Here is a 70,898-nt window from a genome sequence, read left to right as displayed (position 1 = left end):
TTTACCTGTGTGGTGCTATTCTTCTGTGAATGACCTATTCACATCCCTTGAAAGTTTCCCTTTGGATTTCCTGCCTTATCATTTTGATTTGTAGAGCCTGCATGTGCTGTGTATACAGCTATTAATCACTTGTGAGTTTTAGACTCTGGAATTATCTTCTCTCAATTGTCACCTAACAGTTTTTCCCATGTGTTATAGCTCCAAGATGTAGAAATGTTTCTTTCTACAGACTATCCTTCTAATCATATTTTTACAGTGTATTATGTCATTATCTCCAGGGTATATAACTATTACACACTACTTTCGGCAACTGACGTTCTACTGTTTAATTTTAGTTCTGCATTGTTTTTTCATAATTGAGATTTTATTTGTTGTTTTGAGGATAAGTGCACAGACCTTTATATTTGTACTCAATTTTCAACATACGTACCCAAACCCTAAAAAGCCAGATAGTTGTGATTCTTTTCTAAACCGTTATTCCAGTGGCTTTCCAGATTAACATTGGGAGGTGGATTTTCCCTAATAGAATATCAAGCACCAAGCTCTTACATGCAAGCTTACACTGAAGCATGGTTCTTACCTGGAAGCTTCTCAGGGAGTTTCTTTATTGTCTGTCTCCTGAGTTCTTCCATGCTCAAAACTATCTGTAACATTGAAATGGGGAGGTTATTATAAATTTATGACTCGGGGATTTTTTCTTAAAAATATATATCTTAGCCTACTTAAAAGGACAAGGTTCAGTTATCAACAAAATATTTTTGAGCATATGAATGAAAAACAATGTGGTTTTGACAAACTTTTCCCAGTTAGCGGAACTAAGTTTCCTGGGGAAGGGGGCTAATTGTGGGTCAGGGGCCAGAACAGTGGGAGCTGCCCCTGCACAGTCCGTTATTGTACCAGGAATCGAGCGCAGTGTGAAAGACTAGGATCACGCCATAAAGGGGGGAGGAGTGAGGTTGACGGGCTTTCACCGACCTAAGATAACAAAATCTGACCATCAAATGAAATAGCAAGTACAATGAACTTAAACACTGTCTGGTTCTAGAGGATGCAGGGATGAAATCAGGCATGCAATTTTTTCTAAAAGTGAAGCTTAATACCTATGAAAGGAAAAAAGAAAAAGGAGAATTGGATAAGAAAACCTTGCAGACTGTGATGCAGATCTGACACATTTTCTGCCAGGCCAAGGGATGGAGGCTGAAGCAAAGGTTACTCATTAAAGGTTCTTGTTCAATGTGCCTGGCTCAGTCACCAGCTGATGGCTGCCTCGGAACACCTGTGTCCCAGACCCAGGTGCTGAGGCAGGCTCCCCTGGGACTGAGAGCTGGAGGCTGTCAGAGAGTTATTCTCAGCCCAGCTGGGCTTGGTGTCTCCTTCCTCAAGGGGCGGGGCAGGGGATCTGAGCAGGTAGTGTCAAACTAATCAAATGCACCAAAACCCGGGTGTTCAATTTATAACGACACTTAAACTAACAACCCTTGTTAATTATCATCGGATGTTGCTAGGATGTATCTTTTTTCTGCAGACTGACAAAGAGAAATAATTACTTATCCAGCCATTGCGGTATGAATTGCATTGTAGCCTAAGAAAACAATTATTGAAATTCAAAAAGATGTCAGCACCCCTATGTTCATTGCAGCCCATTCACGATAGCTAAGATATGGAAGCAACTTAAGTGCCCATCAGTAGATGATTAGATAAGTTGTGGTACTTATATATAAAGGAATATTACTTGACCATAAAACAGAATAAAATCTTTTTTTAAAATTTTTTATTGTTATTCAATTACAGTTGTGTGCCTTTTCTCCCCAGCCCTCCACCCTACCCCAGCCAAACCCCCCTCAGAATAAAATCTTACCATTTGTGAGAACATAAATGGGCCGAGAGTGAAATAAATGAAGTAAGTTAGAGAAAGACAAATACCATATGATTTCACTTATATGTGGAATGTAAATAACAAAATAAACAAACAGAACAGAAGGAGACTCATAGATGCAGAGAACAAACCAATGGTTGCAGATGAGAGGGGGTTTTGAGGGGTGAGAAACAGGTGAAAATATCCAGAAGTACAAATCGGTGGTTACAAAATAGTCACAGTGATGTAAATTCAACACGGAATATTGTCAATAATATTGTAACAACTATGTAAGGTGCTGGGGGCTACTTTACTTTTGGGGGGAACACTTCATAAATTATATAAATGTCCAAGCGCTGGGCTGTACACCTACACCACAATCATATAAAATAATGTAGAATGCCAACTATATTGACAAAAACCCACATCGTGTCGCATACCTTACATATGTACAATTTTAAAATAAAAATATATTTTATGACTGAAAAATAAAAAGAAAACAATTAGTGAGAGAAAGAACATTTTTACTGTAGACACCCAACTAATAAATGAAGACGAATGATAGGAGGAAGTATTCATCATTTTCCATCCCCCCCAGGATATAATTAATCTAGGTAATGATCACTAACAGACGTTACACCATTGATTAAGCCACTAGTGGGGACATTTGTAACAGAGGGATCAAGCCTACATCACCAAAATCCAGTTACAGTTCTTAATCTCACTGTCAGATAAAATGTGCCTCTTGATCAGCAGGAAGACGCAGCTTCACTTATGAAGTATTTTTGCCTATAAAATTCAAACTAAATGTAATAAATGTCGAGATCTTAGGTTCACAAGGACGATGTGTATAAAAGAAAATTAAACAGCACCTTGGGCGCAGTCAGCCAAATTCAGGAAGTGGAAAATTCTAGGGGACACATTACCTACATTTTTAAACAGTAAAAGGCAAGAAAAAGAAGGGATGATAAATAACTACAAATCAGAAATATTTCTGTGAGACAAATCAAGCCTATGCAACCTGTGGGTCTTCTTTGAATTCCGATGCAAAGAAGTCAGCTGAAAAGAGGCATTTCAAAGGCGGGGCAATTTGAACACCAACTGCTGATTGGATAACATAGAGTCATTGTTAAGCCCTGACTGGTGTGGCTCAGTGAGTTGGGCATCACCCTGCAAACAGAAAGGTCGCTGGTTAGATTACCTACGGGTCAGGGCACAGGCCTGGGTTACGGCCAGGTTCCTGGTTGGGGGCATGTCAGAGGCAACAGATCGATGTTTCTCTCCATCTCTTTCTCCCTCTCTCTAAAATAAATATAAATAAATTTTAAAAAACTTTTTAGAAATCATTGCTAAAACAATGAAGTCTAAAAAAACATCACGATTACAAAAGAGGCCGGGCCCGTTTTGGGTAGACACTGTGGCACTGACGGGGAGACTGACAGGGCACATACGTTTTACCTGACAACACTCCAGAGAAAACAGAACAAAACCAGAAACCGCCACGAGCCATGGAGGAAGCAAGGCTGTCAAACACGGAAAACCGTGAAGCTTGGGTGGTGGATACATTTGGGTCCATGAAACTATTTTTTCTCTGTGGGAATGCTTGAATTTTTTCATAATAACACTTTAAAATAAAATACAATTATCCCAAAACGTATCCAAGAGATATGACTATAAGTCATTCAAAACTTAAGGGACTGCTCTAGGCCCCAGTGGCTGCTGCCACGATGGGCAAGTTAAGGAAACCCAAGAAGGTGGTGCTGGTCCTAGCTGGACGCGACTCCAGACGCAAAGTGGTCGTCGTGAAGAACATTGATGATGGCTGGTCTGACTTCCTCTACAGCCATGCTCTGCTGGCTGGAATTGACCACTGTCCCCGCAAAGGGACAGCTGCCACGGGCAAGAAGAAAATCACCGAGAGGTCTAAGATCAAGTCTTTTGTGAAAGTTTATAGCTACAATCACCTCACGCGCACGAGGTACTCTGTGGACATCCCCTTGGACAAAACTGCCGTCAACAAGGACATCTTCAGGGACCCTGCTGTGAAATGCAAGGCCCGAAGGGAGGCCAAGGTCAAGTTTGAAGACAGATACAAGACCAGCGAGAACAAATGGTTCTTCCAGAAGCTGCGGTTTTAGGTCTTTTTTGTTTCAGTCATTAAAAATCCAAAAACTAAAAAAAACTGAAGGGAAGTTATGTTCGTGTGTGTATGTGACTAAAATAGATACACATACAAATAAGTTAAAAATCTGCTGAACTTCCAGTGTCTGGTTCACGAATGACTCAGGTTTCTATGCATCACAGTCCTTTCTGAACTTCAGAGCCTTACAAATCCAAAGGGAGATTTGATCAACATTTACACCCAAGGAGGAACGCCCAGGGTCCCCCCTGTTCCTGCCCATTATCATGGGTTTTGCAGTTGCAATTGTTGGTGATTGATACTGTGTATCTGCAGACCAACCCTGGGCGGGGTCACTTCAATTCTATATGAGCCAGCCAGCAGCATACCAGTCCTTGAGGGCGGGGACCCTTCTGAGCATCCCAGTCCTTGAGGGCGGGGACCCTTCTGAGCGTCTCTGTCCTGAGACAGCCACCACCGAATGCCTCAGGCAGCGGACCTGAAGTGCTGTGGCCTGGACCACTCTGGCCAGCAAGAACCCCTGAGATTTCTGCGGAGTCCCCTCCCTGCACCACCCTCCCCCAGCAAATTGTCTTCATAGTTCTCAGACCATTTTCTTTCTCTACATAATAAAGACAAAAACAATGCCAGCCTTTTATTTCTCTGTGTGTGCCTAGCTTGTCTGTAGGGAAGGTCCAGGCAGGGGAGGGGCTGCTTGGCTTACCTGGGTTGGGGGGCAGGACACAGGTGAAATGCACTTCGCAGGGTTCATCATAAACTAATTTGCCCGCCTTGGAAGCAACAGTTAAACTAGTCTTATAATGACCTCAGACACTTGCACCAAATGGAAAGTGATGAACTAAATTAGGTACATATGTTGATCACTTATTCTGAATGTGACATAAAAGAATGTCACATATTACAAGACTGACAGAAAAACGTAGGTTAAAAAATCGTTCCTCTTGGGAAAATTCAATGGGAGGAAGGAAAGCAGAGAAAGGAAAATCACTAATAAGAGAATGCACATAATAGAGAACCAAGATGGCGGCGCAGGTAGACACACTGAGCTCCTCGCACAACCAGAACTGACAGAAAATCGAACGGCAAGGGGGTCCGACGCCAAGGAAATAAAAAATAAACATTCATCCAGACTGGTGGGAAGGGCGGAGACGGGCACCAGGGTGGAGAGAACTCTCGTGGATGTGGCAGGACTGAGACTGGTGGAGTGTGGGACGACGGCGCAGGCAGTCTGAGCACTGGCGGCCCCTGTGGCCCCACATTGGGGCACAGATAAACCCAGAGGGCCCAACTCAGAATGGCGGAGAGTGGGGCAAGCTTAGCAGTGGGTAGCACCCCGCGGCCCCACATTTGTGCACAGATAAACCGGAAAAACGGCGGGGAGCAAAGCAGACCGCACAACCCAGGGCTCCAGCTCGGGGAAATAAAGCCTCAAACCTCTGATTGAAAACGCCCGTGGGGGTGGGGGCGGCAGCAGGAGAGACTCCCAGCCTCATAGGAGAGGTGGTTGGAGAGACCCACAGGGGCCTAGAGTGTGCACAGGCCCACCCACTGGGGAACCAGCACCAGAGGAGCCCAGCTTGATTGTGGGTATTGCAGTGAAAAATTGAAATCTGGAGGAGAGTGAGGCGGGCGCCATTGCTCCCACTCGGCCCCTCCCCCACATACAGCGTCACATGGCAGCGACCAGCGTTACCCCGCCCCAGTGAACACCTAAGGCCCCGCCCCTTAAAGTAACACACGCCAAGACAAAAAAAAAGGCTCAAATGACAGAAGACTTCAAAGCTCCAGAAAAAATAAATACAACTAAGTGAGGAAGAGATAGCCAACCTATTGGATGCACAGTTCAAAACACTGGTTATTAAGACGCTCACAGAATTGGTTGAATTTGTTCGAAAACTAGATGAAAAAAAGAAGGCTATGCCAAGAGAAAGAAAGGAAAATGTACAGGGAACCAATAGTGATGGGAAGGAAACTGGGACTCAAATCAACAGTGTGGACCAGAAGGAAGAAAGAAACATCCAACCAGAAAAGAATGAAGAAACAAGAACTGGGAAGGAACCTCCAGGACATCTTGAAACATTCCAACATCCGAATTATAGGGGTGCCAGAAGGAGAAGAGGAAGAACAAAAAATTGAAAACTTATTTGAACAAATAATGAAGGAGAACTTCCCTAATATGGCAAAGGAAATAAACTTCCAGGAAGTCCAGGAAGCTCAGAGAGCCCCAAAGAAGCTGGACCCAAGGAGGAACACACCAAGGCACATCATAATCTTGGGTAATGACCCAAGATTAAACGCAAGGACCTACATCCAAGATTACTGTATCCAGCAAAGCTATCATTTAGAATGGAAGGGAAGATCAAGTGCTTCTCAGATAAGGTCAAGTTAAAGAAGTTCGTCATCACCAAACCCTTATTATATGAAATGTTAAAGGGAGTTACCTAAGAAAAAGAAGATCAAAAATAGGAACAGTAAAAATGACAGCAAACTCACAGTTATTAACAACCACACCTAAAACAAAAACAAGAGCAAACTAGGCAAACAACTAGAACAGGAACAGAACCATAGAGATGGAGCTCACATGGAGGGTTGTCAATAGGGGAGTGGGAGGGGGAGAGGGGGGGAAAGGTACAGAGAAGAAGTAGCATAGATGATAGGTGGAAAATAGACAGGGGGAGGGTAAAAATAGTGTGGGAAATGTAGAAGCCAAAGAACTTATAAGTATGACCCATGGACATGAACTATAGGGGGGAATGTGGGAGGGAGGGGGTGGGCAGGATGGAGTGGAGTGTGGGGGGAATGGGACAACTGTAATAGCATAATCAATAAATATATTAAAAAATAAAAAATAATAAAAAAATAAAAAAAGAGAATGCACATAACGACATAAAACAGCATAGGGGTTTTGAGAAAACACTGGAGAATGTGGCGTGAACGCGATGTATTTGCGCACTAGGTATGAAAACAGTAGCACATTTGAAGTCTTTCCTCATTGACACATTCCAGCGTGGACGCATAGAGAAATTACGATTTTAAGTAAGGTAGGGGACGCTATTTATCCACACCCACTGAATCTTCCCGGTACCCCTTTCCTTACGTGACCCGCCTACGTGAGGGCCTGGAATCACCGTCCAGACCCAGAGGTCAGCAGAAACTGTGATCGCGCAAGGATCGCGGCTCTGAAACTCTCCGCTCCCAAAGGACACAGTCCACGCGGGACGGACAGGATGCCATACACGTGGAGTCTGCCTCTAAGTGTGCCTGACTCGCAGAGAGTCTTTGTACAGAGAGGACCAACTATGGCCACGGAACTTTCGCCCCAGGGACCTATGTCCTCTACTCGAACCCATTCCCGCTCCAATCAATCAAGGAACCAGCCCCTCCCACTTTCCAAGGTCCTTCCCAAAGGCTGAGACACTCCCCTTTTTCGCCCCAGGCTCTTAACCGATTTGCAATGCAAATGAGGGTCAGTCAATACGAAAATCGGATTTCCCGAGGCCTTGGAGACCCAAGCAGTATAAAAGGCGCTGTGTGTACCTGCCGGAATCATTCGCCTCTGGTCCTGGGCCCGCTGCGCATCTCCTCCCGCCCAGGTGGCTGAAGCCATAGAAGCGCATCCTCCCGCTCAGAAGGCTGAAGCCATGGAAGCTCATCCGCCTGCCTGGGGCGACCTGCCGTGGCTGTGGGGGTGTCTGGAGCCCAGCACGCCTCCGGGCCTGAACCGAGAGCAGGCCTGGGCCTGGGCCATGGACAACTTCCCCGCGCTGTGCCGCCCCTCCCGCGAAGCCAGCCCCGAGAGCGTGGAACGCAGCCGAGGTGCCCACGGGCAACCGCGCCGCGTGCGCACCTCGCACGTGGATGTTCCCGGAGCCGGGAGGGGCCAGAAACGCTGTCGAGACCCGCGCGCCCACGATCCCAAAGCTGAATCCGCCCAGGACCCGCAGGTACCTCGGGGAGATACCAGCGCCGCAAGCCAGGGACACACAGAAGCTCCCGGCGCCACGCTGAGCCCAAGTCGCCCCCACAAGCGACCGAAAAACCACGCTTGATTTCGGAGGAACCTCGGCAGAAGGCCATCCACCCTGCTTGACGCCCTGCAAGGAGCCCACACAGCCCGGGAGGGGCCCGGAGAACGCCCTGCGGAGCAGCCCTGCTCGCTTCTTCCTCTCCCGAGGGACTCCCGGATTGCTCCCCGACAGCTTCCCTGTGTGAACGCAATCAATAAAAGGCTAAGGCCCTGGGCTTTGGCATCTACTTCTCACTGTCTGTGTTCCCTTCTGGAATAGGTGTGCTGTGTCGAACCCATGGAACCCCTTTCCTGTCCTCCCGCGCGGGCAAGCGATGCTCACCAGGGGCATGGGGATTGCAGAAGGCGGCGGCGGCGGCCCCGGGGCGGGAAGGGGCCAGGGCTGAGGGTGGACTGGAGGACTCTCAGAGAAGTCCTGGGTGTTTTCAGGCCGGGCGGCGGGGAGCGCGGTGAGGGTGGTGGGGCGGTGGGACTGAGGAGGGCAGGACCGCAACGAAGGGAGGTGGGGGTTCTCTGAGTGCGCCCCCCCTGGAGCTTAGCACTGAGAGCAGGCGTCAATAAATGTTCCTTGAATGTTTGAAGGGTCCATGAGGGGGATGGGGGAGGGGCGCCGGCGAGAGTTAAGGGGGCCCGAGGGGAAGACCTTACCCCTGGGCCATCTCCAAACGACAGCGATGGGGTTCGGGGCACCGGCCCCAGATCACACTGTTCCTGGCAGCCACAGAAGGCTCCCCTTTGGGGGCCGCTTGGTGGCAGGATCCACGGGGTGCGGTGCAAGGGGGCGGGGCCTGGATGGGAGAACACCAGCCTGTGAGCCTGGAACACGCGCCCTGTGGGCTCGCATTCATTCCGCACCTGGCATCCTAACCGACAATCCCTGTTCCAACCTGCTGCCTGATCCAAGATGCCCCCTCTCCAGAGCGCACTGAGGGAATTATAGTCATCCTGGATGGGCCACGGGAGGGGACGCTAGGTCACCAATATCCCCAAGTTACCACCTGGTGGACTATCAAAACAGAGCAATCACACAGACTCCTTCCAGGGCACCCTCTGTGCACCTGGGCCACAGCCAGCCTGACACGGGGTCCTCAGGGCAGGGGCACTCTTTGGGGCACCTCCTTCCTCCGGTCCCAGCTACAAGGGGACATGGCTGAGATTTCTCCATCTAGATGGAGTGGACAGGCTCTCCCTTGACCTCCATGCTGTGGGGCCTAAGAGCCCACCTGCCATGTGACACTCAGAAACTGAGTTCAGCTTGGGAATCTCTGTTGCATCTGCTTTACAAAAGTCCTCCTGGAGAACCTCTCCCATCCCTCTTACTGCGTCTTCCTCTGAACAGACAATGTGGTTCAGAAAAGCCTCCGTATTGGCTCCTAATGATGGAAGAAGTTGTATTTCTGTTGTGTCCTCTGTCAAGATTTTGTTGTCTTTTCGATAAAACTGCGCATAAATGCCAATGCGTTTTTGCAGGCAGTGTGAGTGTGTGAGGTGGGGAGGGGAGAGGATGGGACGTCCCTCGGGAAGTGGTGTGAGTTCCAGCTGCCGTGTAGCTGGATGTGGGTCTCGGCAGGAGAAAGCAGAGATCCCCCTCGGTCAGGGGCAGTGAGTGATGGAACCGATTCACTGAGCAAACGACTGCCCCGCCTGCGTGCGGGCCTGCCAGTCAGCCCTTAGAGCTGGCCCATGGGATAACGGGGGGACGAGGGTATATTGGAAAAACACAGTTGAGAGAGGACATCTCCTGGCACGCCTATGACATTTGTTTTCTCCAGCGCCACGCCTGGGGCCCTGCAAGCATCTTCAGGGTGCTCTGCCATCTCCACCAGCACTTGAGGGACACGCCTTTCCGCCATGGCGTACAAATTGAAGCTCCTTTGTTGGTATGACCTGACCTAAGGGAAAGGCCAAGGAAGAGCTTCCTATGGTGCAAGGCGATCCGCTTTGGGAAGCGGTGAGTCCGGGGACATTGGTGGCCCACACGCGCTCCCGCCTGCCACCTGGCCTGGGAGGCCTCGCATTGAAGCCCCGGGACCTGGCATGGAGTCCTGGTTGGAATGTTCGGAGGCTCAGTCTTTCAGAAGGCACTTGATCACGGAAGCCTCATTGTCCTCGAGAGGAAAACACAGTTTAATGATCCTACGGAGCATGTGGATCTCTTTCCCGGAAGCACTCTCCTATCCTACGCTCCCCACTGGCTCAGTGGGAACTCAGAAACGTTCACCGGGGCTTTCCTCTAGAGAGTTTGGGGGACAAGGTTTTCTGCACAGCTACCTTTGAGGTCCTTGAAAGCCTCTGCCGTTCTCCCCAAAACATGCTCCCTAAACCCTTCCACCTACCTCTTTATTTCCTAAGAGACCCCTCCAGCCCTGGGTCCTTCCCTGAGGCAGGTTCCTCCGTGCCACCTGCAGTGAGCGGACGCGGCAGCAGATCAGCGCTGGCCTTTCCACGGCAAACTGCAATGGCATCGCTCGTGCCCACCTGCTGGACCACAAGGATGACTGTCTTGGGATTCCAGTGAACTCCATGTCATGCAGCTGAGGCTCGCAGGCTGGATCCCCGGTCAGGGCACACACCTAGGCTGCAGGTTCCGCCCCCAGTCCGGCAGCACACGGGAGGCCACGGATCCGGGCTTCTCTGTGCCATCAGTGCTTCTCTCTCTCTGCCCCTGACCTTCTCACCGGGGAAAGTCCATCCCTGCCCACACACGTTCCTGTGCCTTCTTCCCACAAATCTACATCCTGTCTTGTGACCCCTTCCCTTACCAGTAGAACAATACCCATTTTGGGTCCAGGCAGGTAAAGAGATGGAGGAAGGCTATTTGACTCCAAAATCCAACTACATTGACTTCACCTGAATTGTAGCGGTCATTTGTGCAATCTGGAAAACATTCTCACTGTCTTCCCTTCCCGAAATTCACCCCATTTGTAGTGTTGAGAACACCGCCCCCTGAAGATCCTGTCTGGGCTCATGCCCAACGCCAAAGGGTGAGCTTGCCCCACACTGCCACTCCAGGTCAGTGGAACTTCCTTCTTCTTGATGCTCTGAGTAGTTTTTGTCCATGAAAGTTTCAAATACAGGTGGGACATTGTCAGGGACATACACTTTTCTTTAAAAAATAACAGGGAACACTGTGAGAGGTGTGGAAGGCTTACAGGTTAAAACAGGCTTTAGGTCCTCCAGCCCCGCGGAGGACTTGTCTGAGTCCAGGTGATCCCCATCGTGTGGGTGATTGGTACTGATCCCCTGTGGCCTGACTAGCCGGCCTGTTCTCACCCCAGGGACATCTCTCCCACTGCATCCACAGCAGCGGCCGGCCACCTGGCCCTAACTTCCCTGGTGGAAATGACTGTCCCTGGGGTTCCAACGTTCCCTGGAAAGGTCCCCCACCACAATGCTGGGCCCCCAAGGGGAGCGCAGTTGTTGAAGCCATGTCCGGCCCACACTCAAACCTAGCCCAGCGCAGCCTTCTGGCTTGAATATCCTCATCCCTCGCCCCGAGTCAGCAGCAAAGGTGGCGTGTTGCCTCAGTGAACCCCTTGGACTCGCCACCGCGGGCTTCCTTGCTCAGAGCTCCAGCCCTCTGCCTCTCGTGTCATCCAATACTTTCATCCTCTTTTATTATTATCATCATTTTTGTGTAGCTTTTGTTTGGATTGTGGTTCCTTTATTGAATTTATTTCCCATCTTTGCCCCTGCTGTTATCTTTCCGCTCGCCCCGTGGGAAAACACCGGTTTGGATGCCAGACACCACAAACATTGGAAGTGTTCTTTCCAGGTACTCAACCAACCATCGTAGGGAAGGAGAGCTGGCTGTGTCCTCGTGCGGCCTTAACTGTGATCTTGCTCTCTCCCCAGAGAGCGGGAGCTCTGCCAGAGCAGGCACCAGTGCTCCTCTGTACGGGGAGCGGCCGGCACGGCACCTCCATTATGGCAGGTGACCCAAACATGCTTGCTGCCCTGAGCAGTGTGGCTCAGTTGGTTGGACTTGGTCCCGCAGAGTGAAAGGTGGCCGGTTCGATTCTGCTCAGGGCACATGTCCACATTGTCGTTCCATGGAGAGTAGGAGAGGCAACGGATCTGTGTTTCTCTCTCATGTCTACGTTTCTCTCCTTCTCCCTCTCTTCCCCTCTCACCCTCAGGCCCTCCAAAAAAACCACAGAAACCCCTACCATCCCCACATACACAGAAAAAACACGCTTGCACATGCTTGGAATTACGTTGTTATTACTTTGTTACGTTGAAGAGAACTTTTTGATCATGGAAACTTTTAGATGGGACGGCTCTGGCACGACTGCCCACAGAATGTCTGGATGTGTGAAGAAGCAGGTCAGAAAGCACCATTTCACTATGGATTGGACACAAGAAGGGAATCGATCCATGAAGAGTAAACACACACAGAAGAAAATTCTACCTTTGTTACTTATTGATGTTCCCTTTGTATCCTGGATCACATCCCTACCATTGCAATGAAGATAATAATAACTGTAATTATTTCTATAATTGCAACTTCTATTCTGTATCTATCTAATTCCTTAGCCTTTGTTATCCAATATAATCCTCAAAGCTACCTTCTAAAATGTTACGTTTCAGCTGTAACCCTCAGGTAAAAATAGGAGGACAGCAGAGGTGAGGTGACTTAGCTGAGTGTCCCTGTGTGGAAATGATGGAGCAGACTTGTGCCCGAAGAGTTTGCATCTGGATCCCTAGACCTGGAATCCGTCCCCAGCGTACGTGCTGCCTGAAATGCGGGAGATACCAGAACTTCGAAACTGACCAGCAGAAACCCAGGGCGTGAGCCTGTCTTCTGTCACTGACCAGCAGTGTGGCTTTCTGCAAAGATCCCCTCTCCTCCCTCTGGCCATCTGGCTAAAATCCGCTGGTATGTTCCAAGCAGAAGGACTCTGAGAGTCCATGACCATAAAGCTGCCTGAAAGTGCCAGGCACAAAGGTGTTTTTTTAAACAGAAGATAACCTTCCCAATAGCAGGTCTGGACTCATCCCTTCAGACTGTGTTTGTTTTTAAAACCTAGAATCTAACTTTTATCCTATTAACCAACAAAAGCAATTCCACCTCGGAAAACTCCAGCCAAGATGATTGGATTTCCCTTAATCTCCTTAGGTCCTGCCTAGTGATGCAATTTACACCCAAAAAAGCCATCTCCACCCAGCCTTAATACAGGCTGGCTGGACGCCTAAGAACCCAGGATGGTAAATGCACAGCCAAAGGGCCGCTGGAAACCTTCCTGCTCTCAGCCGCCCAATCCATGGGGCAGAACCTTCCCCTCTGTGTGCGCCAGGCCTGGGATTCCCTAGGCGAGTCTGTGTCTCCAATCATGCTTCCACCCTTGTGCCTGGAGGAGGAAGGCAGGCCCTGGTCACTCCCGCTCTATCCTAAGCTGGGTCACCTCCTTTGGGACGACCAGGACATTGACCGGGAACTATATTCTGGTCCCTGCAGGTTTCTGCAGGGGCTCTGCCAGCAACAGTGACCCAAGGCACAGAGCCCCTCCAGGCAAATCGGAGAGCTGCCTGGTCCAGAGGGACAGCTGAGACAGAGGAGCTAGAGACGCCCCCAGGAGTTGAGGCTGCCACCCAGACCCCAGCTGACAACCACCTGAAGACTCTCTTCTCCTATCACCTGGCAGTTGGGACAGACAACTGCGACCAGGCTTCTTTGGAACCAGCCCTGCCACCTGACATCCTGGAGCTGCTGGCTGCGGACCTGCCCAAGTTGGCCACAAAGACTGTGGGCTGCCCCCCACTGCCTTTGGTCCTCACAGGTCCTTAGACTTCCTCTGAGACCCCCCCTCCCCCGGACGATCCCTTGTGACAGATGTCCTTCTAATAACACTTCTCAGCACTTTTCTCACCGTGTCCCTTCTTCCTGTAGCTTTTCATAAATCTGATTTCCATGACACACAACCAGGCAACCTGGTGCAAGCCAGCTGGGTGCAATGGGAAGGCCTTGGTGCCAAGGACACTGGGAAATCAGCCACTAGTCCTTTGTAGTGTGGGCTTTCTGCATCCAGCTTCTGGAGCGGGCATGTTACTTTCCCATCCCAACTCCAAACTGGTGACTTTTCAAGGCTCATACTTATTGCTGACAAAGAACAAAAAGTCAACTAGTGAATTGAAAGATTTCATTGGCTTTTTTAAAAGATTCGTGAATCAGGTACCATCCCGTCTAGCAAGTAGAAGGGTGCTCCCAGGGTTTATTCAAAATGAAAGGTTTTTCTGGGCAGAGGGTGGGGCAGAGGAGTTATTAGCCTAAGGAAAGAAGGGATCATTTTGAGACCAGGACGTCGTCTTTGGAGGGGAGGAGGACGAACAGAAGTATTTCTTCTATGCAGATTGCATCTTTGAGGGGAGGAGGCAGATATGAAGACGCTCCATGTGACGGGTTACCTACCTGGGGCTTGCCCGGGAAATTCCAAACTGGCGATTGACATTGCATTTCTCAGAGAGGTTGAAATTGCAGTTAAATCAGGCACCGTATCATGAACTTTCAGCATAAGTGACACCACTTGGGGCCTGTGGTGTCTCTGTAACGTTACCAAATACAGCTGAACTAGAGTAGCCAACATATCTGGGTTAGAAACTGGGCCCTGACATCAACAGTGTCCAGCAAAGAGCAAATGCTCAATAAATGTCCCTGCAATTATCCTAATAATCACCCAACTGCCGTGATTCCTCTGGGTCAAAGCAATTCACTGAGACTGAACTCCTAGGGGTCTCAAAGTTTCGCCTTTCTCCCTCAGGGCCTCTTCCTATAATCCCTTCACATAGTTTCTGGCATCCCAGGCAACCCAGCCTCTCCCTGCTTCCTGTTAGGATTCCATGTGACACCTCTCTGTAGACCTGAATGCTGAGGCTCAAGCACTGTAAAAAGTCTGTCCTGTCGGGGAATGCAAATTGTTGCGGAATGTGGACACTATCTCCTTGACCGCGTGGTTGTTTGCACCAACAGGGATACTTGTGGTTGGCAACACCTTTTGCAGCCACCGCTGGGAGGATGCACATGCCTCTCACTCCTTTGCACCAAGAGGGAATATTCCTGGTCTCTGCATGGCCAGAGACCGTGTTCCGTGTGCACATTTTCTCGGTGGTGACACCACTGCTTTCACGCAGTCGCTCATTTCTCGGTAACAGCCCACCTAATTGCACCTATGGGACAGTTTCTAAGTTGCAGGTTCCCCAGTTGGGGAACTTCAATGTGAGGTCTCAGCCACAGCAGGTCCTGTACATAGCAGGTTCGGGTGTAGGCCCGACTGCGATTTCTTAGTGCAGAAGTCAGGGTTTAATTCTGCCTTGGAGATTTCTGAGTGTGAGCAAATCCGGCTTAGCCATTTCTTAATCGTAGTGAAAACCGGTTTTGCAGTAGCAAATCCGGTGGCTCCAGGAAGCACCCTCTTTGCAGCACCCTGCCCCACCCCGTGAGGTCCTCCGTGGCATCTGTCTGTCCTGGCACAGTCCTTGTCGGTACTGTCGTTGGCGGTGGTCTGCTCCTTATACCCACTTGCAATTCCCTTAGTGGTGCTATCAGTCCAGGCTTAATAACAGATTTCAAATAACTTCACTAGATTTCATTACAAATAGCATAACAAAATAGAATTCAAACATTAAATAAAAATTGTAACAATAACATTGTTAAAAATAAAAATAAATGTTTTATTAAGATATTTTAAAAATTAAAAATTATGGAAATATGATAAAATATTTTCATTTACTTCTTATTTAAAATAATAATTAAATGAATACAAAGAATATATATTATGACAAAATAAAATTTTAAAGTAGAAAATGAGGAAAATAAAATACTTACATTTTAATGTTTAAAATTAATGTAAAAACCACAAAGTTCTAAGGTAACCCATATTATAATTAGAAATTTTGTAAGTAAAAACATTTTAAATAGAAAATTGATAAGAAATATTTAATACTTAGAAGTACATATTATTATAATTTTTAAAACATTGTATAAATTATTAAACTTACCATATAATTATGTAATTATAAAGGTATGAATCATAGTATGATTTACAGTATAAATCATCCTAAAGATAAAAAGGTTTGATTAATAAAAAATAAACATCTGCACCTAAGAAAACAAATAGTAAATAAAATTAGTTAGTATTTAAAGATTTTTAAGGTGAAAATATTTTAACCTTGTCATTAACATTATTAATAACCAATTAAAAAATTGAAAACAGTAAAAAAATGAATACAATAATAATATAAAATTTTAAAACATCATAAAATAGAAAACAAATAAGTACAATTAATAGAATTCATAAATATGGTTACCTTTGTTTAATTAAAATAAAAATACATTAAACTATGTAAGTTAAATTTCATATTAAATAATTATATGTTATAAAATAATATAAAGGTAAAAAAGAAAATTTTAAAGAATCTAAAAAATATAAAATAATTATGCTGCAAAACTATCAAACAATATGTTAACTTCAGTATGCACTAAACAAAAGTACATCTTCAAAAGTTAAATACCCAGCCATGCTTGTGTAGCTCAATGGATTGAGCATGGGCTGTGAACCAAAGTGTTGCTGGTTCGATTCCCAGTCAGGGCAGATGCCTGGGTTGGGGGCCAGATCCCCAGAAGGGGGCGTGAGGGGCAACCACACATTGATGTTTCTCTCCCTCTCTTTCTCCTTCCCTTCCCCTCTCTCTAAAAATAAATAAATAAAGTCTTTACATGTTTTTTAAAGTTAGATATTTTAGAATGTAATTTAAAGTTGTTTCCCTAATAAAATATAAATTACTTAAACATTATCTTTCTATAATTAAATAATGAATCATCTATGTAATATTCATCTTGAAATAATGAAAAAATTCATAGAGCAGATATAATAAAAATAACTGTATGATCAAACAGTATTGGTACAAAAGATTAAATTAAAAGTAAATAAATAAGTAAAATGGAAATAAAATATTGACAATAAATAAGAAAATACATTTATAAAATATATAATAAACTAAATAAGGATGGAAAGAAAGGGAGAAACATTCAACAAAAAATATAAATTAAAATGTGATTAGTCAAAATAAAATATCTTAGGTTAGCCTGATATGTTACATTACATGGTAGTTTAATTATATATTACTATAGCATTAAATAACTCATGGTACGTTTTATGTGTAAAGTATAAAGTTTCAGGCACGGAACACCGGTCCTTCCACTCACGCAGATGTTTGACAAGGCAGCTCACTGTGCTCGTCTTTGGAAGTGCACTTGTTTGTCCCTGCAGGGATGCTGGTCTTTGGCGACTGCACATCCCTTTGGCTGTCTGCCACGGCTCTCCAGTGCCAGCGCGGCTGATTTCCCCGGTTTCTCTCCAGCACTGTGGCCATGGGCGCAGACCCCTAGGGGGCAGTGGCTGCGCGCTGACTTCACGGAGACCTGTGGTTCCCTCGCAGTGCCTGCACGGCAGGCTGTTCTCTGCGCTCTGCAGGGTCAGTTTGCTCAAAGGTCTCACTATATCGTTCTGTCTGTTCTGTGTATCGTTCTCACAGAATGATTGTTCCCTGCTCTGTGCTCATTTCTTCGTATTTCATTTGTGTATGCCGATTTTCTTGACTTTGTTAGTGGTGGGTAACACTGTTTTGAATTAGTCATTTTTTCCATATCTGTCCTGCATCAACCTCAACTTACATTCAGCAGTAATTTTGCAGTGTAACAGCTTGTTTGAAAGTGACCTGTATATTCGAGGAATATGCATCATTTAATTTAACACCGTCAACTTTTGTCTTACTTGTATCTATTTTAGTTACAAGTAATTTAATGGGTAGCAGTGGATTAGACATGAAACAGCTAGCTATCATCTCAATTATTTTTTTCTTTTGGCTGACAAATTCTGCAAGATGGAGAATGCAGAAGCTTACTGAACGAGCAATCCCAACGAGCAAAAACTGGGCTGGGTTACATTTAACATTGACAACTGTGAAAACAAGCCTGTTTTGATTAAACCAAGAAACTTAAACTCATTTTTATTTATCAAAGATCATTCCAGATCATGTGAACTTGAAACTATTTGAATTAGTGTCCATATTTCTGAGGTTTAGCCCATACTTGTTATATAAGGGCTTCTTTTTCTTTAAGCCAATATATAGAGCTCTTTTAAAATATCATATACATAATATACATACACACATATACATAAACTTACAGACAGACACAGAGATACTGTAGCTTTCATTTAAAGACTTTAGTCAGTGTCAGTTACAGTGTTACAAAACTCAGAAGAATAGCTGAAGCCTAAGTGGGTTTCTGGGAGGTGGAATAACTAACGTTCCCTGCTCGGATGGCTAAAGCTTTGCGCTAAAGATATTTAAAATTCTACACCACAAGGATTCCTTTACAGGAGCCATTTTTGGAGTTGTCTTTTTGAAGTCTCATATCCATCAAATAATGCGTTCTGTTTTCTCCCAAAGCTTCTGGGATCCTCTGTTTTTACCGACAGCCCTAGGCAGACTGTATCATGTAAGTGAACATTTCCCCAGAGTGGCCTCTAGGAGTCCAAACTACCCAAAACTTCACCCAGGTCCCCAAAACACATGAGACCCTGGTCCAAGTTTTGGCCCAGGTGGAAACCGCCCCCCTCCCCTTCACCTTTGGATTTCTTAAGGCATCGAAACTCAGACAGACCCTGTTTTTCAAAGGATCCTAGGGTGGTCAAACAAAAGATTGATTTACTATGAAACTTCAACAAAAATGCCTCAATAAATTAGAGCACTCAGCGCAAACAGAGTGGAGCTCCCAGGTGAGCTTCACCCTCCAACGCGAAGGCCCGGGTGGGGAGGCGCAGCTGGGACAGCAGTGGGCTCGGGGGCACCACCACGGCCACTCACCAGCCTCCCGGGCAGCAGGACTCCTCTCCGCATGGCCCTGGGAGAATACATAGAGCTCCTCCGTGACCCAAGGACGACGGAAAAACCAGCAGGAAGCACAGACGAGGGAAAAAAGGAAGCGCCTTGCCCTTTACAATGATAGGTGATCACAACTGGGGTCCAGAAGTCAGAGGACTGGTTAAAAGGGACGGCCTCAGACCACATCGGGAAGATGCCTGAACTTCCTTCCCGATATTCCAAATCATTTACACGAAATAAGTGTGGGTGGTGGTGTGAATATCCGCTAGGGAGATTTCCAACCCTGGGCTACATTTTATTTTCGTTTAACTCCTGAGACCCCGATCTTTCGGCATTAGCGCCCCTCAAGTCCCAGGTCCGCAGTTTCTAGGTGGCTGCACCCCCGAACGCGCCAAGACGGGTTTAGCTTGGGCCACCACACCGCTGTTTGCACCCCGCTGGACCCTGGCTGCGTGAGATGCGCCGCGTGTTCCGCCTTTTCTCGGTCCCCGCGGCGCGGCTGCTTTGTTACTCGAGGTTTGGAGCACTGCCCGCCTCGCTCGTCGTTTCTCTGCTAGTTTCACGTTGTAGCCGCGGGGGTGGCGGCCAGCCAGGTGCTCTCCGTGGCCCTGCCGGCTCCCCAGCCCAGCAGGCTGGGGTAAGCTGGGGTTGGCGGGGGAGCCCCAGGCAGGAGCCGGACCCAGTGATCAGGCTGCGCTCTAGCATTGCCTCTCATTTCACTCTCCGGGCGCCCGGGCTCGCGGGGAGCGAGGCGAGCTCAGCACCCACCTGCTGAGTAGTGAGAGTGATTTCTCCGTGCTGGGGTCCCGGGTTAGGCAGCAACAGGCGCTGGTTTCCGCGTTACAGCAAGACCCTAGGAGAGAACCCTTGCAAGGCGCTGGCTCTTTCTTCTCCTACACCTAGTTTCTCTCCAATGGTTTGCTCTTCAGGGGCCTAGTCAGGCCCTTGAGGCTCAGGTGCTTACCTGAGCGCAGGAATGGGTGAGCGTCCTGGGGTTTCTAAGGGGAGGGGAGGAGTTCACAGGGCAGGTAGAGGATCGCCCTGCCATAGAGACAGGCCGTTCAGAGAGAAAGGTGGCCCCAGAACTATCCCCACCCAGGCCCTTTCATGCTCCAGGTAGCTGAGAGAAAGAGGTCAAAGTTTTTCTTGAATCTGCGGGGCCTTGATTGCCTTCAGCTCAACACAGTCCAAGGAGGCACGTGTGGGGGAGGCTACTTCTGACCTCCTTCACCTCCAGGAGAGAAGACAAGTGTGATCCAATCCAATCATTAACAGAATCACAGCTCCAACCTCTGTGCTGCTTTCAGGAGGTAAAGAAAAAGGAAAAGCCATTAAGGGTTCAAAGGAAAGGAGGCCACAAAGACATACTCACATCTAATTAATTCTAAGAGGAATCTCGTTCCCTCAGGTTCACAGCTTTGAAGTAGGTCTGTATCTCACCATTACCATTGCTGCATGATTCCAACACCAGCCTTCTTCTCCTGGCGGTATGGGAAATCCTGACGCAACTTAACACGGGCTGGCTTCCTAGATCCAAGGAATTATGGTTCCAAACGTCTGTTGAGCAAAGCTGGGCAGCATAGCTGTCCTTGTACTTTGGGCTTAACTTCTCTCCATACTATGCAGAGTAACTGTAGAGGGAGCAAGTCAGTTAGGTGACAGGGTAGAAGATGCGTCTGAGCATCCTGACCATGAACAAATGAATTCAAACAAAAATGTTGAAATTAGTAAAATGAATATAAAGGGTTCCAAAATAAAGATCAGGCAAACGTGAGTTTCATACCTACTCTGTAAATGTCAGGTTCTGAGCCGATTTGTTGTTAGAGATACAAATGTCTTGCCTTCCCAGCCAGCCTGAACACAGCCTCTGGGGGTGGGGTGCTGAATCTGCCCTGGAGTCACCTGCAAGTACGTCCTTAGCCAAGGGGAGGGAAGGGAAGCTCAGGGCTCCACCCTCTTTCCCTAACACCAGACAGGGAAATACTGCAGAGATGATGAAAGATCTGGAATTACCAGTACTCTTTATGATAAAGTTGAATTACAGTCCAGACAAAAAGGAGTGAATGTCTTTCTCTGAAAATACACATACTGACTTTACTACGTAGTCAGCAGCATACACGTGGGCCGGCTGCCCCAGCAAGCCAGGGTGCAGGGAGGCTCATTTCTCAGGTTTCTCTCCAGCAAAGTCTCTCCTGACACACAGCCCTGGAGGCGATGGCTGTGTGCTGCTTTCACAGCATCTGAGTGTAGTTTCTTTGCCTCCCTGCTTGCCTCGCTGCTTTCTGCCATGTGCACAGTTACTTCCCTCTACTGTTTGCTGATGGGTCTTGCTACATTGTTCTGACCCACTGATGGCTCTGCCCTCTGTGCCCCTTTATTCCTGTTTCGTGGGATATGTGGATTTTCTCCATGTTGACACTGAAGCACTTAGTGCAGATTAACAGCGTTTTCCATCACGACTCTTTGGACCACTGCGCCTCTAACTGCTGTGCCCCAGTTGCAGGGATGTGTCTCGCAGCCATTTGGTAGTAGTTGCAGATATATAGATCCGACTTAATGGATTGTCCCTACTCTATGCTCCAATGTTCGTATTTCACAGGGTGTAAGGGTTTCGGGCTCTGACGAGGTTAGTGTGGATGAGCTCCATTTCGGGTTGGGCGTCTTTGGGCCACTGCACCACTGTTGGCTGTGCCGGCCTTCGCCCTGCTGCAGCGTGTATGATGTCCCCGGCTTTCCTCCAGCAAGGTCCCTGATGGCACAGAGCCCTAGGGGAGCGCGCCAGCCAGCCGGTTAACACAGGGACAGCAATGATTCCATGTCCTCCCTCCACAGCTAGCTGCTCGCCCCTGGCTGCAGGGTTTGTGGTCTGTGCGTTTTGCCCACAGTTCCTCCTAGGGAGTTCTGACCTACAGATAGTTCTCGCTCTATGCTCCTTTCGTCGTCTTTTTGGGTCTATGAAATCCTTTAGTTGACATTGTTAAGTTAAGTCCTGTCTCAGATATGCTTTTCTTTTGGTCCCAGTTGGTGTGGCTCAGTGAGTTGAGCGCCAGCCTGTGAACCAAAGAGTCACGGGTTGGATTCCCAGTCAGGGCACAGGCCTGCTTTCAGGGCCAGGTTTCCCAGTTGGGAGCACAGAAGCAGCAACAGCACACTGATGTTCCTCTCCCTCTCTTTTCCCTCCCTCCCCCCTCTAAAAATAACGCCCCCCAAAACTAAAACTAAAACAAACCCAAATGCGGTTTTTGGGAGCACAGCAAAGCTGTGGGCAGTGTCCTCAACAGCCCCATTACAGCCTGTAAGATCTCTGCGAGTTCTCTCCAGCAGTGTCGCTAGGGGCTGGGAACCGGAGAGGGGTGTAGGTGGGTGCTTATCACAGCTCTTCCCTGCCTGCAGGGATACTGCTCTGTACGATTTGCAAAGATCCTCCTAGGTAGTCCTGAACTATAGCTTGTGCCCTGCTCTAAGCTACGTTCTTGGCCTCTTTGGGTCTACAGAATCCTTCAAGATGACGTTGGTAGTGCGGGTTAAGTCCATTTTCTAATACAATTTTTTGGACCACAGGAACGCTGTGGGTTGGCTGCCCCAGCAGGCCCTCTTCCAGAGCTGCTGATTTCTCAGGTTTCTCTCCAGCAAAGTCTCTACTGGCACACAGCCCTAGAGGGCCCCAGCTGGGTGCCGTTTTCAGGGACCCAGGGGTTTCCATTCCACACTGGATGGGTTCTTTCTCTCCCTGCCTTCCTGGCTGCTCTCTGCCACCTGCACAGTTGGTTCCCTGTGGTTTCGCTATGGGATCTGCTATGACGTTCCCACCCACAGATTGTACCGTGCACGGTGCCCCCTTTTCCGTATTTCATTTGGTGTACGACGACGGTATTTTGGAGTGTGACGTTGCTAACGCAGATTAAGTCCCTCTTCAGTTTGGGCTTGTTGGGGCCCAGCCAGGCTCGGGGCTTTGCCTTCCCTAGACCGGTTGCACCCTGTCGGATTTCTCCGATTTCCCTCCGGGAGTGTGTCTGTGCGCATAGAGACCCAGTGGTGTTTGTGTGGGATTATTTTAGGGACCACTTGGTTTCCTCACCCCTGAACCCTTAAATGATGTGCCCCTGCTGCAAGGAGAGTTCTCCCTATGTATTGCCAATAGTTCTTGCCACAGACTTCTCACGGGTAGGCTGTGTCTGGCACTGAGCTCCTTTCTGTGAATTTGTTCCGTGATCGGATTTTTGGACAGTGCCGTCAGCGCAGATGCACTCTGTGTGCCTAACGGTGTCTGGAGCCCTGCACCCTCGTTGGCCCAGCTGTAGTTTGCCCTGTGTGAGCGAGTGTGCTTTCTCCGGTTTCTTCTCCAGCAGTGTTCCTTGCGTAGAGCCCCTGTGGAGTTGGTTGTGCGGTGATTTTCGGCACAACTTGATTTCCAGCGCCCACCCCCCACGGCCCCGCACCGCTACTTGCTGGCCCCCTGCTGCAGGGAGAGTTCTCTGTAGGATTTGCTAATAGTGGCTGCCACATACTTCTGAGCAGTGGGTTGTTCCGTGTACTTTGCCCCTTTTTTCGTATTTCATTCGGGTTGCGGATTTTTTGACGGTGGCTTTGTTGGTGTGGTAGAACTCCGGCTTCAAATTCGCGTTTTCGCACCCCTGCAACGCTGTTTTCTCTGCGGGGGCTCGCCCTGTGGCGGTGGGTGTGATTTCTCCGGGTTGCTCTCTAGCAACGTCTCTCTGGGAGCAGAAGGCTAGAGGGGGTGCCTGGGCGCTGATTTCAGGGAGACCCGTGGGGTCGTCTCCTCCCTGCGGGGTTCACTGGTCGGCCCCACACCCCCACCCCGCCACAGGTTGGCTTCTCTCTTTGCTTTGCTCCTGGTTCTCCCTACCTTGTCCTGTGGTGGTGATTGCTCGTTGCCCCGTGCCCGTTGATTCGTATTTCTTTCGCGTCTACCTTTTCACTTGAGTTTGTGCATTGCGGGTAATTCCGTTTTCAACTACTCGGGGTTTTTTTGTTGTTTTTGACGTCTGGCTTGCATCCACCCACCAGCGAAGAGAGCATAATCACCCAGGCTGCTGGTACGGCTGAAGGATTTGGTTCCTCCATGAGCTTGGACACTTGTGGCCTCCTGGGCTGAGGTCTCTGCGATGGAGCAGCACTTTCTTGACATTGTGAAGCCAACGTGGGACGCCTGTGACTGGGCGCCACAGCTCCAGCCTCTGTGGTTGCTTATGTCTGAAAACTCTGAGCTGTGACTCCTGTCCCTCCACCAGTTACTGGGAGAGTCCCCAGGCTGCTATAGTACAGACCGAGTGGTGGGGGTTTGGTGGATGGTATATTGTTACTGAATGGACCCCCCTTTTGCTCTAGGCGTTGCCCCCCCCCGCCCCCACTCCTTACTTGTTCTACTTGCCAGGTGTCAGGGGAAAGACATCTTTCAATGCCAGACATTGGTGAAAATGAAAGGAATTATTTATTTAGCACTCATACAGACTGAGAGTATGACTCCGTGTGTGCATGGAAACGAGTAAAGTTCTGTACAATACGCACAGACACAACAGTCCTTCATTCTCCCCTCCTGGAGGTCCAGGATACTGTTTCTCAGGGAAAGAAGTAGAAGTCCCTGGCTTGGGTTCCCGGCACCATCAGCTGTGTGTCGTGTGGAGATCTCCAGTTAATGCCAAACCCTGTGGCACCTTCTCATGTCTCACCAGCAAGAGTCCTCTCACCCCCTTTCTTCCAGGCAAAGTGTCTCCTGCTTCCTAAGCCACATGAGAAAAGGGAGCACCCCAAATCCATGTGGTTCTGACTCTCGCCAAAGCCAAGTGGTGCTCTCCCAGCAAGGCTGCTGCCCCTGGGTTTCAATCCCAGCACCAATAGGGCTGCTTCCTCTGCAGCCCTATTTCCAACTCCTCCCATAACTGACTTCACCTGGCAAGGAACCAATGCTCTGCAAGCTCTCCAGCAGGTGCTGTAACCAGGGGGAGCTGCCTCATTACATCTTGGGTGGAAGTCACTCCTGTGCCCCTGGCCCTAAGGGTCGCCACAGCTATTTAACATATCCATGGAAACAGTTAAAGGTGACAGATACGTTAAATGACCATGCGGGAGGTTAGCTGCGAAGCTGTTGCTATTCAAATCAACTCCCAATGGCCCTGCTCCAGGCGTCCCAACCCTCAGCTCAGACTTGTGGGGGTGAGGACATCCTTCATATATTTTTTCTATTTCCTGAATACCCTGAGTTCTCCACCCCACTACAAATCCTTCTTTGCGCGCCCCCCCCTCCCTTTGGCTGCACCCTGCTACCAGGCTACGGTGGCGCTTACAACGGGGAAGTGCTTTGCAGTCCTGTTGGTGGCTGCGCTCGGTGCACCAGCGGTACAGACTCTTCACCGGAGCCCAGAGCCCCCGGAAGGCAAGCCCAGCGCAGCGCATTCCGAGCCTCTCGCTAAAGGCACTAAAGACCCCAGCAGCAGCCGCCAGCGAGCCTGAGCCCGCGAAGGAATCCCGGTCCCAGCGGCTTTCGCTGGCCCTATTGCCCTACGCGGGAGACGGACTGCAGATCGCCAGGACCTTTGAAGGCGCGCGCCCAGCGAGGCCCCGAGCTGTGCCGCACTCTGAAGGTGGCGCGCGGTCACAACCTGAGTGGGCTCCAGTCCGTCTGTGGCATCGGCGGCAGGCCCACGGAACGCTGCTGCCACGCGCTTTCCTTTGCCGGCTCAGGAGCTCCGGCAGGTGCTGGGGGCGTTCTCTGTGTCTCTCTGCCGTGGCCAGGACTGGGCTGCGCTGCGCTTGGCTCGCAGGGGCAATGGGCTCCGTTTAGGAGTGAGCACCGCTCGTAGACCGACGTCAGCCGCCAAGAAGGTGTGGAAAATTCGTCCTAAGTGCCGAGGTGGCTTGCCGACTCTCCCAGTACCGGGTAGGGGGGCAGAGGCCACGGCCCGAGTCTTCGGAGGCCAGTAACCACGGAGGCCGGGGCTGTGGCGCCTCGCCTGCGGACTCCCAAGCCGGCTTCACAGCGTCGAAGAAGTGCTGCTCCATGGCCCAGACCTCGGACCAGGAGGTCACAAGCGTCCCAGCTGATGCAGGAGGCCAAGCCTGCCCAGGTGCCAGCGGCCTGGGTATTTACACTCCCCTGGCTGGTGGGTGCATGCAAGCCAGATATCGAAAAAACCGAGGAATTCGTAACGGACCCAGCCGCCTTGAACCATGCAAGAAAATAAATAGACTCAAAACAATACGAAAAAAAAATGTACTGGAGAGCACAGAGCAGACAGCAAGCACACCGGCAAAACAGCATGGCCAGACCCAGGAAAGAAACCTGGACAACACAGCCTCCAGAACGTGGACAGCAGGCAACTGCCCGCAAAGGCTGGGAAACAGCAGGTGCCTGGAACCAGCCTGCACTCACTGCCCTCTAGGCTTCTGAGCCCAAAGCAGAATTGCCGATGAGAAATGGAGAACCCGCAGAGCTGATCCGGGCCTACGGTGCCCGAGAAAATAGATACGCTCTAGCTCCAAAGGTCCGAGAACATCATACAAGCATTCTGGCGAGACAGCGTAGCAGCACCACCGACACAAATCAGAGAACCATGCAGTGCCTGGAGAGCAGGCACTGGTGCTGGCAGGCGAAGACACAAGGGGTCCCTGAAGTCATCCTGCAGTCACCGCCCTCGGGGAGTCTGGAGCCCTGTGGGCTCGGGGCGCCAGAACCGCCACCCACAGGCAGGGACTGGGGTGGGGGCTTCAACAGGACTCTCGTGTGCACCCCACAGCCTTGGAAGAATATTTAGAGCTCCTGCTTGATAGGAGACTATCTGAAAAGCAGCAGGAAGCACAGCTTATGAAGAGGAGAAAAAGGAAGCGCGTTGCCCTTTACAATGATTGGTTATCACAGTCGGGGGTTTCCAGAAGCCACAGGGTTGGTTAGAAGCCACGGCCACATACCATATTAGGAAGAAAACTGAAGTTCCTTTCCCATATTCGAAGTTATTTACACGAAATAAATTTGGGTGGTGGTGTGTAATATCCGCTATCGGAATTTCCAAGCCAGGAAATCCCGCTGTCGGAATTTCCAAGCCTGGAAATCCCACTACTGTGATTTTTATCATTTTATTTTATTTTATTTTAATTACATTTTATTTTACTTTATTTTATTTTGTGTTGTTTTGTTTTATTTTATTTTAATTATTTTATTTTATTTACATTTTATTTTATTTTGTTTTGTTTTGTTGTTTTGATTTGTTTTATTTTATTTTATTTATTTTATTTTATTTTATTTTATATTTTATATTTTATTATTTTATTTTATTTTATTTTATTTTATTTTATTTTACTACATTTTCTTTTCTTTTCACCTCTAGGACCCGGATCTTCCGGTATTAGCGCCCCTTAAGTCCCAGGTCGGCAGTTTCTGGGTGGCTGCACCCCCGAATGCGTCAAGACAGTTTTCGCGTCGGCCACCACACCGCTGTTTGCACCCCTCTGGGCCCTGGCAGCGTGAGATGCGCCGCGTGCTCCGCCTTTTCTCGATCCCCGCGGCACAGCTGCTTTGTCACACGCGGTTTGGAGCACTGCCCGCCTGGCTCGCGGCTTCTCCGATGGTTTCTCCTTGTAGCCGCGGGGGTGGTGGCCAGCCAGGTGCTCTCAGTGGCCCTGCGGTCTTCCCCAGCCCCGCATCTGGGGCAGGCTGGGGCTGGCTGGGGCGCCCCAGGCAGGAACCGGACCCAGTGAGCAGGTTGTGCTCTAGCCCTGCCTCTCATCTCACTCTCGAGCCGCCCAGGCTCGCAGGGAGCGAGGCCAGCGCAGCACACACCTGCTCGGTGATGAGCGTGATTTCTCCGTGCTGGGATCCCGAGTTAGGCAACAACAGGCGCTGGTTTCCGCCTGACAGCGAGACCCTAGGAGAGCACCCTTCCAAGGCGTTGGCTCTTGCTTCTCCTGCACGTAGTTTCTCTCCAATGGTTTGCTCTGCAGGGGCCTAGTCAGGCCCTTGAGGCTCAGGTGCTTTCCTGAGCGCAGGAATGGGTGAGGGTCCTGGGTTTCTGAGGGGAGGGGAGGAGTTCACAGGGCAGGGAGAGGATCGCCCTGCCATAGAGACAGGCCGTTCAGAGAGAAAGGTGGCCCCGCAACTATCCCCACCCAGGCCCTTTCATGCTCCAGGTAGCTGAGGGAGAGGTCAAAGTTTTTCTTGAATCTGCGGGGCCTTGATTGCCTTCAGCTCAACACAGTCCAAGGAGGCACGTTTGGGAGAGGCTACTTCTGACCTCCTTCACCTCCAGGAGAGAAGACAAGTGTGATCCAATCCAATCGTTAACAGAATCACAGCCTCAACCTCTGGGCTGCTTTCAGGAGGTAAAAAAAATTGAAAAGCCATTAAGGGTTCAAAAGAAAGGAGGCCACAAAGACATACTCACATCTAATTAATTCTAAGAGGAATCTCGTTCCCTCAGGTTCACAGCTTTGAAGTAGGTCTGTATCTCACCATTACCGTTGCTGCATGATTCCAACACCAGCCTTCTTCTCCTGGCGGTATGGGAAATCCTGACGCAACTTAACACGGGCTGGCTTCCTGGATCCAAGGAATTATGGGTCCAAACGACTGTTGAGCAAAGCTGGGCAGCATAGCTGTAGTTGTACTTTGGGCTTAACTTCTCTCCATACTATGCAGAGTAACTGTAGAGAGAGCAAGTCAGTTAAGTGACAGGGTAGAAGATGCGTCTGAGCATCCTGACCATGATCAAATGAATTCAAACAAAAATGTTGAAATTAGTAAAATGAATATAAAGGGTTCCAAAATAAAGATCCGGCAAACGTGGGTTTCATACCTACTCTGTAAATGTCAGGTTCTGAGCCGATTTGTTGTTAGAGATACAAATGTCTCGCCTTCCCAGCCAGCCTGAACACAGCCTCTGGGGGTGGGGTGCTGAATCTGCCCTGGAGTCACCTGCAAGTGCTTCCTTAGGCCAGGGAAGGGAAGGGAAGCTCAGGGCTCCACCCTCTTTCCCTAACACCAGACAGGGAAATACTGCAGAGATGATGAAAGATCTGGAATTACCAGTACTCTTTATGATAAAGTTGAATTACAGTCCAGACAAAAAGGAGTGAATGTCTTTCTCTGAAAATACACATACTGACTTTACGTAGTCAGCAGCATACACGTGGGCCGGCTGCCCCAGCAAGCCAGGATGCAGGGAGGCTCATTTCTCAGGTTTCTCTCCAGCAAAGTCTCTCCTGACACACAGCCCTGGAGGCGATGGCTGTGTGCTGCTTTCACAGCATCTGAGTGTAGTTTCTTTGCCTCCCTGCTTGCCTCGCTGCTTTCTGCCATGTGCACAGTTACTTCCCTCTACTGTTTGCTGATGGGTCTTGCTACATTGTTCTGACCCACTGATGGCTCTGCCCTCTGTGCCCCTTTATTCCTGTTTCGTGGGATATGTGGATTTTCTCCATGTTGACACTGAAGCACTTAGTGCAGATTAACAGCGTTTTCCATCACGACTCTTTGGACCACTGCGCCTCTAGCTGCTGTGCCCCAGTTGCAGGGATGTATCTCGCAGCCATTTGGTAATAGTTGCAGATATATAGATCCGACTTAATGGATTGTCCCTACTCTATGCTCCAATGTTCGTATTTCAAAGGGTGTAAGGGTTTCGGGCTCTGACGAGGTTAGTGTGGATGAGCTCCATTTCGGGTTGGGCGTCTTTGGGCCACTGCACCACTGTTGGCTGTGCCGGCCTTCGCCCTGCTGCAGCGTGTATGATGTCCCCGGCTTTCCTCCAGCAAGGTCCCTGATGGCACAGAGCCCTAGGGGAGCGCGCCAGCCAGCCGGTTAACACAGGGACAGCAATGATTCCATGTCCTCCCCCCACAGCTAGCTGCTCTCCCCTGGCTGCAGGGTTTGTGGTCTGTGCGTTTTGCCCACAGTTCCTCCTAGGGAGTTCTGACCTACAGATAGTTCTCGCTCTATGCTCCTTTCGTCGTCTTTTTGGGGCTATGAAATCCTTTAGTTGACATTGTTAAGTTAAGTCCTTTCTCAGATATGCTTTTCTTTTGGTCCCAGTTGGTGTGGCTCAGTGAGTTGAGCGCCAGCCTGTGAACCAAAGAGTCACGGGTTGGATTCCCAGTCAGGGCACAGGCCTGCTTTCAGGACCAGGTTTCCCAGTTGGGAGCACAGAAGCAGCAACAGCACACTGATGTTCCTCTCCCTCTCTTTTCCCTCCCTCCCCCCTCTAAAAATAACGCCCCCCAAAACTAAAACTAAAACAAACCCAAATACGGTTTTTTGGAGCACAGCAAAGCTGTGGGCAGTGTCCTCAACAGCCCCATTACAGCCTGTAAGATCTCTGCGAGTTCTCTCCAGCAGTGTCGCTAGGGGCTGGGAACCGCAGAGGGGTGCAGGTGGGTGCTTATCACAGCTCTTCCCTGCCTGCAGGGATACTGCTCTGTATGATTTGCAAAGATCCTCCTAGGTAGTCCTGAACTATAGCTTGTGCCCTGCTCTAAGCTACGTACTTGGCCTCTTTGGGTCTACAGAATCCTTGAAGATGACGTTGGTAGTGCGGTTAAGTCCGTTCTCTAATAAGATTTTTTGGACAACGGCAACGCTGTGGGTTGACTGGCCCAGGAAGCCCTCTTCCAGAGCTGCTGATTTCTCAGGTTTCGCTCCAGCAAAGTCTCTACTGACACACAGCCCTAGAGGAACACAGCTGGGTGTCGTTTTCAGGGACCCAGTGGTTTCCTTTCCACCCTGGATGGGTTCTTTCTCTCCCTGCCTGCCTGGCTGCTCTCTGCCACCTGCAGAGTTGGTTCCCTGTGGTTTCACTATGAGATGTGCTACGACGGTCCCACCCACTGATTGTACCGTGCACGGTGCCCCCTTTCCCGTATTTCATTTGGTGTACGACGACGGTATTTTTGAGTGTGACGTTGCTAACGCAGATTAAGTCCCTCTTCAGTTTGGGCTTGTCGGGGCCCAGCCAGGCTCGGGGCTTTGCCTTCCCTAGACCGGTTGCACCCTGTCGGATTTCTCCGATTTCCCTCCGGGAGTGTGTCTGTGAGCATAGAGACCCAGTGGTGTTTGTGGGGGATTATTTCAGGGACCACTTGGTTTCCTCCCCCCTGAAGCCCTAAATGATGTGCTCCTGCTGCAAGGAGAGTTCTCCCTACGTATTGCCAATAGTTCCTGCCACAGACTTCTCACCGGTAGGTGGTGTCTTGCACTGAGCTCCTTTCTGTGAATTTGTTCCGTGGACGGATTTTTGGACAGTGCCGTCAGTGCAGATGCATCTGCGTGCCTAACGGTGTTTGGAGCCCTGCACCGTCGTTGGCCCAGCTGTAGTTTGCCCTGTGTGAGCGAGTGTGCTTTCTCCGGTTTCTTCTCCAGCAGTGTTCCTTGCGTAGAGCCCCTGTGGAGTTGGTTGTGCGGTGATTTTCGGCACAACTTGATTTCCAGCGCCCCCCCCCCACGCCCCCGCACCGCTACTTGCTGGCCCCCTGCTGCAGGGAGAGTTCTCTGTAGGATTTGCTAATAGTTGCTGCCACATACTTCTGAGCAGTGGGTTGTTCCGTGTACTTTGCCCCTTTTTTCGTATTTCATTCGGGTTACGGATTTTTTGACGGTGGCGTTGTTGGTGTGCTAGAACTCCGGCTTCAAATTCGCGTTTTCGCACCCCTGCAACGCTGTTTTCTCTGCGGGGGCTGGCCCTGTGGCGGTGGGTGTGATTTCTCCGGGTTGCTCTCTAGCAACGTCTCTCTGGGAGCAGAAGGCTAGAGGGGGTGCCGGGGAGCTGATTTCAGGGAGACCCGTGGGGTCGTCTCCTCCCTGCGGGGTTCACTGGTCGGCCCCGCACCCCCACCCCGCCACAGGGTGGCTTCTCTCTTTGCTTTGCTCCTGGTTCTCCCTACCTTGTCCTGTGGTGGTGATTGCTCGTTGCTCCGTGCCCGTTGTTTCGTATTTCTTTCGCGTTTACCGTTTCACTGGAGTTTGTGGGTTGCGGGTAATTCCGTTTTCAAGTACACCGACTTTTTTTTTGTTTGTTTTTGACGTCCGGTTTGCATCCGCCCAGCAGGGAGAAGAGCATAAATACCGAGGCTGCTGGTACGGCTGAAGGCTTTGGCTCGTGCATCAGCTCAGACGCTTGTGTCCTCCTGGCCCGAGGTCTCTGCGATGGAGCAGCACTTTCTCGACGTCGTGAATCCGGCCTGGGATGCCGCTGAGTGCGCGCCACATTCCCGGCGTCCGTGGTGGCCGATCTCCGAAGATTCCGCGCCGCGGCCGCTGCCTCTCTACCCGGTACTGGGAGAGGGGGCAGGCCCCGGTGGCGCTTACGACGGGCAACTGCTTTGCAGTCCTTGTTGGCGGCTGCCCTCGGTCTACGAGCGGTACAGACGCTCTACGGGTGACCAGAGCCCCTGGGAGGCAAGCCCCGCGCAGCCCAGGCCCAGCGTCTCGCTGGAGACCCCAGCAGAAGCCGCCAGAGAGCCTGAGCCCCCAGAGGAAAGCGCGTCCCAGCCGATTGCACCGGCCCTGTGGCCCAACGCCGGAGACGGACTGCAGATCGCCGAGAACCTAGAAGGCGCGCGCCCTGCAGAGCGCCGTCCCTCTCGGCGTCCCGCCGGATGGTGCCCGCACCCGGATTTCTCAGGCTGCCTGCGCTGGATCCGTCGCGCTGTCTGCACCCTGAGCCGCGCGGCTGCTGGCTGCTGCGCGGCCTTCTTGGACGTGAAAGAGCCCTGAGATCGCAGCGGGCAGGGAGCCTTTGGGGGCCGTCCGCGGCACAATAAAATGGCGTGGTGTTCCTTCAGTGTCCCCTGGCAATTATCGTCTCTTTGTCCAGGCAGCCCTGGTCTTGCCGTGTCCTCGCTCGCTGCGTCCTCTACACTTCTTGCTTTTATTTTCTGGCTTTTACTGTCGCTGCTCCATACTGGCTCTAATGACTGACAGTCACTGGTACTAACCGGCTGCGTTCATTACAGACTTTTACTTTTGGACGCGTTTACTTACACAGAGGACGTTAGAGCGGGTCAGCTCCGTTGTCAACTACGAGCGTTTGGTTGATGGACAAGGCTCAGTGCCCTCGGCTCTCTGGCACCTCTCGGCCGACGCAAGGCAGCCGATTTCTCCGGTTTCTCTCCAGCAACGTGTCTGGCGGCAGAGCTCTGGACTGCGGGCTGTGTGCCTACTTCAAGGAGACCGTTGCTTGCCTCGCCTCTCTACCCCGCTCCTTGCTTTCCGGGCTCTGCGGGGCTGGTTCTCTGTGCCGTGTGCCGAAGGATCGGGCCGCCTTGTGGGCCCCTGATGGTTGATCCCTGCTCTGTGCTCCTTTACGCCTATGAAATCGTGTCTACCGTTTTCTCGACGTTGACGTCGTTAGTGCCGGTGCACTCCGTTATCAACGGCGGATCCCGGACCACGGCACCGCTGTTGACTCTGCTCACGTTCGCCCTGTTGCGGAGCGCAGGATTTTTCCGGTTTCCTTACCGGAACGTCCCTGTCGGCGCAGAGCACTAGAGGGGCGCGTCAGCGCGCGGAGCCCTGGGAGGATGGTGATTGTGTCGCCTCTCTGCACGGCTAACTCCTCTCCCCCGGCTGCGGGGTTTGGGGTCTGTGCGTTTTGTCAGCAGTTCTTCCTAGCTGTCCTGACCTACCGATTGTGCCCTGCACTATGCCCCTTTCTTTGCCTGTTTGGGACTACGGAATCCTTGACGTTGACGTCGTTAGCGTGGGTTAAGTCCACTTACGGATACGCTTTTCTGGACCACAGCAACGCTGTGGGTTGGCTGGCCCAGCAGGCCCTCTTGCAGAGCTGCTGATTTCTCAGGTTTCGCTCCAGCAAAGTCTCTACTGACACACAGCCCTAGAGGGCCCCAGCTGGGTGTCGTTTTCAGGGACCCAGTGGTTTCCTTTCCACCCTGGATGGGTTCTTTCTCTCCCTGCCTGCCTGGCTGCTGTCTGCCACCTGCAGAGTTGGTTCCCTGTGGTTTCACTATGAGATGTGCTACGACGGTCCCACCCACTGATTGTACCGTGCACGGTGCCCCCTTTCCCGTATTTCATTTGGTGCACGACGACGGTATTTTTGAGTGTGACGTTGCTAACGCAGATTAAGTCCCTCTTCAGTTTGGGCTTGTTGGGGCCCAGCCAGGCTCGGGGCTTTGCCTTCCCTAGACCGGTTGCACCCTGTCGGATTTCTCCGATTTCCCTCCGGGAGTGTGTCTGTGAGCATAGAGACCCAGTGGTGTTTGTGGGGGATTATTTCAGGGACCACTTGGTTTCCTCCCCCCTGAAGCCCTAAATGATGTGCCCCTGCTGCAAGGAGAGTTCTCCCTACGTATTGCCAATAGTTCTTGCCACAGACTTCTCACGGGTAGGCTGTGTCTGGCACTGAGCTCCTTTCTGTGAATTTGTTCCGTGGACGGATTTTTGGACAGTGCCGTCAGTGCAGATGCATCTGTGTGCCTAACGGTGTTTGGAGCCCTGCACCGTCGTTGGCCCAGCTGTAGTTTGCCCTGTGTGAGCGAGTATGCTCTCTCCGGTTTTTTCTCCAGCAGTGTTCCTTGCGTAGAGCCCCTGTGGAGTTGGTTGTGCGGTGATTTTCGGCACAACTTGATATCCAGAGCCCCCCCCCCCACGCCCCCGCACCGCTACTTGCTGGCCCCCTGCTGCAGGGAGAGTTCTCTGTAGGATTTGCTAATAGTGGCTGTCACATACTTCTGAGCAGTGGGTTGTTCCGTGTACTTTGCCCCTTTTTTCGTATTTCATTCGGGTTACGGATTTTTTGACGGTGGCGTTGTTGGTGTGGTAGAACTCCGGCTTCAAATTCGCGTTTTCGCACCCCTGCAACGCTGTTTTCTCTGCGGGGGCTCGCCCTGTGGCGGTGGGTGTGATTTCTCCGGGTTGCTCTCTAGCAGCGTCTCTCTGGGAGCAGAAGGCTAGAGGGGGTGCCTGGGCGCTGATTTCAGGGAGACCCGTGGGGTCGTCTCCTCCCTGCGGGGTTCACTGGTCGGCCCCGCACCCCCACCCCGCCACAGGGTGGCTTCTGTCTTTGCTTTGCTCCTGCTTCTCCCTACCTTGTCCTGTGGTGGTGATTGCTCGTTGCTCCGTGCCCGTTGATTCCTATTTCTTTCGCGTCTACCGTTTCACTTGAGTTTGTGGGTTGCGGGTAATTCCGTTTTCAAGTACACGGACTTTTTTTGTTGTTTGTTTTTGACGTCCGGTTTGCATCCACGCAGCAGGGAGAAGAGCATAAATACCGAGGCTGCTGGTACGGCTGAGGGCTTTGGCTCGTGCATCAGCTCAGACGCTTGTGTCCTCCTGGTCCGAGGTCTCTGCGATGGAGCAGCACTTTCTCGACGTCGTGAATCCGGCCTGGGATGCCGCTGACTGCGCGCCACATTCCAGGCGTCCGTGGTGGCCGATCTCCGAAGATTCCGCGCCACGGCCGCTGCCTCTCTACCCGGTACTGGGAGAGGGGGCAGGCCCCGGTGGCGCTTACGACGGGCAACTGCTTTGCAGTCCTTGTTGGCGGCTGCCCTCGGTCTACGAGCGGTACAGACGCTCTACGGGTGACCAGAGCCCCTGGGAGGCAAGCCCCGCGCAGCCCAGGCCCAGCGTCTCGCTGGAGACCCCAGCAGAAGCCGCCAGAGAGCCTGAGCCCCCAGAGGAAAGCGCGTCCCAGCCGATTGCACCGGCCCTGTGGCCCAACGCCGGAGACGGACTGCAGATCGCCGAGAACCTAGAAGGCGCGCGCCCTGCAGAGCGCCGTCCCTCTCGGCGTCCCGCCGGATGGTGCCCGCACCCGGATTTCTCAGGCTGCCTGCGCTGGATCCGTCGCGCTGTCTGCACCCTGAGCCGCGCGGCTGCTGGCTGCTGCGCGGCCTTCTTGGACGTGAAAGAGCCCTGAGATCGCAGCGGGCAGGGAGCCTTTGGGGGTCGTCCGCGGCACAATAAAATGGCGTGGTGTTCCTTCAGTGTCCCCTGGCAATTATCGTCTCTTTGTCCCGGCAGCCCTGGTCTTGCCGTGTCCTCGCTCGCTGCGTCCTCTACACTTCTTGCTTTTATTTTCTGGCTTTTACTGTCGCTGCTCCATACTGGCTCTAATGACTGACAGTCACTGGTACTAACCGGCTGCGTTCATTACAGACTTTTACTTTTGGACGCGTTTACTTACACAGAGGACGTTAGAGCGGGTCAGCTCCGTTGTCAACTACGAGCGTTTGGTTGATGGACAAGGCTCAGTGCCCTCGGCTCTCTGGCACCTCTCGGCCGACGCAAGGCAGCCGATTTCTCCGGTTTCTCTCCAGCAACGTGTCTGGCGGCAGAGCTCTGGACTGCGGGCTGTGTGCCTACTTCAAGGAGACCCTTGCTTGCCTCGCCTCTCTACCCCGCTCCTTGCTTTCTGGGCTCTGCGGGGCTGGTTCTCTGTGCCGTGTGCCGAAGGATCGGGCCGCCTTGTGGGCCCCTGATGGTTGATCCCTGCTCTGTGCTCCTTTACGCCTATGAAATCGTGTCTACCGTTTTCTCGACGTTGACGTCGTTAGTGCCCATTCACTCCGTTGTCAACGGCGGATCCCGGACCACGGCACCGCTGTTGGCTCTGCTCACGTTCGCCCTGTTGCGGAGTGCAGGATTTTTGCGGTTTCCTTACCGGAACGTCCCTGTCGGCGCAGAGCACTAGAGGGGCGCGACAGCGCGCGGAGCCCTGGGAGGATGGTGATTGTGTCGCCTCTCTCCACGGCTAACTCCTCTCCCCCGGCTGCGGGGTTTGGGGTCTGTGCGTTTTGTCAGCAGTTCTTCCTAGCTGTCCTGACCTACCGATTGTGCCCTGCACTATGCCCCTTTCTTTGCCTGTTTGGGACTACGGAATCCTTGACGTTGACGTCGTTAGCGCGGGTTAAGTCCACTTACGGATACGCTTTTCTGGACCACAGCAACGCTGTGGGTTGGCTGGCCCAGCAGGCCCTCTTGCAGAGCTGCTGATTTCTCAGGTTTCGCTCCAGCAAAGTCTCTACTGACACACAGCCCTAGAGGGCCCCAGCTGGGTGTCGTTTTCAGGGACCCAGTGGTTTCCTTTCCACCCTGGATGGGTTCTTTCTCTCCCTGCCTGCCTGGCTGCTGTCTGCCACCTGCAGAGTTGGTTCCCTGTGGTTTCACTATGAGATGTGCTACGACGGTCCCACCCACTGATTGTACCGTGCACGGTGCCCCCTTTCCCGTATTTCATTTGGTGCACGACGACGGTATTTTTGAGTGTGACGTTGCTAACGCAGATTAAGTCCCTCTTCAGTTTGGGCTTGTTGGGGCCCAGCCAGGCTCGGGGCTTTGCCTTCCCTAGACCGGTTGCACCCTGTCGGATTTCTCCGATTTCCCTCCGGGAGTGTGTCTGTGAGCATAGAGACCCAGTGGTGTTTGTGGGGGATTATTTCAGGGACCACTTGGTTTCCTCCCCCCTGAAGCCCTAAATGATGTGCCCCTGCTGCAAGGAGAGTTCTCCCTACGTATTGCCAATAGTTCTTGCCACAGACTTCTCACGGGTAGGCTGTGTCTGGCACTGAGCTCCTTTCTGTGAATTTGTTCCGTGATCGGATTTTTGGACAGTGCCGTCAGTGCAGATGCACTCTGTGTGCCTAACGGTGTTTGGAGCCCTGCACCGTCGTTGGCCCAGCTGTAGTTTGCCCTGTGTGAGCGAGTGTGCTTTCTCCGGTTTCTTCTCCAGCAGTGTTCCTTGCGTAGAGCCCCTGTGGAGTTGGTTGTGCGGTGATTTTCGGCACAACTTGATATCCAGAGCCCCCCCCCCCACGCCCCCGCACCGCTACTTGCTGGCCCCCTGCTGCAGGGAGAGTTCTCTGTAGGATTTGCTAATAGTTGCTGTCACATACTTCTGAGCAGTGGGTTGTTCCGTGTACTTTGCCCCTTTTTTCGTATTTCATTCGGGTTACGGATTTTTTGACGGTGGCGTTGTTGGTGTGGTAGAACTCCGGCTTCAAATTCGCGTTTTCGCACCCCTGCAACGCTGTTTTCTCTGCGGGGGCTCGCCCTGTGGCGGTGGGTGTGATTTCTCCGGGTTGCTCTCTAGCAGCGTCTCTCTGGGAGCAGAAGGCTAGAGGGGGTGCCTGGGCGCTGATTTCAGGGAGACCCGTGGGGTCGTCTCCTCCCTGCGGGGTTCACTGGTCGGCCCCGCACCCCCACCCCGCCACAGGGTGGCTTCTGTCTTTGCTTTGCTCCTGCTTCTCCCTACCTTGTCCTGTGGTGGTGATTGCTCGTTGCTCCGTGCCCGTTGATTCCTATTTCTTTCGCGTCTACCGTTTCACTTGAGTTTGTGCGTTGCGGGTAATTCCGTTTTCAGCTACACGGTTTCTTTTTGTTTTTGACGTCTAGCTTGCATCCGCCCAGCAGGGAGAAGAGCATAAATACCGAGGCTGCTGGTACGGCTGAAGACTTTGGTTCCTGCATCAGCTCGGACGCTTGTGTCCTCCTGGGCTGAGCTCTCTGTGATGGAGCAGCACTTTTTCGACTTCGTGATTCCGGCCTGGGACGCCTGTGACTGGGCGCCACAGCTCCAGCCTCCGTGGTTTCTTATGTCCGAAAACTCTGGGCTGTGACTCCCGTCTGTCCACCAGTTACTGGCAGTGTCCCCAGGCTGCTATAGTACAGACCGCGTGGTGGGGGTTTGGTGGATGGTATATTCTTACTGAATGGACCCCCCTTTTGCTGTGGGCATTGCCCCCTCCCCCACTCCTTACTTGTTCTACTTGCCAGGTGTCAGGGGAAAGACATCTCTCAATGCCAGACATTGGTGAAAATGAAAGGAATTATTTATTTCGCATTCATACAGACTGAGAGTATGACTCCGTGTGTGCATGAAAACGAGTAAAGTTCTGTACAATACCCACAGACACAACAGTCCTTCATTCTCCCCTCCTGGAGGTCCAGGATACTGTTTCTCAGGAAAAGAAGTAGAAGTCCCTGGCTCGGGTTCCCGGCACCATCAGCTGTGTGTCGTGTGGAGATCTCCAATTAATGCCAAACCCTGTGGCACCTTCTCATGTCTCACCAGCAAGAGTCCTCTCACCCCCTTTCTTCCAGGCAAAGTGTCTCCTGCTTCCTAAGCCACATGACAAAAGGGAGCTCCCCAAATCCGTGTGCTTCTGACTCTCGCCAAAGCCGAGTGGTCCTCTCCCAGCAAGGCTGCTGCACCTGGGTTTCAATCTCAGCACCAATAGGGCTGCTTCCTCTGCAGCCCTATTTCCAACTCCTCCCATAACTGACTTCACCTGGCAAGGAACCAATGCTCTGCAAGCTCTCCAGCAGGTGCTGTAACCAGGGGGAGCTGCCTCATTACATCTTGGGTGGGTGTCACTCCTGTGCCCCTGGCTCTAAGGGTGGCCACAGCTATTTAACACATCCATGGAAACAGTTAAAGGTGATAGATATGTTAAATGACCATGCGGGAGGTTAGCTGCGAAGCTGTTGCTATTCAAAACAACTCCCAATGGCCCTGCTCCAGGCGTCCCAACCCTCAGCTCAGACTTGTGGGGGTGAGGACATCCTTCACATATTTTTTCTATTTCCTGAATACCCTGAGTTCTCCACCCCACTACAAATCCTTCTTTGCGCGCCCCCCCCTCCCTTTGGCTGCACCCTGCTACCAGGCTACGGTGGCGCTTACAACGGGGAAGTGCTTTGCAGTCCTGTTGGTGGCTGCGCTCGGTGCACCAGCGGTACAGACTCTTCACCGGAGCCCAGAGCCCCCGGAAGGCAAGCCCAGCGCAGCGCATTCCGAGCCTCTCGCTAAAGGCACTAAAGACCCCAGCAGCAGCCGCCAGCGAGCCTGAGCCCGCGAAGGAATCCCGGTCCCAGCGGCTTTCGCTGGCCCTATTGCCCTACGCGGGAGACGGACTGCAGATCGCCAGGACCTTTGAAGGCGCGCGCCCAGCGAGGCCCCGAGCTGTGCCGCACTCTGAAGGTGGCGCGCGGTCACAACCTGAGTGGGCTCCAGTCCGTCTGTGGCATCGGCGGCAGGCCCAAGGAACGAGCTGCTCACCCTTTCTTTCTGCATGCACTCCAGATAGGTGATCTCACGCCTGGTCGTGCTTAATGCACAGTCTAGACCTGCATCTGCAGCTCAGGCTTTGCTGGTGAGCTCCATGCTGGGGGCTGGGGGCGCGCCCTCGGGGGGCCTCAGAGCTACCTCTTCTGCACATCACATTTGCTCCTCTCACTGAGTTGTGTTCTGGGTCACGGATACCTACACCAACCCATTAGTAGAATGAGTCATAAACCTGAGGAGTATTTCTTTTGTTTTCCTCTCCTACTTTTCTCTCTGTCACACACATGCATCTAATCAACATATTACAAAGTCTTGCTGAATTTCAGCCCCTAATAATTCTCAGACCATTGACTGATACGATTTCTAGAACACCACTGAGCAGTTTCTATGAAGAGGGTTTGACAGTTTCATATCCTTTCACAAATCCTATAGTACCATGTAAATCACGGGTACAATAAAACCCCAAGCGTTGGATGATATAGATGTGTGAGCACGGGCATAGCAAGAAGTGAACGAAAAACGCAACAGAATGTTAACACTGGCTGGCTGTTGGTGGTGGGATGAGAGAATGCTGTTTTTCTTCCTTACAAGGTTCAGTATTTTCTCAATGCGTCACACCAAATGTGCCATCATTAAACATGAGCCCCATGAAAACAGATACATTGCTTTGTTCTCTTATGTATTTGAAGTGCCCAGAGCAGTATCTTACACATAGTAGGTGCTTAATAAATATTTGTTGAGTGAATGAATCTTTATAATGTAAAAAAAAAATCCTTTTCTTCCTCACCTGGGTTGTGTCTTATTTTAAGGCAATTGTCATCCCTTCCCTTAAACGCCCTGTGGCTAAAATGCTCAGCCCTGGCCCTGCCTGCAGGCGTCATCCCTGCTCTTGGCTCTTTCCTGCCCACCCTAGCAGACACTCGCCCGCTAGCCCTTCCTTCCCCTTTCTTCCCCAGCAACACTGCCAGGCAGACTGGCCCAAGTCAGTTTTCTGAGTGACAAGAGCGTCATGGTGGGATAGGTTGTCTTCGGCCCTCAGCAACATTAAACTGGTCCCACACAGACAAAAGTGCTTTGGTGGGAGCCATGGGACCCTGCACCCATGGACCTGGGAGGAGTCTCAACCACCTGTCAGGTAAGAGGCATGTGGACCTGCTGTGGATCCCGCAGTGATCTGTGAACCAGCACAAGCCCTCTTGGCTGTATTCTTGCAGCCCCTATAAAAACACTTTAAAACAATCACCAACGGAGAAGAAACCTTTGTGGAAGTCTAGGTTTCCATTGAGTTGAAAAAAAACAGTTTGGATGCTTTCTTTGGAGAAAGAAACTGCTTATCCTTGCCCCCAAAGCAGCACAGCTTACGGTTGAGAGATCTTCCCCGCCTGTGATTTCTCGCGGGGGGGGGGGGGAGTGGGATGTGGGAGGCGTGAGAGTGGGTGTGTGAGCACAGCTCCCCTAGCTGTGCGGACGCTGACAATGAGGCACTTACAGACTGACAGCCTAGGCGGAAAGCTGACTGGGATTTGCAGGCAGAGGAAAACCGCGAACTTGAACTTGAGCTCCACCTTTGGGAAAACTAAAGAGGCTGTCAGCACTAGGCCAGGTTCATTGCAAGATCAGAGAAGGCAGTCAAGCTCCAGAGTTCCGCCACAAGAGGGCGCGAGAAGCGTGGAGCAGGAGTACACACAGGTCTGAGAGAAATAACCTGAGTCCTCTTGCATTTCTCCGCCCAAGTCAGCCAAGGCTGGAGGAGGTGACTGCTGTTTCCAAGGCAAAGACAGAAATGTCAACCTTCAGGGAACACGAAAACTCCAGGGCACTTGACACTACCGATGGGTCCCCATAATCTTCCAGTAATCAACATGAAAGCTGTGAGGTTCTGCTAATTCCTTGATGAAGAATTCAAAATAGCTACTTTGGGGAAGCTCAGTGAGCTACCAGGAGACACAGAAAGAAAATTCAAGGAAATCAGGACACTATTGGGTCAAAGAATACATAAATGGAAACAACTACTTCTTCAAACAACAAAAAAGGAAACAGCACACCAAAACTCTGGGATGTAGCTGAAGCGGTTTCCCATCTTGCTCTTACCAGCAGGTGGCCCCCTGGGCAAACTACTCCCACTGCCTGGAAATACGGCATGCTATTTACATGATGTGTATGTATTTAAGATCTTCAGGTCACTTACCTCTCAAAAAAAATTCAGGATCAAGTCCACTTCTATCAGCGCTGCCCTGTAAGCAGATTTCTCCTCACCACTGTCCTTTATCACCGTCCTGTCCTAACCCACAATTTGGTAACAGTCAATTATTGAACCAGCTCTTCCATGAACTGGTCCAAATGCATGCCTCCTTCATCAATTGTCCGTAGGAAACAGGTGCAGGTGTGACCTGAATTCCTGCAACACAGGAAGATGGCATTGGGCTCCGGGTCACGTATTTGGTTTCCTAATGAGCCCTGGGTACCTGGGCTCATTTCTGAATGCACCATATCATGGATGCTGCAGCAGCCACCCAAGTGTATGACTCAGTGAGTCTGATCAGCTGGATTTCCAGGGGCATTTCCAGCTCCATGGTCAGGTGCCTGGGCTGTGTATTGGATACACTGGGTCCTGTGGGGCCGAAAGTGCACGTTAGCATCTTCAGCAGCTTTGTCCTGCCATGGACAAGATCCCTCTCTTCCTCTGGGCTCCATCTGACCTCCAGAGACTCATGAGTCCCTGACTAAATGGGTGGAGTGCTGTTGCCAACAGTGGCCCATGCTGTTTTCACATCTGAAAGTGGCCCTGGCCAGCGTGGCTCAGTAGGTTGGGCCTCGTCCTGCAAACAGAAAGGTCTCGGGTTCCATTCCCTGGCAGGGCACATGCCTGGCTCCATGTTTGGTCCCCTGTCAGGGACTCAGCAAGAGGCAACTGAACCGTGTTTCTCTCTCACGTAGACATTTCTCTCCTCTTCCTCCCTCCATTCCCCTTTCTTGAGAATCAATGAAAAAAATTAAGGATAAAAAACTGCAAGAGGCCCCAAGTGCTCTGCTTATTGGTGGTAAGAATACAATAAGATACAATAAATTTTCAAGATACAATAAATTTCAAGATACAAAGTTCAAGATACAATAAATTTTCCTTTAGTTGGTGTGCCCTGGGCCACTGGTACCCTAAAAATGGTATCAAAGGGGCATGCCCCAAATTTCTGTAGGATTTACGGTATCTCTGTGGTAAATCATGATTTTCAAGGAATATGTCTTTTTTATCTAAACTTTCAATTTGTTGATATAAGGCCACTTATACTATCATGATTGTCTCTCTACTGTTTACAGATTCTGTAGTGATGTTCTTTTTTATTCCTGATCTTATGATATTATTAATTTACTCCTCGTCAGTTCTATTTCTATTAGTTAATCTTATTAGGGGCTATCTATTGTGGTCTTGTTAATCATTTATAATGTCTGTTTAATGTCTACATCATTAATGTTTATTCTTATAATTATTTCCTTCTAATTTCTTTGAACTTAATTTCCATTAGTTTTCTAATCTCTTGAAGTAGATCCTTAATTAATATTATAGGTATTAGTTTTTTAAATATAGTCATTTAAAGGTGAATATTTATCTCTCCACATGAGATTTTAGGCATATTCTTCAAGGTTGATGTTAAATATTCATTAAAAATCAATTAAAATATTTTGTAATTTCCACTGTGATTGTTTTTCTGTGACTCATGGGTATTTAGATATTTATTGCTGTTTTACTTCCAAATATTTGGCATACTGCGGTAACTTTTTGTTAATGATTTCTAAATTGATTTTAATGTGACATCTGTCGAAATCATTTTAAATGCATATTGGAATTTAGTATACAATAGTGATAGTTTCTCGAAGTAGTGGGAAAATATTAATTATTCATCAAATATGTGCAACATCAACTAGCTACTTACCACTAGGGATAAACATAGGTGGCTCCCTCCCTCCCTCCCTCATTATTCCAAAGTAAATTTCCAGTGAATAGAATATTTAATGTGTTTATTAATAAAAGATTTAAAAGAAAATATGTAATTACATGTGAATAGAAGATTTAAAGATTTATATGGAAGAATAAACACATTTGAAGTAGTTATTGGATGATATTTTGGAAAACCCACCTTTTTATTATTGCTTATATGACAGATGCCGAATTCTTAGCAAATTATCATAATAAATTATGTAAATTCATTATGATAATTTGCTAAGAATTACATCATGTAAAGTGAATTTTACATAATGAATTATATAAAATAGCTCGTAAAAACATGCTATTTTATTTCTTTCATTCCATCCTATTATATTCTCTTATCTCCACCCAGTTCTTCTCTTGCCTCATGCTAATTTTTCAATATTTTAAAAATTATGTATGCATCCGTGTAAATGTGTAGGATTTTAATGTGCGACTGTGTTTTTGATGTATATAAATGATATACTCAGATACACATTTCTGTTTTCATTATTCACTCATCATTATGATTTTAAAGTCAAGGTTTCTATACCTATGGCATGTCTGTTTCCTGTAGCTGCTGCATATGTTTCGTAGTAAGAATACACCACGTTTATATAAACACGTCCCTGCTGATGAATGTCACGGTGGCTTCCAACCCCCCGTGTGACGCGCAGTGGTATGATGAACGTCATCACGTACACACTCTCTGGGCCTTTTTGGGGCGTTTTTCTGTGATATAGCCCAGGGGTGTGGTGCAGAGGGACAAGGGGAAAGTGTACAAAGCTCCCCGCATGTGACCATATTGCTGTTCTGAATCCACACTGATGCCAGTCCCGAGGGAAGGTGTGTTCTCAAGTCCTCACCAACTCTTTGCATTACTCACGTTGCTCATATTTCCCCCTTTGGCAGTGTTGTAGTTTTAACATTTACTTATCTATGATGCTTTCGAGCCTCTCTTTATACACTCTTTAGTCCCTGCTACATGAAAGCACAGTGCTCGTATGCAACTTTCTTGAACTGAAATGGCAGAGAACCAAGAAATTAACATAAATTTATATGAAAAAATTTTGAAGATATTATTTACTTTTAGAGAGAGGGGAAGGGAGAAAGAGAAACATCAATATGTGATAGCCTCTTGTGCGCCCTCTACTGGGGATCCTGACTCACAACCCAGGCGTCTGCTCTGACTGGGACTCCAGCAGGCCACCCTTGGTGGCACTCAATCTACTTAGCCACACCAGCCAGGCCTATATGAAACATTTTTTGAGCATTCCCAGACTCAAAATACCCTGCCAAGTTATACCAAATAATACATAAAACCTAAAACAACACTAACATACAGTAAAAGCAGCATGATATTGTTTGCCAAAAAGCTTCCACAGCCAAAAGCTCTGTGAAAGAAAGGGTTCACTGAGCCAAATGCTAGTCCAAAAAGGATGAGGTCCTGGGGATGAACCAGGTGTACATGGAAAATCCAAGTATGCGTCCTGGAGTTGATGGGCTCTTTTGTGGAAACAGTTTGGGGATGAAAGACGTAAGGCTATGGATAAGGGGGTGGGTGAAGGCGAAACGGGGCTAGCTCTGGAGCAGAGACTTAATCCTTCAGAAGAGGGGTTTGGTTCGGTGGCAGCCATCTGGAGAGCTCCTGGGTAAGCCCGGAGCAGAGGCTCCTGCTGACCCGTGGCACTGGCTTTTTCCTTAGACAACCCCAGAGACGGGCACCTGGAAGATAATTCTGTTTCTACAAAAACTCAGGGATGTAAGCAGGGTCTTTCTGGTTTTTCCCTGCAGCTGGTAACCCCTCCTGTCTCTCCCTTCCTTCCTGTGGCCTGCTCTAATTAATTTAGGGCAAATCAGAAGTGCTTTCTTGTCAATATGATAAATATACAGACTCTATGAGGTAGAAATAATGTGTTTATAGGGTAGTTTCACTTATTAAAAACACTGACTTGATTTCTCCTTCAATATTGTTATAAGATGATGGAATACTGCGCTTTATATACCTGTCAATTCACTCAGGCAGGAGACTTCCTTTTTCCATTCCTGGATGCCGACTAACTAGACCACTTGCTACAGGAGGGCCAATAGTAACTTCAGCAGCTTTCTAGGTTCTTTCTCTCTGCATGTAAGTAGTATGAACGGTAGACCCAGGCCAGCTCAGTGCATGCACAGTGTCTTTGTTCGCCAGGATGGAAATGCTTTATTACACCAAATTTATTCTAAGTGCAACACCCCACAAGCTCTCGTAGGCTTTCCTCACACCTAACGGAAGCACACAGTGAACCAAGATAAAGCACAAATGCTCACTGACACAGCTCAAAGCCAGGGCAGCTCGATGCTGAGATGCTGAGATGCTGAGCACGGTCGCCGGGGAAGGAGCGAGCCAGGCCACTCTCGCTGCTCCAGGTGCACGCTGCCTCCCTAACAGTGGGAAAAAGAGACGCTGAATTCTACTTTTACTTCTCACCTGTTTTCATAACAGCAAACATTCTTTTCATATTTCTCTCTATTAGTGAAAACAGGTACCTATGTAGAGCTTTCAGAAAAACTAAGGGGTGTAAAGTGAACTTTTGAAAAGCAGAGTTTACCTGTGTGGTGCTATTCTTCTGTGAATGACCTATTCACATCCCTTGAAAGTTTCCCTTTGGATTTCCTGCCTTATCATTTTGATTTGTAGAGGCTGCATGTGCTGCGTATACAGCTATTAATCACTTGTGAGTTTTAGACTCTGCAATTATCTTCTCTCAATTGTCACCTAACAGTTTTTCCCATGTGTTATAGCTCCAAGATGTAGAAATGTTTCTTTCTATAGACTATCCTTCTAATCATATTTTTACAGTGTATTATGTCATTATCTCCAGGGTATATAACTATTACACACTACTTTTGGCAACTGACGTTCTACTGTTTAATTTTAGTTCTGCATTGTTTTTTCATAATTGAGATTTTATTTGTTGTTTTGAGGATAAGTGCACAGACCTTTATATTTGTACTCAATTTTCAACATACGTACCAAAACCCTAAAAAGCCAGATGGTTGTGATTCTTTTCTAAACCGTTATTCCAGTGGCTTTCCAGATTAACATTGGGAGGTGGATTTTCCCTAATAGAATATCAAGCGCCAAGCTCTTACATGCAAGCTTACACTGAAGCATGGTTCTTACCTGGAAGCTTCTCAGGGAGTTTCTTTATTGTCTGTCTCCTGAGTTCTTCCATGCTCAAAACTATCTGTAACATTGAAATGGGGAGGTTATTATAAATTTATGACTCGGGGATTTTTTCTTGAAAATATATATCTTAGCCTACTTAAAAGGACAAGGTTCAGTTATCAACAAATATTTTTGAGCATATCAATGAAAAACAATGTGGTTTTGACAAACTTTTCCCAGTAAACGGAACTAAGTTTCCTGGGGAAGGGGGCTAATTGTGGGTCAGGGGCCAGAACAGTGGGAGCTGCCCCTGCACAGTCCGTTATTGTACCAGGAATCGAGGGCAGTGTGAAAGACTAGGATCACGCCATAAAGGGGGGAGGAGTGAGGTTGACGGGCTTTCACCGACCTAAGATAACAAAATCTGACCACCAAATGAAATAGCAAGTACAATGAACTTAAACACTGTCTGGTTCTAGAGGATGCAGGGATGAAATCAGGCATGCAATTTTTTCTAAAAGTGAAGCTTAATACCTATGAAAGGAAAAAAGAAAAAGGAGAATTGGATAAGAAAACCTTGCAGACTGTGATGCAGATCTGACACATTTTCTGCCAGGCCAAGGGATGGAGGCTGAAGCAAAGGTTACTCGTTAAAGGTTCTTGTTCAATGTGCCTGGCTCAGTGACCAGCTGATGGCTGCCTCGGAACACCTGTGTCCCAGACCCAGGTGCTGAGGCAGGCTCCCCTGGGACTGAGAGCTGGAGGCTGTCAGAGAGTTATTTTCAGCCCAGCTGGGCTTGGTGTCTCCTTCCTCAAGGGGCGGGGCAGGGGATCTGAGCAGGTAGCGTCAAACTAATCAAATGCACCAAAACCCGGGTGTTCAATTTATAACGACACTTAAACTAACAACCCTTGTTAATTATCACCGGATGTTGCTAGGATGTATCTTTTTTCTGCAGACTGACAAAGAGAAATAATTACTTATCCAGCCATTGCGGTATGAATTGCATTGTAGCCTAAGAAAACAATTATTGAAATTCAAAAAGTAGTCAGCACCCCTATGTTCATTGCAGCCCATTCACGATAGCTAAGATATGGAAGCAACTTAAGTGCCCATCAGTAGATGATTAGATAAGTTGTGGTACTTATATATAAAGGAATATTACTTGACCATAAAACAGAATAAAATCTTTTTTTTTTAATTTTTTATTGTTATTCAATTACAGTTGTGTGCCTTTTCTCCCCAGCCCTCCACCCCACCCCAGCCAAACCCCCTTCAGAATAAAATCTTACCATTTGTGAGAACATAAATGGGCCGAGAGTGAAATAAGGGAAGTAAGTTAGAGAAAGACAAATACCATATGCTTTCACTTATATGTGGAATATAAATAACAAAATAAACAAACAGAACAGAAGGAGACTCATAGATGCAGAGAACAAACCAATGGTTGCAGATGAGAGGGGGTTTTGAGGGGTGAGAAACAGGTGAAAATATCCAGAAGTACAAATCGGTGGTTACAAAATAGTCACAGTGATGTAAATTCAACACGGAATATTGTCAATAATATTGTAACAACTATGTAAGGTGCCGGGGGCTACTTTACTTTTGGGGGGAACACTTCATAAATTATATAAATGTCCAAGCGCTGGGCTGTACACCTACACCACAATCATATAAAATAATGTAGAATGCCAACTATATTGACAAAAACCCACATCGTGTCGCATACCTTACATATGTACAATTTTAAAATAAAAATATATTTTATGACTGAAAAATAAAAAGAAAACAATTAGTGAGAGAAAGAACATTTTTACTGTAGACACCCAACTAATAAATGAAGACGAATGATAGGAGGAAGTATTCATCATTTTCCATCCCCCCCAGGATATAATTAATCTAGGTAATGATCACTAACAGATGTTACACCATCGATTAAGCCACTAGTGGGGACCTTTGTAACAGAGGGATCAAGCCTACATCACCAAAATCCAGTTACAGTTCTTAATCTCACTGTCAGATAAAATGTGCCTCTTGATCAGCAGGAAGACGCAGCTTCACTTATGAAGTATTTTTGCCTATAAAATTCAAACTAAATGTAATAAATGTCGAGATCTTAGGTTCACAAGGACGATGTGTATAAAAGAAAATTAAACAGCACCTTGGGCGCAGTCAGCCAAATTCAGGAAGTCGAAAATTCTAGGGGACACATTACCTACATTTTTAAACATTAAAAGGCAAGAAAAAGAAGAGATGATAAATAACTACAAATCAGAAATATTTCTGTGAGACAAATCAAGCCTATGCAACCTGTGGGTCTTCTTTGAATTCCGATGCAAAGAAGTCAGCTGAAAAGAGGCATTTCAAAGGCGGGGCAATTTGAACACAAACTGCTGATTGGATAACATAGAGTCATTGTTAAGCCCTGACTGGTGTGGCTCAGTGAGTTGGGCATCACCCTGCAAACAGAAAGGTCGCTGGTTAGATTACCTACTGGTCAGGGCACAGGCCTGGGTTACGGCCAGGTTCCTGGTTGGGGGCATGTCAGAGGCAACGGGTCGATGTTTCTCTCCATCTCTTTCTCCCTCTCTCTAAAATAAATACATAAATTAATTAAAAAAAACTTTTTAGAAATCATTGGTAAAACAATGAAGTCTAAAAAAAATCACGATTATAAAAGAGGCCGGGCCCGTTGTGGGTAGACACTGTGGCACTGACAGGGAGACTGACAGGGCACATACGTTTTACTTGACAACACTCCAGAGAAAACACAACAAAACCAGAAACCACCACGAGCCATGGAGGAAGCAAGGCTGTCAAACACGGAAAACTGTGAAGCTTGGGTGGTGGATACATTTGGGTCCATGAAACTATTTTTTCTCTGTGGGAATGCTTGAATTTTTTCATAATAACACTTTAAAATAAAATACAATTATCCCAAAACGTATCCAAGAGATATGACTATAAGTCATTCAAAACTTAAGGGACTGCTCTAGGCCCCAGTGGCTGCCGCCAAGATGGGCAAGTTAACGAAACCCAAGAAGGTGGTGCTGGTCCTAGCTGGAGGCTACTCCAGACGCAAAGTGGTCGTCGTGAAGAACATTGATGATGGCTGGTCTGACTTCCTCTACAGCCATGCTCTGCTGGCTGGAATTGACCACTGTCCCCGCAAAGGGACAGCTGCCACGGGCAAGAAGAAAATCGCCGAGAGGTCTAAGATCAAGTCTTTTGTGAAAGTTTATAGCTACAATCACCTCACGCCCACGAGGTACTCTGTGGACATCCCCTTGGACAAAACTGTCGTCAACAAGGACATCTTCAGGGACCCTGCTGTGAAATGCAAGGCCCGAAGGGAGGCCAAAGTCAAGTTTGAAGACAGATACAAGACCAGCGAGAACAAATGGTTCTTCCAGAAGCTGCGGTTTTAGATCTTTTTTTGTTTCAGTCATTAAAAATGCAAAAACTAAAAAAAACTGAAGGGAAGTTATGTTCGTGTGTGTATGTGACTAAAATAGATACACATACAAATATGTTAAAAATCTGCTGAGCTTCCAGTGTCTGGTTCACGAATGACTCAGGTTTCTATGCATCGCAGTCCTTTCTGAACTTCAGAGCCTTACAAATCCAAAGGGAGATTTGATCAACATTTACACCCAAGGACGAACGCCCAGGGTCCCTCCTGTTCCTGCCCATTATCACGGGTTTTGCAGTTGCAATTGTTGGTGATTGATACTGTGCATCTGCAGACCAACCCTGGGCGGGGTTACTTCGATTCTAAACCAGCCAGCCAGCTGCATCCCAGTCCTTGAGGGCGGGGACCTTTCTGAGCATCCCAGTCCTTGAGGGAGGGGACGCTTCTGAGCGTCTCTGTCCTTAGACAGCCACCACCGAATGCCCCAGGCAGCGGACCTGAAGTGCTGTGGCCTGGACCACTCTGGCCAGCAAGAACCCCTGAGATTTCTGCGGAGTCCCCTCCCTGCACCACCCTCCCCCAGCAAATTGTCTTCATAGTTCTCAGACCATTTTCTTTCTCTACATAATAAAGACAAAAACAATGCCAGCCTTTTATTTCTCTGTGTGTGCCTAGCTTGTCTGTAGGGAAAGTCCAGGCAGGGGAGGGGCTGCTTGGCTTACCTGGGTTGGGGGGCAGGACACAGGTGAAATGCACTTCGCAGGGTTCATCATAAACTAATTTGCCCTCCTTGGAAGCAACAGTTAAACTAGTCTTATAACGACCTCAGACGCTTGCACCAAATGGAAAGTGATGAACTAAATTAGGTACATATGTTGATCACTTATTCTGAATGTGACATAAAAGAATGTCACATATTACAAGACTGACAGAAAAACGTAGGTTAAAAAATCGTTCCTCATGGGAAAATTCAATGGGAGGAAGGAAAGCAGAGAAAGGAAAATCACTAATAAGAGAATGCACATAATAGAGAACCAAGATGGCGGCGCAGGTAGACACACTGAGCCTCCTCGCACAACCAGAACTGACAGAAAATCGAACGGCAAGGGGGTCCGACACCAAGGAAATAAAAAATAAACATTCATCCAGACTGGTAGGAGGGGCAGAGATGGGCACTGGGGTGGAGAGGACTCGCGTGGCTGTGGCAGGACCGAGACTGGCGGAGTGTGGGACAAATGGCGCAGGCAGTCTGACCACTAGTGGCCCCTGTGGCCCCACATTGGCGCACAGATAAACCCAGAGGGCCGGACTCAGAGTGGCGGAGAGTGGGGCAAGCTGAGCAGTGGGTAGCACCCCGCGGCCGCACATTCGTGCACAGATAAACCGGACAAACGGCGGGGACCAAAGCAGACCGCACAACCCAGGGCTCCAGCTCGGGGAAATAAAGCCTCAAACCTATGATTGAAAACGCCCGTGGGGGTGGGGGCGGCAGAAGGAGAGACTCCCAGCCTCACCGGAGAGGTCATTGGAGAGACCCACAGGGGCCTAGAGTGTGCACAGGCCCACCCACTGGGGAACCAGCACCAGAGGAGCCCAGCTTGATTGTGGGTATTGCAGTGAAAGATTGAAATCTGGAGGAGAGTGAGGCAGGCGCCATTGCTCTCACTCGGCCCCTCCCCCACGTACAGCGTCACAGGGCAGCGACCAGCATTACCCCGCCCCAGTGAACACCTAAGGCTCCGCCCCTTAAAGTAACAGACACGCCAAGACAAAACAAAAAAAGGCTCAAATGACAGAACACTTCAAAGCTCCAGAAAAAATAAATACAACTAAGTGAGGAAGAGATAGCCAACCTATTGGATGCACAGTTCAAAACACTGGTTATTAAGACGCTCACAGAATTGGTTGAATTTGTTCGAAAACTAGATGAAAAAAAGAAGGCTATGCCAAGAGAAACAAAGGAAAATGTACAGGGAACCAATAGTGATGGGAAGGAAACTGGGACTCAAATCAACAGTGTGGACCAGAAGGAAGAAAGAAACATCCAACCAGAAAAGAATGAAGAAACAAGAACTTGGAAGGAACCTCCAGGACATCTTGAAACATTCCAACATCCGAATTATAGGGGTGCCAGAAGGAGAAGAGGAAGAACAAAAAATTGAAACTTATTTGAACAAATAATGGAGAACTTCCCTAATATGGCAATGGAAATAGACTTCTAGGAAGTCCAGGAAGCTCAGAGAGCCCCAGAGAAGCTGGACCCAAGGAGGAACACACCAAGGCACATCATAATTACATTACCCAAGATTAAACGCAAGGACCTACATCCAAGATTACTGTATCGAGCAAAGCTATCATTTAGAATGGAAGGGAAGATAAAGTGCTTCTAGATAAGGTCAAGTTAAAGAAGTTCCTCATCACCAAGCCCTTATTATATGAAATGGTAAAGGGAGTTACCTAAGAAAAAGAAGATCAAAAATAGGAACAGTAAAAATGACAGCAAACTCACAGTTATTAACAACCACACCTAAACAAAACCAAGAGCAAACTAGGCAAACAACTAGAACAGGAACAGAACCATAGAGATGGAGCTCACATGGAGGGTTGTCAATAGGGGAGTGGGAGGGGGAGAGGGGGGGAAAGGTACAGAGAAGAAGTAGCATAGATGATAGGTGGAAAATAGACAGGGGGAGGGTAAAAATAGTGTAGGAAATGTAGAAGCCAAAGAACTTATAAGCATGACCCATGGACATGATCTATAGGGGGGAATGTGGGAGGGAGGAGGTGGGCAGGATGGAGTGGAGTGGGGGGGGGAATGGGACAACTGTAATAGCATAATCAATAAATATATTAAAAAATAAAAAAATAAAAAATAATAAAAAAATAAAAAAAGAGAATGCACATAACGACATAAAACAGCATAGGGGTTTTGAGAAAACACTGGAGAATGTGGCGTGAACGCGATGTATTTGCCCACTAGGTATGAAAACAGTAGCACATTTGAAGTCTTTCCTCATTGACACATTCCAGCGTGGACGCATAGAGAAGTTACAATTTTAAGTAAGGTAGGGGACCCTATTTATCCACACTCACTGAATCTTCCCGGTACCCCTTTCCTTATGTGACCCGCCTACGTGAGGGCCTGGAATCACCGTCCAGACCCAGAGGTCAGCAGAAACTGTGATCGCGCAAGGATCGCGGCTCTGAAACTCTCCGCTCCCAAAGGGCACAGTCCACGCGAGACGGACAGGATGCCATACACGTGGAGTCTGCCTCTAAGTGTGCCTGACTCGCAGAGAGTCTTTCTACAGAGAGGACCAACTATGGCCACGGAACTTTCGCCCCAGGGACCTACGTCCTCTACCCGAACCCTTTCCCGCTCCAATCAATCAAGGAACCAGCCCCTCCCACTTTCCAAGGTCCTTCCCAAAGGCTGAGACACTCCCCTTTTTCGCCCCAGGCTCTTAACCGATTTGCAATGCAAATGAGGGTCAGTCAATACGAAAATCGGATTTCCCGAGGCCTTGGAGACCCAAGCAGTATAAAAGGCGCTGTGTGTACCTGCCGGAATCATTCGCCTCTGGTCCTGGGCCCGCTGCGCATCTCCTCCCGCTCAGGTGGCTGAAGCCATGGAAGCGCATCCGCCCGCCTGGGACGACCTGCCGTGGCTGTGGGGGTGTCTGGAGCCCAGCACGCCTCCGGGCCTGAACCGAGAGCAGGCCTGGGCCTGGGCCATGGACAACTTCCCCGCGCTGTGCCGCCCCTCCTGCGATGCCAGCCCCGAGAGCGTGGAACGCAGCCGAGGTGCCCACGGGCAACCGCGCCGCGTGCGCACCTCGCACGTGGATGTTCCCGGAGCCGGGAGGGGCCAGAAACGCTGTCGAGACCCGCGCGCCCACGATCGCAAAGCTGAATCCGCCCAGGACCCGCAGGTACCTCGGGGAGATACCAGCGCCGCAAGCCAGGGACACACAGAAGCTCCCGGCGCCACGCTGAGCCCAAGTCGCCCCCACAAGCGACCGAAAAATCACGCTTAATTTCGGCGGAACCTCGGCAGAAGGCCATCCACCCTGCTTGACGCCCTGCAAGGAGCCCACACAGCCCGGGAGGGGCCCGGAGAACGCCCTGCGGAGCAGCCCTGCTCGCTTCTTCCTCTCCCGAGGGACTCCCGGATTGCTCCCGGACAGCTTCCCTGTGTGAACGCAATCAATAAAAGGCTAAGGCCCTGGGCTTTGGCATCTACTTCTCACTGTCTGTGTTCCCTTCTGGAATAGGTGTGCTGTGTCGAACCCATGGAACCCCTTTCCTGTCCTCCCGCGCGGGCAAGCGATGCTCACCTGGGGCATGGGGATAGCAGAAGGCGGCGGCGGCGGCCCCGGGGCGGGAAGGGGCCAGGGCTGAGGGTGGACTGGAGGACTCTCAGAGAAGTCCTGGGTGTTTTCAGGGCCGGGGGGCCGGGCGGCGGGGAGCGCGGTGAGGGTGGTGGGGCGGTGGGACTGAGGAGGGCAGGACCGCAACGAAGGGAGGCGGGGGATCTCTGAGTGCGCCCCCCCTGGAGCTTAGCACTGAGAGCAGGCGTGAATAAATGTTCCTTGAATGTCTGAAGGGTCCATGAGCGGGATGGGGGAGGGGCGCCGGCTAGAGTTAAGGGGGCCCGAGGGGAAGACCTTACCCCTGGGCCATCTCCAAAGGACAGCGATGGGGTTCGGGGCACCGGCCCCAGATCACACTGTTCCTGGCAGCGACAGAAGGCTCCCCTTTGGGGGCCGCTTGGTGCCAGGATCCACGGGGTGCGGTGCAAGGGGGTGGGGCCTGGATGGGAGAACACCAGCCTGTGAGCCTGGAACACGCGCCCTGTGGGCTCGCATTCATTCCGCGCCTGGCATCCTAACCGACAATCCCTGTTCCAACCTGCTGCCTGATCCAAGATGCCACCTCTCCAGAGCGCACTGAGGGAATTATAGTCATCCTGGATGGGCCACGGGAGGGGACGCTAGGTCACCAATATCCGCAAGTTACCACCTGGTGGACTATCAAAACAGAGCAATCACACAGACTCCTTCCAGGGCACCCTCTGTGCACCTGGGCCACAGCCAGCCTGACACGGGGTCCTCAGGGCAGGGGCACTCTTTGGGTCACCTCCTTCCTCCCGTCCCAGCTACAAGGGGACATGGCTGAGATTTCTCCATCTAGATGGAGTGGTCAGGCTCTCCCTTGACCTCCATGCTGTGGGGCCTAAGAATCCACCTGCCATGTGACACTCAGAAACTGAGTTCAGCTTGGGAATCTCTGTTGCATCTGCTTTACAAAATTCCTCCGGAGGAACCTCTCCCATCCCTCTTACTGCGTCTTCCTCTGAACAGACAATGTGGTTCAGGAAAGCCTCCGTATTGGCTCCTAATGACGGAAGAAGTTGTGTTTCTGTTGTCCTCTGTCAAGATTTTGTTGTCTTTTCGATGAAACTGTGCATAAATGCCAATGCGTTTTTGTGTCAGGCAGTGTGAGTGTGTGAGGTGGGGAGGGAAGGAGATGGGACATCCCTCCGGAAGGGGTGCGAGTTCCAGCTGTCGTGTAGCTGGATGTGGGTCTCGGCAGGAGAAAGCAGAGATCCCCCTCGGTCAGAGGCAGTGAGTGATGGAACCGAGTCCCTGAGCAAACGACTGCCCCGCCTGCGTGCGGGCCTGCCAGTCAGCCCTTAGAGCTGGCCCATGGGATAACGGGGGGGACGAGGTATATTGGAAAAACACAGTTGAGAGAGGACATCTCCTGGCACGCCTATGACATTTGTTTTCTCCAGCGCCACGCCTGGGGCCCTGCAAGCATCTTCAGGATCCTCTGCCATCTCCACCAGCACTTGAGGGACACGCCTTTCCGCCATGGCGTACAAATTGAAGCTCCTCTGTTGGTATGACCTGACCTAAGGGAAAGGCCAAGGAAGAGCTTCCTATGGTGCAAGGGGATCCGCTTTGGGAAGCGGTGAGTCCGGGGACATTGGTGGCCCACACGCGCTCCCGCCTGCCACCTGGCCTGGGAGGCCTGGCATTGAAGCCCCGGGACCTGGCATGGAGTCCTGGTTGGAATGTTCGGAGGCTCAGTCTTTCAGAAGGCACTTGATCACGGCAGCCTCATTGTCCTCGAGAGGAAAACACAGTTTAATGATCCTACGGAGCATGTGGATCTCTTTCCCGGAAGCACCCTCCTATCCTAGGCTCCCCGCTGGCTCAGTGGGAACTCAGAAACGTTCACCGGGGCTTTCCTCTAGAGAGTTTGGGGGACAAGGTTTTCTGCACAGCTACCTTTGAGGTCCTTGAAAGCCTCTGCCGTTCTCCCCAAAACATGCTCCCTAAACCCTTCCACCTACCTCTTTATTTCCTAAGAGACCCCTCCAGCCCTGGGTCCTTCCCTGAGGCAGGTTCCTCCGTGCCACCTGCAGTGAGCCGATGCTGCAGCAGATCAGCGCTGGCCTTTCCACGGCAAACTGCAATGGCATCGCTCGTGCCCACCTGCTGGACCCCAAGGATGACTGTCTTGGGATTCCAGTGAACTCCATGTCATGCAGCTGAGGCTTGCAGGCTGGATCCCCTGTCAGGGCACACACCTAGGCTGCAGGTTCCGCCCCCAGTCCGGCAGCACACGGGAGGCCACGGATCCGGGCTTCTCTGTGCCATCAGTGCTTCTCTCTCTCTGCCCCTGACCTTCTCACCGGGGAAAGTCCATCCCTGCCCACACACGTTCCTGTGCCTTCTTCCCACAAATCTACATCCTGTCTTGTGACCCCTTCCCTTACCAGTAGAACAATACCCATTTTGGGTCCAGGCAGGTAAAGAGATGGAAGAAGGCTATTTGACTCCAAAATCCAACTACATTGACTTCACCTGAATTGTAGCGGTCATTTGTGCAATCTGGAAAACATTCTCACTGTCTTCCCTTCCCGAAATTCACCCCATTTGCAGTGTTGAGAACACCGCCCCCTGAAGATCCTGTCTGGGCTCATGCCCAACGCCAAAGGGTGAGCTTGCCCCACACTGCCACTCGAGGTCAGTGGAACTTCCTTCTTCTTGATGCTCTGAGTAGTTTTTTGTCCATGAAAGTTTCAAATACAGGTGGGACATTGTCAGGGACATACACTTTTCTTTAAAAAATAACAGGGAACACTGTGAGAGGTGTGGAAGGCTTACAGGTTAAAACAGGCTTTAGGTCCTCCAGCCCCGCGGAGGACTTGTCTGAGTCCAGGTGATCCCCATCGTGTGGGTGATTGGTACTGATCCCCTGTGGCCTGACTAGCCGGCCTGTTCTCACCCCAGGGACATCTCTCCCACTGCATCCACAGCAGCGGCCGGCCACCTGGCCCTAACTTCCCTGGTGGAAATGACTGTCCCTGGGGTTCCAACGTTCCCTGGGAAGGTCCCCCACCACAATGCTGGGTCCCCAAGGGGAGCGCAGTATTTGAAGCCATGTCCGGCTCACACTCAAACCTAGCCCAGCACAGCCTTCTGGCTTGAATATCCTCATCCCTCGCCCCGAGTCAGCAGCAAAGGTGGCGTGTTGCCTCAGTGAACACCTTGGACTCGCCATCGCTGGCTTCCTTGCTCAGAGCTCCAGGCCTCTGCCTCTCGTGTCATCCAATACTTTCATCCTCTTTTATTATTATCATCATTTTTGTGTAGCTTTTGTTTGGATTGTGGTTCCTTTATGGAATTTCTTTCCCATCTTTGCCCCTGCCGTTATCTTTCCGCTCGCCCCGTGGGAAAACACCGGCTTGGATGCCAGACACCACAAACATTGGAAGTGTTCTTTCCAGGTACTCAACCAGCCATCGTAGGGAAGGAGAGCTGGCTGTGTCCTCGTGCGGCCTTAACTGTGATCTTGCTCTCTCCCCAGAGAGCGGGAGCTCTGCCAGAGCAGGCACCAGTGTTCCTCTGTACGGGGAGCGGCCGGCACGGCACCTCCATCATGGCAGGTGACCCAAACATGCTTGCTGCCCTGAGCAGTGTGGCTCAGTTGGTTGGACTCGGTCCCGCAGAGTGAAAGGTGGCCGGTTCGATTCTGCTCAGGGCATATGTCCACGTTGTCGTTCCATGGAGTGTAGGAGAGGCAACGGATCTGTGTTTCTCTCTCATGTCTACGTTTCTCTCCTTCTCCCTCTCTTCCCCTCTCACCCTCAGGCCCTCCAAAAAAACCACACAAACCCCTACCATCCCCACATACACAGAAAAAACACGCTTGCACATGCTTGGAATTACGTTGTTATTACTTTGTTACGTTGAAGAGAACTTTTTGATCATGGAAACTTTTAGATGGGATGGCTCTGGCACGTCTGCCCACAGAATGTCTGGATGTGTGAAGAAGCAGGTCAGAAAGCACCATTTCACTATGGATTGGACACAAGAAGGGAATCGATCCATGAAGAGTAAACACACACAGAAGAAAATTCTACCTTTGTTACTTATTGATGTTCCCTTTGTATCCTGGATCACATCCCTACCATTGCAATGAAGATAATAATAACTGTAATTATTTCTATAATTGCAACTTCCATTCTGTATCTAAATCCTTAGCCTTTGTTATCCAATATAATCCTCAAAGCTACCTTCTAAAATGTTACGTTTCAGCTGTAACCCTCAGGTAAAAATAGGAGGACAGCAGAGGTGAGGTGACTTAGCTGAGTGTCCCTGTGTGGAAATGATGGAGCAGACTTGTGCCTGAAGAGATTGCATCTGGATCCCTAGACCTGGAATCCGTCCCCAGCGTACGTGCTGCCTGAAATGCGGGAGATACCAGAACTTCGAAACTGACCAGCAGAAACCCAGGGCATGAGCCTGTCTTCTGTCACTGACCAGCAGTGTGGCTTTCTGCAAAGATCCCCTCTCCTCCCTCTGGCCATCTGGCTAAAATCCGCTGGTATGTTCCAAGCAGAAGGACTCTGAGAGTCCATGACCATAAAGCTGCCTGAAAGTGCCAGGCACAAAGGTGTTTTTTTTTAAACAGAAGATAACCTTCCCAATAGCAGGTCTGGACTCATCCCTTCAGGCTGTGTTTTTTTTTAAAACCTAGAATCTAACTTTTATCCTATTAACCAACAAAAGCAATTCTACCTCGAAAAACTCCCCCCAAGATGATTGGATTTCCCTTAATCTCCTTAGGTCCTGCCTAGTGAAGCAATTTACACCCAAAAAAGCCATCTCCACCCAGCCTTAATACAGGCTGGCTGGACGCCTAAGAACCCAGGACGGTAAATGCACAGCCAAAGGGCCGCTGGAAACCTTCCTGCTCTCAGCCGCCCAATCCATGGGGCAGAACCTTCCCCTTGTGTGCGCCAGGCCTGGGATTCCCTAGGCGAGTCTGTGTCTCCAATCATGCTTCCACCCTTGTGCCTGGAGGAGGAAGGCAGGCCCTGGTCACTCCCGCTCTATCCTAAGCTGGGTCACCTCCTTTGGGACGACCAGGACATTGACCGGAAACTATATTCTGGTCCCTGCAGGTTTCTGCAGGGGCTCTGCCAGCAACAGTGACCCAAGGCACAGAGCACCTCCAGGCAAATCGGAGAGCTGCCAGGTCCAGAGGGACAGCTGAGACAGAGGAGCCAGAGACGCCCCCAGGAGTTGAGGCTGCCACCCAGACCCCAGCTGACAACCACCTGAAGACTCTCTTCTCCTATCACCTGGCAGTTGGGACAGACAACTGCGACCAGGCTTCTTTGGAACCAGCCCTGCCACCTGACATCCTGGAGCTGCTGGCTGCGGACCTGCCCAAGTTGGCCACAAAGACTGTGGGCTGCCCCCCACTGCCTTTGGTCCTCACAGGTCCTTAGACTTCCTCTGAGACCCCCCCTTCCCCGGACGATCCCTTGTGACAGATGTTCTTCTAATAACACTTCTCAGCACTTTTCTCACCGTGTCCCTTCTTCCTGTAGCTTTTCATAAATCTGATTTCCATCACACACAACCAGGCAACCTGGTGCAAGCCAGCTGGGTGCAATGGGAAGGCCTTGGTGCCAAGGACACTGGGAAATCAGCCACTAGTCCTTTGTAGTGTGGGCTTTCTGCATCCAGCTTCTGGAGCGGGCATGTTACTTTCCCACCCCAACTCCAAACTGGTGACTTTTCAAGGCTCATACTTATTGCTGACAAAGAACAAAAAGTCAACTAGTGAACTGAAAGATTTCATTGGCTTTGTTAAAAGATTCGTGAATCAGGTACCATCCCGTCTAGCAAGTAGAAGGGTGCTCCCAAGGTTTATTCAAAATGAAAGGTTTTTCTGGGCAGAGGGTGTGGCAGAGGAGTTATTAGCTTAAGGAAAGAAGGGATCATTTTTAGACCAGGACGTCCTCTTTGGAGGGGAGGAGGGAGAACAGAAGTATTTCTTCCATGAAGATTGCATCTTTGGGGGAGGGGGCAGATATGAAGAGGCTCCATGTGACGGGTTACCTACCTGGTGCTTGCCTGGGAAATTCCAAACTGGCGATTGACATTGCATTTCTCAGAGAGGTTGAAATTGCAGTTAAATCAGGCTCCGTATCATGAGCTTTCAGCATAAGTGACACCACTTGGGGCCTGTGGTGTCTCTGTAACGTTACCAAATACAGCTGAACTAGAGTAGCCAACATATCCGGGTTAGAAACTGGGCCCTGACGTCAACAGTGTCCAGCAAAGAGCAAATGCTCAATAAATATCCCTGCAATTATCCTAATAATCACCCAACTGCCGTGATTCCTCTGGGTCAAAGCAATTCACTGAGACTGAACTCCCAGGGGTCTCAAAGTTTCGCCTTTCTCCCTCAGGGTCTCTTCCTATAATCCCTTCACCTAGTTTCTGGCATCCCAGGCAACCCAGCCTCTCCCTGCTTCCTGTTAGGATTCCATGTGACACCTCTCTGTAGACCTGAATGCTGAGGCTCAACCACTGTAAAAAGTCTGTCCTGTCGGGGAACGCAAATTGTTGCGGAATGTGGACACTATCTCCTTGACCCCGTGGTTGTTTGCACCAACAGGGATACTTGTGGTTGGCAACACCTTTTGCAGCCACCGCTGGGAGGATGCACATGCCTCTCACTCCTTTGCACCAAGAGGGAATATTCCTGGTCTCTGCATGGCCAGAGACCGTGTTCCGTGTGCACATTTTCTCGGTGGTGACACCACTGCTTTCACGCAGTCGCTCATTTCTCGGTAACAGCCCACCTAATTGCACCGATGGGACAGTTTCTAAGTTGCAGGTTCCCCAGTTGGGGAACTTCAATGTGACGTCTCAGCCACAGCAGGTCCTGTACGTAGTAGGTTCGGGTGTAGGCCCGACTGCGATTTCTTAGTGCAGAAGTCAGGGTTTAATTCTGCCTTGGAGATTGCTGAGTGGGAGCAAATCCGGCTTAGCCATTTCTTAATCGTAGTGAAAACCGGTTTTGCAGTAGCAAATCCAGTGGCTCCAGGAAGCACCCTCTTTGCAGCACCCTGCCCCACCCCGTGAGGTCCTCCTTGGCATCTGTCTGTCCTGGCACAGTCCTTGTCGGTACTGTCGTTGGCGGCTATCTGCTCCTTATACCCACTTGCAATTCCCTTAATGGTGCCCTCAGTCCAGGCTTAATAACAGATTTCAAATAACTTCACTAGATTTCATTACAAATAGCATAACAAAATAAAATTCAAACATTAAATAAAAATTGTAACAATAACATTGTTAACAATAAAAATAAATGTTTTATTAAGATATTTTAAAAATTAAAAATTATGGAAATATGATAAAATATTTTCATTCACTTCTTATTTAAAATAATAATTAAATGAATACAAAGAATATATATTATGACAAAATAAAATTTTAAAGTAGAAAATGATGAAAATAAAATACTTACATTTTAATGTTTAAAATTAATGTAAAAACCACAAAGTTCTAAGGTAACCCATATTATAATTAGAAATTTTGTAAGTAAAAACATTTTAAATAGAAAATTGATAAGAAATATTTAATACTTAGAAGTACATATTATTATAATTCTTTAAAACATTGTATAAATTATTAAACTTACCATATAATTATGTAATTATAAAGGTATGAATCATAGTATGATTTACAGTATAAATCATCCTAAAGATAAAAAGGTTTGATTAATAAAAAATAAACATCTGCACCTAAGAAAACAAATAGTAAATAAAATTAGTTAGTATTTAAAGATTTTTAAGGTGAAAATATTTTAACCTTGTCATTAACATTATTAATAACCAATTAAAAAATTGAAAACAGTAAAAAAATGAATACAATAATAATATAAAATTTTAAAACATCATAAAATAGAAAACAAATAAGTACAATTAATAGAATTCATAAATATGGTTACCTTTGTTTAATTAAAATAAAAATACATTAAACTATGTAAGTTAAATTTCATATTAAATAATTATATGTTATAAAATAATATAAAGGTAAAAGAGAAAATTTTAAAGAATCTAAAAAATATAAAATAATTATGCTGCAAAACTATCAAACAATATGTTAACTTCAGTATGCACTAAACAAAAGTACATCTTCAAAAGTTAAATACCTAGCCATGCTTGTGTAGCTCAATGGATTGAGCATGGGCTGTGAACCAAAGTGTTGCTGGTTCGATTCCCAGTCAGGGCACATGCCTGGGTTGGGGGCCAGATCCCCAGAAGGGGGCGTGAGGGGCAACCACACATTGATGTTTCTCTCCCTCTCTTTCTCCTTCCCTTCCCCTCTCTCTAAAAATAAATAAATAAAGTCTTTACATGTTTTTTAAAGTTAGATATTTTAGAATGAAATTTAAAGTTGTTTCTCTAATAAAATATAAATTACTTAAACATTATCTTTCTATAATTAAATAATGAATCATCTATGTAACATTCATCTTGAAATAATGAAAAAATTCATAGAACAGAAATAATAAAAATAACTGTATGATCAAACAGTATTGGTACAAAAGATTAAATTAAAAGTAAATAAATAAGTAAAATGGAAATAAAATATTGACAATAAATAAGAAAATACATTTATAAAATATATAATAAACAATACAAATAAGAATGGAAAGAAAGGAAGAAACATTCAACAAAAAATATAAATTAAAATGTGATTAGTCAAAATAAAATATCTTAGGTTAGCCTGATATGTTACATTACATGGTAGTTTAATTATATATTACTATAGTATTAAATAACTCATGGTACGTTTTATGTGTAAAGTATAAAGTTTCAGGCACGGAACACCGGTCCTTCCACTCACGCAGATGTTTGACAAGGCAGCTCACTGTGCTCGTCTTTGGAAGTGCACTTGTTTGTCCCTGCAGGGATGCTGGTCTTTGGCGACTGCACATCCCTTTGGCTGTCTGCCACGGCTCTCCAGTGCCAGCGCGGCTGATTTCCCCGGTTTCTCTCCAGCACTGTGGCCATGGGCGCAGACCCCTAGGGGGCAGTGGCTGCGCGCTGACTTCACGGAGACCTGTGGTTCCCTCGCAGTGCCTGCACGGCAGGCTGTTCTCTGCGCTCCGCAGGGTCAGTTTGCTCAAAGGTCTCACTATATCGTTCTGTCTGTTCTGTGTATCGTTCTCACAGAATGATTGTTCCCTGCTCTGTGCTCATTTCTTCGTATTTCATTTGTGTATGCCGATTTTCTTGACTTTGTTAGTGGTGGGTAACACTGTTTTGAATTAGTCATTTTTTCCATATCTGTCCTGCATCAACCTCAACTTACATTCAGCAGTAATTTTGCAGTGTAACAGCTTGTTTGAAAGTGACCTGTATATTCGAGGAATATGCATCATTTAATTTAACACCGTCAACTTTTGTCTTACTTATATCTATTTTAGTTACAAGTAATTTAATGGGTAGCAGTGGATTAGACATGAAACAGCTAGCTATCATCTCAATTATTTTTTTCTTTTGGCTGACAAATTCTGCAAGATGGAGAATGCAGAAGCTTACTGAACGAGCAATCCCAACGAGCAAAAACTGGGCTGGGTTACATTTAACATTGACAACTGTGAAAACAAGCCTGTTTTGATTAAACCAAGAAACTTAAACTCATTTTTATTTATCAAAGATCATTCCAGATCATGTGAACTTGAAACTATTTGAATTAGTGTCCATATTTCTGAGGTTTAGCCCATACTTGTTATATAAGGGCTTCTTTTTCTTTAAGCCAATATATAGAGCTCTTTTAAAATATCATATACATAATATACATACACACATATACATAAACTTACAGACAGACACAGAGATACTGTAGCTTTCGTTTAAAGACTTTAGTCAGTGTCAGTTACAGTGTTACAAAACTCAGAAGAATAGCTGAAGCCTAAGTGGGTTTCTGGGAGGTGGAATAACTAACAGTTCCCTGCTCGGATGGCTAAAGCTTTGCGCTAAGATATTTAAAATTCTACACCACAAGGATTCCTTTACAGGAGCCATTTTTGGAGTTGTCTTTTTGAAGTCTCATATCCATCAAATAATGCGTTCTGTTTTCTCCCAAAGCTTCTGGGATCCTCTGTTTTTACCGACAGCCCTAGGCAGACTGTATCATGTAAGTGAACATTTCCCCAGAGTGGCCGCTAGGAGTCCAAACTACCCAAAACTTCACCCAGGTCCCCAAAACACATGAGACCCTGGTCCAAGTTTTGGCCCAGGTGGAAACCGCCCCCCTCCCCTTCACCTTTGGATTTCTTAAGGCATCGAAACTCAGACAGACCCTGTTTTTCAAAGGATCCTAGGGTGTTCAAACAAAAGATTGATTTACTATGAAACTTCAACAAAAATGCCTCAATAAAATTAGAGCACTCAACGCAAACAGAGTGGAGCTCCCAGGTGAGCTTCACCCTCCAACGCGAAGGCCAGGGTGGGGAGGCGCAGCTGGGACAGCAGTGGGCTCGGGGGCACCACCACGGCCACTCACCAGCCTCCCGGGCAGCAGGACTCCTCTCCGCACGGCCCTGGGAGAATACATAGAGCTCCTCCGTGACCCAAGGACGACGGGAAAACCAGCAGGAAGCACAGCTAAGACGAGGGAAAAAAGGAAGCGCCTTGCCCTTTACAATGATAGGTGATCACAACTGGGGTCCAGAAGTCAGAGGACTGGTTAAAAGTGACGGCCTCAGACCACATCGGGAAGATGCCTGAACTTCCTTCCCGATATTCCAAATCATTTACACGAAATAAGTGTGGGTGGTGATGTGAATATCCGCTAGGGACATTTCCAACCCTGGGCTACATTTTATTTTCGTTTAACTCCTGAGACCCCGATCTTTCGGCATTAGCGCCCCTCAAGTCCCAGGTCGGCAGTTTCTGGGTGGCTGCACCCCCGAACGCGCCAAGACGGGTTTAGCTTGGGCCACCACACTGCTGTTTGCACCCCGCTGGGCCCTGGTTGCGTGAGATGCGCCGCGTGTTCCGCCTTTTCTCGGTCCCCATGGCGCGGCTGCTTTGTCACTGGCGGTTTGGAGCACTGCCGGCCTCGCTCGTCGTTTCTCTGCTAGTTTCTCGTTGTAGCCGCGGGGGTGGCGGCCAGCCAGGTGCTCTCCGTGGCCCTGCCGGCTCCCCAGCCCAGCAGGCTGGGGTAAGCTGGGGTTGGCGGGGGAGCCCCAGGCATGAGCCGGACCCAGGGAGCAGGCTGCGCTCTAGCATTGCCTCTCATTTCACTCTCCGGGCGCCCGGGCTCGCGGGGAGCGAGGCGAGCACAGCACCCACCTGCTGAGCAGTGAGAGTGATTTCTCCGTGCTGGGGTCCCGGGTTAGGCAGCAACAGGCGCTGGTTTCCGCGTTACAGCGAGACCCTAGGAGAGAACCCTTCCAAGGCGCTGGCTCTTTCTTCTCCTACACCTAGTTTCTCTCCAATGGTTTGCTCTTCAGGGGCCTAGTCAGGCCCTTGAGGCTCAGGTGATTACCTGAGCGCAGGAATGGGTGAGGGTCCTGGGGTTTCTGAGGAGAGGGGAGGAGTTCACAGGGCAGGGAGAGGATCGCCCTGCCATAGAGACAGGCCGTTCAGAGAGAAAGGTGGCCCCAGAACTATCCCCACCCAGGCCCTTTCATGCTCCAGGTAGCTGAGAGAAAGAGGTCAAAGTTTTTCTTGAATCTGCGGGGCCTTGATTGCCTTCAGCTCAACACAGTCCAAGGAGGCACGTTTGGGAGAGGCTACTTCTGACCTCCTTCACCTCCAGGAGACAAGACAAGTGTGATTCAATCCAATCGTTAACAGAATCACAGCTCCAACCTCTGTGCTGCTTCCAGGAGGTAAAGAAAAAGGAAAAGACATTAAGGGTTCAAAAGAAAGGAGGCCACAAAGACATACTCACATCTAATTAATTCTAAGAGGAATCTCGTGCCCTGAGTTTCACAGCTTTGAAGTAGGTCTGTATCTCACCATTACCATTGCTGCATGATTCCAACACCAGCCTTCTTCTCCTGGCGGTATGGGAAATCCTGACGCAACTTAACACGGGCTGGCTTCCTGGATCCAAGGAATTATGGTTCCAAACGACTGTTGAGCAAAGCTGGGCAGCGTAGCTGTAGTTGTACTTTGGGCTTAACTTCTCTCCATAGTATGCAGAGTAACTGTAGAGAGAGCAAGTCAGTTAAGTGACAGGGTAGAAGATGCGCCTGAGCATCCTGACCATGATCAAATGAATTCAAACAAAAATGTTGAAATTAGTAAAATGAATATAAAGGGTTCCAAAATAAAGATCCAGCAAACGTGAGTTTCACACTTACTCTGTAAATGTCAGGTTCTGAGCCTATTGTTGTTAGAGATACAAATGTCTCGCCTTCCCAGCCAGCCTGAACACAGCCTCTGGGGGTGGGGTGCTGAATCTGCCCTGGAGTCACCTGCAAGTGCTTCCTTAGGCAAGGGAAGGGAAGGGAAGCTCAGGGCTCCACCCTCTTTCCCAAACACCAGACAGGGAAATACTGCAGAGATGATCAGAGATCTGGAATTACCAGTACCTTTATGATAAAGTTGAATTACAGTCCAGACAAAATGGAGTGAATGTCTTTCTCTGAAAATATACATACTGACTTTACGTAGTCAGCAGCATACACATGGGCCGGCTGCCCCAGCAAGCCAGGATGCAGGGAGGCTCATTTCTCAGGTTTCTCTCCAGCAAAGTCTCTACTGACACATAGCCCTGGAGGCGATGGCTGTGTGCTGCTTTCACAGCACCTGAGTGTAGTTTCTTTGCCTCCCTGCTTGCCTAGCTGCTTTCTGCCATGTGCACAGTTTCTTCCCTCTACTGTTTGCTGATGGGTCTTGCTACATTGTTCTGACCCACTGATAGCTCTGCCCTCTGTGCCCCTTTATTCCTGTTTCGTGGGATATGTGGATTTTCTCCATGTTGACACTGAAGCACTTAGTGCAGATTAACAGCGTTTTCCATCACGACTCTTTGGACCACTGCGCCTCTAGCTGCTGTGCCCCAGTTGCAGGGATGTATCTCGCAGCCTTTTGCTAGTAGTTTCAGATATATAGATCCGACTTAATGGGTTGTCCCTACTCTATGCTCCAATGTTCGTATTTCACAGGGTGTAAGGGTTTCGGGCTCTGACGAGGTTAGTGTGGATGAGCTCCATTTCGGGTTGGGCGTCTTTGGGCCACTGCACCACTGTTGGCTGTGCCGGCCTTTGCCCTGCTGCAGGGTGTATGATTTCCCCAGCTTTCCTCCAGCAAGGTCCCTGATGGCACAGAGCCCTAGGGGAGCGCGCCAGCCAGCCGGTTAACACAGGGACAGTAATGATTCCATGTCCTCCCCCCACAGCTAGCTGCTCGCCCCTGGCTGCAGGGTTTGTGGTCTGTGCGTTTTGCCCACAGTTCCTCCTAGGGAGTTCTGACCTACAGATAGTTCTCGCTCTATGCTCCTTTCGTCGTCTTTTTGGGTCTATGAAATCCTTTAGTTGACATTGTTAAGTTAAGTCCTGTCTCAGATATGCTTTTCTTTTGGTCCCAGTTGGTGTTTCTCAGAGAGTTGAGCGCCAGCCTGTGAACTAAAGAGTCACGGGTTCGATTCCCAGTCAGGGCACAGGCCTGCTTTCAGGGCCAGAATTCCCAGTTGGGAGCACAGAAGCAGCAACAGCACACTGATGTTCCTCTCCCTCTCTTTTCCCTCCCTCCCCCCTCTAAAAATAACGCCCCCCAAAACTAAAACTAAAACAAACCCAAATACGGTTTTTGGAGCACAGCAAAGCTGTGGGCAGTGTCCTCAACAGCCCCATTACAGCCTGTAAGATCTCTGCGAGTTCTCTCCAGCAATGTCGCTAGGGGCTGGGAACCGGAGAGGGGTGCAGGTGGGTGCTTCTCACAGCTCTTCCCTGCCTGCAGGGATACTGCTCTGTATGAATTGCAAAGATCCTCCTAGGTAGTCCTGAACTATACCTTGTGCCCTGCTCTAAGCCACGTTCTTGGCCTCTTGGGTCTACAGAATCCTTGAAGATGACGTTGGTAGTGCGGGTTAAGTCCGTTTTCTAATACGATTTTTTGGACCACAGCAATGCTGTGGGTTGGCTGCCCCAGCAGGCCCTCTTCCAGAGCTGCTGATTTCTCAGGTTTCTCTCCAGCCAAGTCTCTACTGACACACAGCCCTAGAGGGCCCCAGCTGGGTGCTGTTTTCAGGGACCCAGGGGTTTCCTTTCCACCCTGGATGGGTTCTTTCTCTCCCTGCCTGCCTGGCTGCTCTCTGCCACCTGCAGAGTTGGTTCCCTGTGGTTTCACTATGAGATGGGCTACGACGTTCCCACCCACTGATTGTACCGTGCACTGTGCCCCCTTTCCCGTATTTCATTTGGTGTACGACGACGGTATTGTTGAGTGTGACGTTGCTAACGCAGATTAAGTCCCTCTTCAGGTCCAGCTTGTTGGAGCCCAGCCACGCTGGGGACTGTGCCTTCCCTAGACCGGTTGCAGCCTGTCGGATATCTCCGATTTCCCTGCGGGAGTGTGTCTGTGCGCATAGAGACCCAGCGGTGTTTTTGGGGGATTATTTCAGGGACCACTTGGTTTCCTACCCCCTGAAACCCTTAAATGATGTACCCCTGCTGCAAGGAGAGTTCTCCCTACGTATTGCCAATAGTTCCTGCCACAGACTTCTCACGGGTAGGCTGAGTCTTGCACTGAGCTCCTTTCTGTGAAGTTGTTCCGTGGACGGATTTTTGGACAGTGCGGTCAGTGCGGATGCATCTGCGTGCCTAACGGTGTTTGGAGCCCTGCACCGTCGTTGGCCCAGCTGTAGTTTGCCCTGTGTGAGCGAGTGTGCTTTCTCCGGTTTCTTCTCCAGCAGTGTTCCTTGTGTAGAGCCCCTGTGGAGTTGGTTGAGTGGTGATTTTCGGCACAACTTCATTTCCTAGCCCCGCCCCCACGCCCCAGCACCTGCTACTTGCTGGCCCCTTGCTGCAGGGAGAGTTCTCTGTAGGATTTGCTAATAGTGGCTGTCACATACTTCTGCGCAGTAGCTTGTTCCGTGTACTTTGCCCCTTTTTTGGTATTTCATTCAGGTTACGGATTTTTTGACGGTGGCTTTGTTGGTGTGGTAGAACTGCGGCTTCAAATTCGCGTTTTCACACCCCTGCAACGCTGTTTTCTCTGCGGGGGCTCGCCCTGTGGCTGTGGGTGTGATTTCTCCGGTTGCTCTCTAGCAACGTCTCTCTGGGCGCAGAAGCTTAGAGGGGGTGCCTGGGCGCTGATTTCAGGGAGATCTGTGGGGTCGTCTCCTCCCTGCGGGGTTCACTGGTCGGCCCCGCACCCCCACCCCGCCACAGGGTCGCTTCTCTCTTTGTTTTGCTCCTGGTTCTCCCTACCTTGTCCTGTGGTGGTGATTGCTCGTTGCCCCGTGCCCGTTGTTTCGTATTTCTCTCGTGTCTACCGTTTCACTTGAGTTTGTTCGTTGCGGGTAATTCCGTTTTCAACTACACGGTTTCTTTTTGTTTTTGACGTCTGGCTTGCATCCGCCCAACAGGGAGAAGAGCATAAATACCGAGGCTGCTGGTACGGCTGAAGACTTTGGTTCCTGCATCAGCTCGGACGCTTGTGTCCTCCTGGGCTGAGCTCTCTGTGATGGAGCAGCACTTTCTCGACTTCGTGAATCCGGCCTGGGACGCCTGTGACTGGGCGCCACAGCTCCAGCCTCCGTGGTTTCTTATGTCTGAAAACTCTGAGCTGTGACTCCTGTCCCTCCACCAGTTACTGGCAGAGTCCCCAGGCTGCTATAGTACAGACCGCGTGGTGGGGGTTTGGTGGATGGTATATTCTTACTGAATGGACCCCCTTTTGCTCTGGGCATTGCCCCCTCCCCCACTCCTTACTTGTTCTACTTGCCAGGTGTCAGGGGAAAGACATCTTTCAATGCCAGACATGGGTGAAAAGGAAAGGAATTATTGATTTCGCATTCATACAGACTGAGAGTATGACTCCGTGTGTGCATGAAAACGAGTAAAGTTCTGTACAATATTCACAGACACAC

The 70,898-nt window shown here is 49.4% G+C and overlaps 4 protein-coding genes across 4 annotated transcripts; all 4 read left to right on the top strand.

Annotated features, from left to right (window-relative positions):
* The first annotated feature begins 3,582 nt into the window (after positions 1-3,582).
* On the top strand, positions 3,583-3,993 carry LOC128781255 (large ribosomal subunit protein eL27-like). Its single transcript, XM_053927339.1, has one exon. The coding sequence runs from the start codon at positions 3,583-3,585 to the stop codon at positions 3,991-3,993; it is 411 nt and encodes a 136-aa protein (XP_053783314.1).
* Positions 3,994-32,053: 28,060 nt separating this feature from the next.
* Positions 32,054-32,623, top strand: LOC139440738 (annexin-2 receptor-like). The gene has a single exon (XM_071220741.1). The coding sequence runs from the start codon at positions 32,054-32,056 to the stop codon at positions 32,621-32,623; it is 570 nt and encodes a 189-aa protein (XP_071076842.1).
* Positions 32,624-35,219: 2,596 nt separating this feature from the next.
* LOC139440737 (annexin-2 receptor-like) lies at positions 35,220-35,789 on the top strand. The gene has a single exon (XM_071220740.1). The coding sequence runs from the start codon at positions 35,220-35,222 to the stop codon at positions 35,787-35,789; it is 570 nt and encodes a 189-aa protein (XP_071076841.1).
* Positions 35,790-50,065: 14,276 nt separating this feature from the next.
* LOC128781254 (large ribosomal subunit protein eL27-like) lies at positions 50,066-50,476 on the top strand. The gene has a single exon (XM_053927297.1). It carries the CDS (start codon positions 50,066-50,068, stop codon positions 50,474-50,476), a length of 411 nt encoding a protein of 136 aa, XP_053783272.1.
* The last annotated feature ends 20,422 nt before the right edge of the window (positions 50,477-70,898 follow it).

Source organism: Desmodus rotundus, chromosome 1 (genome assembly GCF_022682495.2).
Source record: "Desmodus rotundus isolate HL8 chromosome 1, HLdesRot8A.1, whole genome shotgun sequence".
NCBI lineage: Eukaryota > Metazoa > Chordata > Mammalia > Chiroptera > Phyllostomidae > Desmodus > Desmodus rotundus.
Note: the sequence above shows the minus strand (reverse complement) of the source record. Positions and strands in the feature narration are given on the sequence as shown.

Bases quoted from the DNA above. Each gene is read 5' to 3' on its own strand.
- LOC128781255 (XM_053927339.1), top strand. From the start codon at position 3,583: ATGGGCAAGTTAAGGAAACCCAAGAAGGTGGTGCTGGTCCTAGCTGGA.
- LOC139440738 (XM_071220741.1), top strand. From the start codon at position 32,054: ATGGAGCAGCACTTTCTCGACGTCGTGAATCCGGCCTGGGATGCCGCT.
- LOC139440737 (XM_071220740.1), top strand. From the start codon at position 35,220: ATGGAGCAGCACTTTCTCGACGTCGTGAATCCGGCCTGGGATGCCGCT.
- LOC128781254 (XM_053927297.1), top strand. From the start codon at position 50,066: ATGGGCAAGTTAACGAAACCCAAGAAGGTGGTGCTGGTCCTAGCTGGA.